Source organism: Triticum urartu, chromosome 2A (genome assembly GCF_056163025.1).
Source record: "Triticum urartu cultivar PI428250 chromosome 2A, HENAU_Tu73, whole genome shotgun sequence".
Classification (NCBI taxonomy): domain Eukaryota; kingdom Viridiplantae; phylum Streptophyta; class Magnoliopsida; order Poales; family Poaceae; genus Triticum; species Triticum urartu.
The window spans coordinates 446,000,048-446,072,136 of NC_141874.1; the positions used below are offsets into that span (position 1 = coordinate 446,000,048).

The following is a 72,089-nucleotide window of genomic DNA, read 5'->3' on the forward strand; positions in this document are numbered from 1 at the left end:
GTTGGCAAATCAGGTGGTATCCTATGTGGCATCAAAAAAGAAACCTTAGATGTTGTTTCCTGGACAAGGGGAAAATACCTCCTTCAAGCTAATATTTTTGATGTTAAAAACAAACGCACGTGGGACATCATAGTTGTATATGGGGCTCCACAAGAGAATAATAAAGAAGAATTCCTTGAAGAATTAAGTGGGTTTTGCTCACAAGTTAGATTGCCTTACATTGTGGGGGTGATTTCAACATTCTCAGAGAAAGTGGTGAGAAAAACAAGCACCTAATTCGCTCTCGCTATGTGGATAAGTTCAATGATGTTATCCATTCTTTAAATCTGCGAGAAATAGATATGGGGGGAGGTAAATATACCTGGACGAACAGTCAAAAGCATCCTACGTTAGAGAAGCTGGATAGAATCTTGATGAGCTATGATTGGGAGGATATTTTTCCCCTTGTTTCAGTTCACAAATTGGTTAGGGATGTGTCTGATCACAACTCGCTGCTTCTATCCACAAGTCCTATGAAGATCAGTCCCCTTCATAATCGTGAATTTCGCTTCGAGCTTAGTTGGTTGAAGAACGAGGATTTTTATATTAAAGCCAAAGACATTTGGGAGCAGCCGGTTAACGCTAGTGATCCAATCAATATCCTCAACATTAAACTGAAACGTCTTAAGAAATACTTTAAGGGTTGGGGTTCTCACTCTTTTGGTCACGCCCGAAAGAGAAAAAAAGAGATCAAAAAGAAATTAGAGGAGATGGAGAAGATAGAAGAAGTGGAACCTCTAACACCTGAGTTGTATGAAAAAAGAACCACCCTATGTGCTGAGATGAATGATATCCTTGTTGATGAAGAACTCTTTTGGCTTCAACATTCGAATGAACGTTGGTTGCTAAAAGGAGATCAGAACACGGCTTTTTACCATCGTGTTGCGAATGGTAAAAAAAGGAAAAACACCATACATTCCCTCACTGATGGAGAGGTGGTGATTGAGGGCACAAAAGATCTCCTAACCCATGCTACCTCCTATTATAAAGAGTTGTTTGGACCGGCCAGAGGAAATATATTCCATCTATCCCCTGATACCTGGGCTGAGGGGGAAAATCTTACTAGTGAAGATAACACCCTACTCACTAGTGAGTTTACGGAGGAGGAAGTTAAAAAGGCTCTGTTTAGTATGGAGAGCAACAGAGCCCCTGGACCGGATAACATCCCAGTTGATTTTTACAAACACTGTTGGGATTTTGTAAAGGGAGATCTAGTGCGGCTTTTCAAAGCTTTCCATGACAACACCTTAGACATTACGCACCTAAACTATGGTGTGATCACTCTGATCCCTAAAATGAATGGAGCTAAAAAAATTCAGCAATACCGCCCCATATGCTTACTTAGATGCCCCTATAAACTCATCACCAAGGTTCTGGATAACAGGGTCGCTGTTTATGTTGATAAGCTAATCAGTCGACATCAAAATGCATTCATTAAGCATAGAAACATAATGGATGGGATCCTTACGCTACATGAGGTGTTGCATCATGCACATGTCAAGAAAAAAGTTGGGGTGGTCTTGAAGTTGGACTTTGAAAAAGCCTACGACAAGATAAACTGGGACTTCCTCCTTGAGTGCCATCGAAACCATGGTTTTGGGCCAACCTGGTGCGGGTGGATTAAAAAAAATTACACGACGGCATTGTGAGTATTAAACTAAACAATGAGGTGGGACCCTACTTCCAAAGCTATAAAGGGGTCCGTCAAGGTGACCCCCACTCTCCGTTCCTGTTCAATCTAGCTGTTGAGACCCTTTCGAAGATGATACGTAATGCCCAAAAGGAAAAGCTCTTAAATGGACTTGCCCCTGACCTGATTGAAGGGGGAGTAGCTATCCTTCAGTATGCATATGACACGGTCATTTGTTTTGAACATGATAAGAATGCTGCTGTAAACCTGAAACTTCTTTTATACATGTTCGAACTTATGTCTGGGTTAAAGATCAACTTCCTTAAAAGTGAGGTGCTTTGTGTAGGGGGGATGAGGACACACTGGCGTTTTATGTGGATCTGTTCAACTGTAAAATTGGGCATTTTCCTATGAAATATCTGGGAGTGCCAGTTAGCTTCTCTACACTGCGTGTCCTTGAATGGGATTTCATGGACGAACGATTCCTAAAATGCTTTGAGGCCTGGATTGGGAATGTAGCTTCCTCGGGAGGGAGGCTTATTCTGCTTAACTCCTCGCTCACGAGCATTGTATACTACTATATGTCTATGTTTCTTCTTCCGAAGACGGTGGTAGTAAAACTAGACAAACACCGTAAACGATTTTTTGGCAAGAATATGAAGGGCGAAAACGGTACCATTTGGTAAGGTGGTCCAGAATATGCAGATCGAAAAATAAAGGGGGCCTAGGAGTGAAAGATTTGCATAAACAAAATGTTAGCCTCCTCACCAAGTGGTGGTGGAAATTAGAGAACCAACAGGGGCTGTGGCAGGAGGTTATATGGGCCAAGTATTTCAAAAAAGACACGGTTGCCTCAGTGAAAAGTAAATTTGGTGATTCCCCTATATGGAAAGCCATTATGAAAGTTAAATAGAATTACTTTGCGGGGAGAAAAGTAATCCTTTGCGTGATAAGTTTCCTGTGTTATACAATATATGCAACTATCAAGAAATCACAGCCTCGGATTTTAGAAAAGGAGTTGATGGGGACTTTTTTAGAAGGAGACTTCACACGCCTCTAGTGGAGCAATGGAGGGAACTGGGGACGGTGGTGGACTCCTGGCCTCAATCAAATATGCCAGATGAGGTTACATGGGCTTTGGGGAAGAAGAAGAAATTCACAACCAAATCTGTTTATGAATACCTAGAAAAAAATGTGAGGGGGTGTGACAACAAATTGGTATGGGCATCCAAGATTCCCTTAAAAATCCAAATCTTCCTCTGGCAACTTTTTCAAGATGTCGTTCTCACTAGAGATGTGATGAACAGAAGGAAATGGGCGGGCAACCCTACATGCTCGTTTTGCAACGAAAGAGAAACCTCTCAACATCTTTTCTTCACATGCCCTATGGCTAGGGTGATGTGGAGAACCGTTGGGTGTGTCCTGGGTACGGATCGATGCCCAAAAAATATATGGCAATATTTTGCTTGGTGCTACATGTTCCTTCCTGATGGGGAAAAATTCTATACTCTTGGCTTGGCAGCTATGTGCTGGGCCTTGTGGAACTGTCGTAACAAAGTAACATTTGAGGCCAAACAGATGAGGTCTCCTTTTGAGGTTCTGTACTCAGCTTGTGGGTATTTGGATTACTGGGCAGGACTAATGAATGGAGATGATCGCGAGACCATGGAGCACGGAGCCAAAATGCTGAAGACCAACGCGTCGACCCTGATGCGTATCTGTGCGGCGCCAGGAGATGCAAGACAAGGATGATTCAGACGTGAGGGAAGCAGAGAGACATGGTTATATGCAGTATTTGGTCGTTCCGTGTGCATCGCTAGTGTTATCTTTGTGTCTATTTGCTAAACTTCAGTGTCCTTTGTGGCTCCTGCGCGAGCTTGTGTCTGAGCCTCCTGTGGCTAGTGTGATCCTAGACTGTGGTTGCTTTTGGGTTGGTGATGTTGGTTCTGACGGTCTCACTGGGTTTTTGCCCCATGATAGGCTGCTCGATGACGAGTGTCTATTGTGGGTTTCCCAGTGTTTCCTTATAGTTCAACAAACTTTGTATTTCCGTTATGAAAGTAATGAAAAGGGGTTATATGCCCGGCTAAAAAAAGCAAAACTCCCAATGGCCGAACAGGCGGCGATGCCCGCCGGGATCGACCCGCGCAGCGGATTCTGCGGGGCCACACGGACCTTCCACAACGTCCGCTGCAGCTCAGCGGGCGCGCTGCCGCCAGAATCACTCCCGGTCACGGGCGCGGTGTTAGACTGTATATACATAGTCTTGTATAGGCCTTGTATTGTACCTCTTGGTACATCTATATAATGAGATAGCTACACCCTGTTTTAGGGTGTCGAGCCAGTTTCCCAAACCCTATGTTTTACATGGTATCAGATTAGGTTACGATGCCTTCCGCTGCACCACCTCTCGCCGCCGCCGCGCCGGCCCTCGCCCCGATGACGCCCTTCATGGCCTCCTACCCCCTCGCGACGACGTATGGTGCCGTGCCGCCGCCGCCCATTTCCCCGCAGGCTTCGGGGTCTCCGGACGCTCCAATCGTCCCGACCGAGCCCGCGGCGTTGCCGGCCCCTGGCGGCCCTCCTCCGCCGAGTCCGCACCCGTGGTGCGGTGGTCCCGCGCCATCCTATGGTGCGCCCCCGCCGCCGTCATCCTTCTGGCCGGGGTCGGCCTATGCTGCACCGCCACCGCAACCCTACACGGCGGTGCCGCATCCGCCGCCACCGCACCACTACTACCAGGCGCCGCCGCCGTCCTATGGGGGCGCGGCCTCCTCATCGTACGGTGCCCCTGCTGCGGGTGCTTCGGCTGCTGCGGGTGCTGGCCCCTACGCCGCGCCGGGCACCTACGGTCCTCCTACAGCGCCCGGGCGCGGCGCTTTGGCTGCCGCCTCTGCCGGGTCCTACTCCTCCCCTGGCGCCTATGCAATGGTCCCTCGTCTAGAGATGGCCCTGTCCATGGATCCCTATGCCCCACTGGCGCAGGCGTACACTGCTCAAACCGCGGCGCCACCGCCGTTTTATTTCTCGCACTTGTTGCCGGTGAAGCTCGCGCCGGACAACTACCTGTCATGGCGTGCTCAGGTCTTGCCTCTACTCCGCAGCCGCTACTTGGAGGGCTACGTCAACGGATCCATCCCATGCCCACCCTCTCACCATCCGGCATATCACACGTGGGTGGCGCAGGATCAGACTATTCTCTCCGCTATCCAGTCTTCGCTCACGCCGAGTGTTTCGTCGATGGTCATCTTCGCCGCTACGTCCAGGGAGGCGTGGGTGGCCCTCCACACTAGTTTCGCCTCTCAGTCTCAGGCGCGTGCGCACTCTATACGCACCGAGCTGGGTGAGACCAAGCTTGGCGATCTCAGCATCACGGAGTACTTCAACAAGATGACGAGCCTCGCCGACACCTTGGCCTCTGTTGGTCAGCCGCTTCAGGACGAGGACTTCACCACTTTTGTGCTTAACGGGCTTGATGATGATTATGACAATCTCATTGAGAGCGTCCATGGTCGAGAGGATACGCTCCCGCGTCGTGATCTCTATGCGCGCCTCCTTGGGCGTGAGCAGCGCATCAAGGCGCGCTGTGTTTCCCCCAGCTTCGCCTCCGCCAACGCCGCCACACGCGGCAAACCTCAGAAGCTGGCCACATCAGGTGGCAAACCACCGGCTTCCTCGTCGCAGGCCTCGCGGGGCAACGCGCCGACCATCACTGGAGGGAGTCGCCCAGTTGCTTGCTGTTCTAGTTGCGGTGCTCCTTAGGCTTGTCAGCTTTGTGGCATTGATCGTCACCTCACCTCTCGCTGCCACAGACGCTACAAGCAAGACTTCCTTATCCTTGGTAACAATGGAAAAGGGAATGATAAGCAGGCTGCAGCTGCTGTGACGGGGCACGAGCATGGGCGCACCCAGTCCTACTCTCTTGATCCGATGTGGTATATGGATACAGGAGCAACAAATCATCTCACCAGCGAGATGGGCAAGCTCTCCACTCAGGAACCATATCATGGACATGATCAGGTGCACACCGCCAACGGAGCAGGTATGCGCATCTCCCATGTTGGTCAGACATCACTTCTTGCACACAATTTTTGCAGACTGCATCTTTCCAATGTCCTTCGAGTTCCCTCTGCTACGCGTAGTTTGTTGTCTATTCCTCAACTTACTCGTGATAACAATGTCCTTGCTGAGTTTCACCCTTTTTGTTTCTTTATCAAGGATCGGGACACGAGGGTCGTTCTGCTTAGTGGTCGTCTTCACCATGGCTTATATGCACTTGACGCACCACCTGCATCTCCTAAGCCGTCTTCTCCTCAGGTGTTCAGTGGTGTTCGTGTGTCGCCTACGCACTGGCATGCGCGCCTTGGTCACCCTGCTGCTCCTATAGTTAGTCATGTGCTGCATCGCCATGAACTACCAGTTGTATCCAATAAAAGTGCTGAAACTATCTGTGATGCCTGTCAGCAGGGCAAGAGTCACCAACTACCTTTTTCAGAGTCTAGTCGTGTTGTGAAACATCCTCTTGAGCTTGTGTTTTCTGATGTATGGGGTCATGCCCAAACGTCTGTTAGTGATCACAACTATTATGTCAGTTTCATTGATACTTATAGTCGGTTTACTTGGCTATATCTTATCAAGCGTAAATCTGATGTGTTTGATGTTTTTATTCAGTTCCAAGCACATGTTGAGCGTCTCCTTAAGCACAAAATTATTCATGTTCAATCCGACTGGGGGGGTGAATATCACAACCTCAACTCGTTTTTCAACAAGCTTGGGATCTCGCATCGTGTATCTTGTCCTCATACACATCAGCAAAACGGCACCGCTGAACGTAAGCATCGTCATCTTGTAGAGACTGGACTTACTTTACTAGCTCATGCCTCCGTCCCGTTTCGGTTCTGGAGTGATGCTTTTTCCACCGCCTGTTTCTTGATAAATAGGCTTCCCTCACGACTACTGAAAATGAAAACCCCTCTTGAACTCTTGCTCAATGATATCCCAGACTACACGTTTCTCAAAGTGTTTGGGTGCGCGTGTTGGCCGCACTTGCGGCCGTACAACAAGCGTAAGTTAGACTTTCGGTCTAAGAAGTGTGTCTTTCTTGGGTACAGTTCTCTCCATAAAGGGTACAAGTGTCTTCATGTTTCCACCAATCGTGTCTACATTTCTCGTGACATTGTGTTTGATGAGAATGTGTTCCCGTTTCGTGCTCTTCCGAACCACTCTACCATTAGTTTACCACCTATGCACTCCGCTACACCTTCGCCTGATCAATTTGTGGATGTTGCAAATGCTCCTGTGTTGCTTCCTAACCATGCTGCAGGTATTGGACGTGGTGCCCGTCTTGAACTCCTGGATGATGAGGCTATGAACAACACTCACGATGGTCATGATGATCCGGTGCATGGCCCATGCATGGCGGGTCATGCCCGCCAGTCCGATGCATCCGCAGCCGACCCGCGGGCGTCGGCAGCGCCCGCCTCGCCCGCGCCGCCGCTAGGCTCGCCCGCCCCGTCGCCTGGCTTGCCCGCCACGCCGCATGCGTCGCCCTTGCCTGGCCCAACGGCAGGTGGCCCAACAACCGCTGGCCCAGCGGCCACGGCAGCTACACCGGCCAGCCCCGCCTCGGCCACCTCGGATCCTCGCGAGCCGGCCTTGTCGTCGGCTGGGCTCGGCAGCCCCGTCTCGGCCACGTCGTCCGGCGCTGAGTCTGATGACTCTGGCTCCTCCAGCCCCGGATCGGTCTCACCTTCGTCTCCTGTGGCAAGCCCCGTGTTGCCGGCGCCGCCTGCTGTGGTCTCTCATCGACCACACACACGCAGCCGGTCTGGTGTTTTTTGCCCCAAGGAACGCACAGATGGGACTGTGGCGTGGCTTGCCGCATGTGTTGCTCATGTTGCTGCGGATCCGACGGCTGAGCCGCGTCATTTTCAGGCCGCATTGGGTATCCCTCACTGGCGTGCTGCGATGGAGCAGGAATTTCAGGCTTTGCTGAAAAATGGCACTTGGCAACTTGTTCCTCCGGTTTCTGGTCTCAACATCATTGACTCCAAGTGGGTGTTTAAAGTAAAACGACATGCAGATGGTTCGATTGAGCGCTATAAGGCACGGCTGGTTGTCAAGGGTTTCAAGCAGAGGTATGGTCTTGATTATGAAGACACGTTCAGTCCAGTTATCAAGCCTACTACTATTCGTATCCTGCTGTCACTTGCTGTTACTCGTGGTTGGTATCTTCGTCAACTTGACGTACAAAATGCCTTCCTCCATGGAGTTCTTGATGAAGAGGTTTATATGCGTCAACCACCAGGCTTTGTTGATCCTACACGTCTGCATCATCTCTGTCGTCTGGTCAAGGCGTTGTATGGACTTAAACAGGCGCCTCGTGCGTGGCATGCACGTCTTGGTTCTGTTCTCCGGGCTCTTGGGTTTATTCCCTCCACTGCTGACACATCACTGTTCCTCCTTCAGCGTCCTGAGGTGACGATGTATCTATTGGTTTATGTTGATGATATCATCCTTGTCAGTTCTTCTAATGCTGCTGCTGATCGCCTTGTGTCCGCATTGAGTGAGGAGTTTGCTGTCAAGGACTTGGGTGCTCTTCATTACTTCCTTGGTTTGGAGGTATCATGGTCCTCTACTGGGTTGACTCTGACTCAGAAAAAGTATTCTATGGATTTGTTGCGCCGTGTTGGGATGCTCAAATGCAAACATGCTATCACTCCGATGTCTGTGACTGGTCGGTTGTCTGCCCTTGATGGAGATCTTCTTTCTGCTGATGACATCACTGAGTATCGCAGTCTTGTTGGTGGTCTGCAATATCTCACTATCACCAGGCCTGATGTCTCTTATGCAGTCAACCGTGTGTGCCAGTACCTTCATGCACCTCGTACCACTCATCTCTCGGCAGTTAAGCGCATCTTGCGATATGTCTCTTCCACTGCTTCGTATGGTCTGATTCTTCAGTCTGCACCGTCTTGTGAACTTTCGGCTTTCTCTGATGCGGATTGGGCTGGAAGTCCTGATGATCGACGATCCACGGGGGGATATGTAGTGTTCTTTGGTTCTAACTTGATCGCCTGGAATGCTCGCAAGCAAGCCACCGTGTCTCGTAGCAGTATTGAAGCTGAGTATAAAGCAGTTGCTGATGCTACCGCTGAGATCATATGGGTACAGTCCTTATTGCGAGAGTTGAGAATCTCTCCAGGTCATCCTCCAGTTCTGTGGTGTGATAACATTGGTGCTACATACCTTTCATCTAATCCGGTGTTTCATGCTAGGACGAAACACATTGAGGTTGACTATCATTTTGTTTGGGAACGTGTTGCACAAAGACTACTTTGTATCAAGTTTATCTCCTCAAAAGATCAACTTGCTGACATCTTCACGAAGCCTCTTCCACAACCACAATTTGTAGGCTGTAGGCGCAATCTTAACTTACTTTGTACTTCAGGCTATAGTTAAGATTGAGGGAGGGTGTTAGACTGTATATACGTAGTCTTGTATAGGCCTTGTATTGTACCTCTTGGTACATCTATATAATGAGATAGCCACACCCCGTTTTAGGGTGTCGAGCCAGTTTCCCAAACCCTATGTTTTACACGCGGCCTACACCTTCTCGCTCCTCGCCTCCCCGATCGCCCTGCGCTTGTCGACGCTGCCACAGGCATTGTCGTCTCCTACCCGTCCTTCATCGCCTCCGCCCCGGGGACGTCGCCTTGGTCATCGCGCCCTCGCGCCTCGAGGTCCACGTGCTCCACTTCGCGCTCATGTCCATCGGCACTGTCGTGTCCCCCGCCAACCCGGCCTCAACCCCCCGAGGAGTACGCGCACCAGGTCGCCCTCTCCAGGCCCGTCGTCATGTTCGCCGCCCCCGAGGTCGCCGCCAAGCTGCCCGGCCACGTCCGGTGCGTCGTCTTCGGGTCCGATGCACAGGAGAGTCTGTCCTCTACACGCGCGAAGGCGGCTCCTCCGCCGGCCATCACGCTGCTCCCACTCCCCCTGTTCAACGTCTTCGGGTTCATGATGGTCCTGCGCTCCGTATCCATGGGGGACACGGCCGTGCTCATGGAGCGGTTCGACAGTTCGACTTCGATGCCACGCTGCGCGTGATCCTGCGGTACCGTGTCACGCTGCTGCCCGCGGCGCCGCCTGTCCTGGTGGCCATGATCAAGTCCAAGGAGGCACGCCACCACGACCTCTCCTCGCTCCTCGTCATCGCCGTCGGTGGCGCGCCCCTTGGCCGGGACGTCGCTGAGCACTTCGCCGCTGTCTTCACCAACGTTCAGATTGTTCAGGTTAAGCATGCGACTCCATGCAGGTTACAGAATACTACTGAATCTTCCATGCAGGCCGGGCACGAGGAGGAGGGGTGAGGGGTGGGCGCTGCGGCCGGCGACGGCCAGCTAGGAGGATGGCCATTCAGGCGCAGCCGGTCCTCATGTCTAGGACGATGATTATGCATCTCTCTAGTCTAAATTTTCAGCCTGCTGTAGTTATTGATTTTCAGCCTATGCTTCTACTGTATTTGCTTGTTGAAATTTCAGCATTTTTGGATTGGTTTCTCTATCCCTCACCCCTCCACGGGAACAAACATGGATCAGAAACTACATACTCAGCACAAATCAGTTCATGGCGTCAAAGTCGAGGAAATCAACAAAAGTGCTCCAGGAAATGCCTATCTCATATGGCTGTTCACACAAAAACACTACAGCTACGAACTCCAAGAGTTAGTGTTCTAACAAGAACAGAGGATAAACATAATTATTTTTTACGGAACAGTGAGGAACAAACATGGATCAGAGACTACACACTCGGCACAAATCAGTTCATCACGTCAAACTTGAGAAGATCAACATATTTGAAAGACCAATCTCACCACTAAAGTAGTTAATCAAGCCAAACTTCAGATAATCAACAAAGTCCATGATCAATTTCATCACTAAATTAATGCAGCACGCAAAACTTAGAGCATCTCCAACAGCCGCGCTAAGCGCCGCGCGCAAAAAACCTGTTTGCCGCGCGCGCTTCGGCTGGTTTAGCGCGCCCGCCTGCGCTGGCTCCAGCAGCGCGCGCGCGCCGCTCCAGCAGAGCGCAAAAATACAGCGCGCGCCACACAAACCACATATACATGTATTATGAGCAAAAATAATCAAACAAACAAAATAAATTAATAATAAATAGTTCAATTTCGTTATCATTACAACTCAAACAAATAGTTTATCGTTCAGTACAACAAATGCAATAAACACAACAAATAGTTCATGAACAATACAATGTCGAATGCAGATATCATCATGCTCTTTGTCGTCCATGCCATGCCCACCACTCTTCAATCAAATCATTCTGAAGTTCGTTGTGCGTTGCCGGACGCCGAATGGCATGATAGGAGGCAATAAAACGGGCTACCCTTTCAGCCATCCGTCGCACTCGCACGGGATATTCCAAAAGCTCATACTGTGAGTAGTCTAAATCTTGGCCACGCTCATTCTCGATGATCATGTTGTGCATGATCACACAAGCGTGCATGATGTACCAAAGCATTTTTTATCCCAAAATCTAGCCGGTCCTTTCACAATAGCAAATTGGGCTTGCAAAATCCCAAATGCTCTCTCCACATCTTTTCTAGCCGCCGCATGAGCATTGTGGAAGTCAAGATTTTTCTTACCTTCCGGCTTTTTCAACGGCTTCATGAAGGTTTGCCACTTTGGATAGATGCCATCCGCTAGATAATAGCCATAGTTGTACGTACGGCCATTTGCTACAAACTGCACCGGTGGCAACTCACCGTTTGCAATCTTATTCATCAGTGATGACCGGTTGACAACATTGATGTCATTCAAAGATCCAGGCATTCCAAAGAATGCATGCCAAATCCAAGTCTCCTGATCGGCCACCGCTTCAAGGATTATAGTGGAACCCTTTTTTTGGCCGTGGAATTGCCCTCATGCCTTTGGACAATTCTTCCAACTCCAATGCATGCAATCTATTGAGTCAAGCATACCAGGAAAACCGCGAGCTTTGTTCATCGCCAATAGCCTTGCGACGTCTTCAGCATTGGGAGATCTCAAATACTCCTCGCCAAACACTTGCACAATTCCCACTGCAAAGCGCTTGACACACATGATGGCTTGGCTCTCACCCATAGCCAAGTGATCATCAACAAGATCAGCCGGTATACCGTATGCCAACATACGCAAAGCGGCTGTCACCTTCTGAAAGGTGCTATGCCCGAGCTCTCCGGCGGCATTCCTCCTTTGCTGAAAAAAACAGTCATGGCTCGCTAGTTTCTCTGCAATGCGCCTGAACAACTCGGTGCTCATCCTAAACCAGCGATGAAAATACGACTCGAGGTATATGGGATCTCCGCAAAATAATGCCTGATCAATCTGTTGTGGGCATCGATCCTATCCCTCCAAATTTTCTGCCGACCCATAACTGAACCACCGTGCTTTGGTTTTTTTATATGCATAGCTAGGATCATTGCAAGATCCTCCTCCTCTTCCATATCAAATTCTTCTTCGGAAGAATCATACGACGAACTCATCTACAATGTTCAATACTATACTATAAAAACTACAATTCAAAACATGCATCAAATTCATGAAGTTTGAGCAATACATACCTTGTAGGCGTTTTGTCAAACACCTTGCGGGCGCGGCACGGCAGCAAGCGCTCGGGCGCTGTTCCTCGGACGACGGAGGCGCGCGAGCGCCGGCGGGACTAGGAGGGGATGGGGCGGAAGCGCGGGCGCGCGGGGATAGGCCGGGGAAGCCTGAACGGTCGCCGGGGGGCGCGGGCGGCGGCGGCGCGACCGGACGGGGGGTGGAAGTGGGAGAGGAAGTGCGGGCGCGAGCGCTGGAGTGTGCCGCGCGCTGCAGCGGGCGTCCGAAATACACCGCGCGGCTAAGTGTTTTCGACCGCGCGCCCAACCCGTTATAGCGCGCGCGCCGTTTTTGCGCGCCCGCTGGAGCGACCCGCCGCGTTGCGCGCGCGCTAAAACGGTCTAGTTTGCGGCGCGGCGCTAGTTTAGCACGGCTGTTGGAGATGCTCTTAGGAGATAATCAGTTCACCATATGCCAAACTTGAGGAAATCAACATAGTTTCATGACCAATTTCACCACCAAAGTAAGTTTCATCATACGCCAAACTTGAGGAAATTAACAGAGTTCCCAACCAACTTGACCACCAGACCACGATCCAAGACGATCAACGAAGCAAAACGAAGAAAGAAAGACAACAAACATCACCAAATCAACAAGGCGTCTCTTATACTCTCGCACCGGCCATCTTCCATGAGCACTGCCACTAAGGACTACTTGACTCGCCTCTCTGCTCGACCTTCACGTGGAAGACGCTCTTGCGCTCCTCTTCCTTCATCTTGAGCAGGGTCACCTAGAGGACGCCATTCTTCATCTCGGCCTTGATCTTGTTTATCTTGTACGCGTGAGTAGGCATCTCCATGCGGCGGTTGTACCTCGGCACCGCAGAGTCGTCGTCGCCGTCCCAGGGCTGCTTCTCGCCCTCGCCCTTGATCATCAGGATGTTCCTTGGTAGCGAGGGAAGAGGAGCACTCGGAGCCCATGGTCACGCAGTGCGCCAGCCGCATCTCCTCCACCTCAGGCACCGTCACGTCCACGGTCTTGCAGTGCCATCCAGCAAAATGTTATTGTTTCAGAGAAATGGATCAAATCCCATTTTTCGTTGAGATCACAAGAACAGTGAACAAAATTCGAGCCTTACCTCCCACCCGTAGTGTGCGCACAGGATTTGCAGAGCCTTGTCGCAGCAGCCTCTGATGTCGTCGGAGCTGTCATTGAACCACTGCGTTCAAAATGCCAATTGTTATTACTATGCTGCATGTGTTCATCATCAAGCTTGAATCATTCTGTATCTGAAGATGGAGACGCTTGCTCACTTTTCCGTATCTTGCAAGCCCAGGCATGGGTGGATGTCAGCAACGGCAGATTTAGCTGGGGCTGCAAATAAATCTGTCAAAAAGACGCCAGTTTCAGTGAACAATTACAATCCAGGTGGTTTATGCGTGCAAATTTAGTTGAATACCTCCCATGCATCCAGCAAAAGTAGCAAAATTACCCGGGAGTGAGCTGGTCTGGACTGATCAACCATGACCGCGTAGTTGAAAGATCAATCAGTCACATGCATGGTAAGATGAGGAGAATGCAGATACAACAGGAACATCCATTTGGTTCATGTTCGAAAAGTAATAACGAAAGCACTAGTAGCTAGTTTATGCAAGAAGAAGCGTGAAGCCTAAGGATGGCAATTTTATCCATGAACATGGATATCCATGGATATCTGACCCGAATGGATAGGGTTTGGATATGCTTTTGTGTCCATGGGCGACGCCCAAATCCGATCCGATTGTTCGTGGATAGGGTATGGATATAATCTTGTACCCATGGATATACCCAAACCCGACCCGATAGTATGACTTAATGGGGGAAAATCTGCTATCCCTGCCTCACGGTCGTATGTCCCACAACAATTTTACGCTTTTTTAATCTAAAACATGCATAAGAAATTACACAATTCCCATCGTAATTTTTTTAGTTGACATTCAATCCCCTCTGTAACATACTCCAACACCCCTTCCCTTATTTTTACCTCCTTCTTAAATGACTCGTCATTCTCATTTATTAGAAAAATACTAAATGATTTTAGGTTGTTAGTGGATGTTGATTTACCATAGTGAATCCTAGCCTACCACGAGGTGAAGAATGGAAGAGTTTATGTTAATATTGTGTTATGTCTTATTTATATGTCTCGAGAGGACCCAATGGATATCAAATCGTTATCAGCTTTTGCCGTCCTTGATGTTGATTCTGCAGACGTGCTCGACCCGCACAGCGCGCCGACCAGTATGACCCGTCTGCTGTCTCTGATAGGCCTCTCCTCCATTGCTGGAGCGTCGCGACTCGGACGGTGGGTGGCGAAGGAGGACGACCACGCCGAGGCTGACGGTCGAGGATGCACTTGTCGCGTCAGTGGCTCCACTAAGGATGGCAATGGGTCGGGTTTGGATAGGGTTGAACAATCTCAAATCCATATCCATTTCCTGAAATGGATATGGATTTGAGATTGTTCAACCCTATCCAAACCCGACCCATTGCCATCCTTAGTGGAGCCACTGACGCAGGAAATGGATATGGATTTGAGATTGTTCAACCCTATCCAAACCCGACCCATTGCCATCCTTAGTGGAGCCACTGACGCGACAAGTGCATCCTCGACCGTCAGCCCCGGCGTGGTCGTCCTCCTTCGCCACCCACCGTCCGAGTCGCGACGCTCCAGCAATGGAGGAGAGGCCTATCAGAGACAGCAGACGGGTCATACTGGTCGGCGCGCTGTGCGGGTCGAGCACGTCTGCAGAATCAACATCAAGGGCGGCAAAAGCTGATAACGATTTGACTTCAGAACGAATGCAAAGAAACGGCGCACCACATGTGGGGAAGCAAAGCCCTGCGAGAAGAAGATGAAATGATGAGGTCGCAGTCGCAGTAGTCGTCGTCGCCGTAGTGGCCGACCTCCTTGACCTGGGTGTTGTACGGGCGGCGGGCGACGATGACGGCGGGGGAATGGAGCGCGCAGAAGGCCACAAAAGCACCAGACTTGAGGAGGCTAGCCGGCGCAGCACCCTTACAAGCGACTGCGGAAGCCATGGTCTCTCTCTCTCCACAGATGGCAGCAGGCGGCGACAGCGGAGGGCGGCGGCGGGGACGGACTAGGTTGGGGCGGTCCAACCAGGTGGGGAGGGCGGGGGGAGCTGTTTTATGTGCATAATTTGCAAAAGACCCCTGCTTTCCTGCATATTCAAGAGGCTGGAGACGAGGTGGCAGTCAGCATCCGCGTGGGACGAGTTGACCGCTGCCAAATCAGCGAATATGTAGACCAAACAGTATAATGGACCGTATGTGAACCCCTAGGACAAGTTTAGGGATGGTATTTTGGGTATTTTCAATTACGGGGACTAAAGTGATCGCCGGTGCAAGTTTAAGGATCACACACGGCGATGGAGCCCGCCGCCGACGACCTCCTCGCCGCACTCTCCTCCCCCTGCTCCGGCGCCGGTATTCACGCCCGCTTCGCCGCCTACCTCCAGCCCTTCTCCCCGTACCTGCTCGCCGCGAACCCTAACAACCCCAGGCCACCGCCCAAGAGGATGACGAAGCAGCCCACGCAGCAGCCGACCGACGCGGCCGCCGTCCGCCCCCTCGCGAAGCGGTTCCTCCCGTTCCTCTACCGCGCGCTTCAGCTCCTACGCTCGAACCCTAGCTCGGCCGCCGACGAGCTGCTCGAGATCTACGGCCTCGTCCTCGACTGCCTGGACGCCATCTCGGCGTGCCTCGCCGGGAAGCCCTACTCCGTGCTGCTCCAGCGCGGCCACTTCGTGCGCTGTCTCGAGTTGCGCGGCCACTACGCGCGCGCCGAGGCGGAGGCCGCCGCCACCCTCGACGCCCTCCGCTGCGCGCTCTCGCCGACGCCGATGACCGCCCTTGGGGCCGCGTCCCTCCTCCCCGAGCCTGCAGGCGTTGCAGGGGAGGACCCTGAAATCACCACACTCGCGGTTGAGCTCACCGTGTGCCTTGCTAATTGTGCCAGCAAGGGCAAGGTGAAGGAAGCCGCACCGTATCAACGGCTCCTTGTCCTTGTTGACCAACTTCGCCCATGGCTCCGGTGGCTCTGCTAACTCTGCATTTTTCTTCTTCACTAAACTAAACAAGGCATGCATATATGGTGTGTGACTATGAGATTTTGTCCGTTTGCAGGATTCTGACCGAGGAGTCCAGCAGGAAGCATCTCACTCTGCTTGTGAATGCACTGAGCCGTTGTGCTATTTTCCTTGCTGCCGAATCTCTGTTTTTCAATGAAAAGCTTGTGCACAAGTTCTGTGTTGCAACCTTACAGGAGTGTGAGAAGCCACAAATGATCGAACACTTGCCCGCTGTACGAGCACTAGCGAATTAATTGCGATTGGAACTCAACAGATATAACTTAATTATATTGATTTGTTAATGGTTTTACTGTTTATTCTGGTTGAAGGTTGCACGCGTGATCTGTTCTTCTGTAGATTTGAGTTGGGGAGGGAGCACACATCTTTTGCTTGGTGTGTTGAAGATTGCTGTTTCACATGTCAAGGTAAATCCCACTGGAACATGTTGCATTTCACTAAAATTCAGAAGAACATTAAACTGCATGAAGTTTAGCATTAAAAGTCGTTACTTGACTATGCCACATGAATGTGAAGCTAGAAAATGGTTCCTAAATTTTGTAAATTCAAATTATTAGTGGGACTTGCTTTAGAGATGTGTGTGATTAAAATTGGAATAAGGCTTATCAATAGTTGGACTTGGTAAACCTATCTTGCTAATCATTGTTTCTAGCTATGGTTTACACTTCTTTGGGCACCACATTTATTCTATAATTTATACTGGATTATAAAATCGTGCTCAAGAAACTGTTCATCTGCGTCAAGTATAGTAAATTCCGTGCAAAGTATTTAGTATTTACACTTTTGGTTGCTTAAACCATATAGAGCTCCACTTCCCTGTGACCGAGCAATTTCACGCAGATAAAACATGTTGTCTTTCACATAATTCAGAAGCACATGAATCTGCACTAAGGCTCAGTTTGCGGTTGCTTAACTGTTCTGTGCTGTGCATATTTAATGTCGTGGAAAATTAGACACACAAGTAGGCAAAAGAGGGTCAATCAAACACTAAAATGAACAAAAGCGGGTTGGGAAAACGGTATTATGATAATCCACTGAAGTACCAATCGCAACTCAAGTTTAGCAGTAAAAGTGGTGACTTGACAAAATCACATGAACGTGAAGCTGGAAGTATAGTTCATAATCTTATCAAAATTTATACTATTAGTGTGATTCCTTGTTTTGGAAGGGGAGCCTTGGAGCAGCAGTAAAGCTGTTGCCTTGTGACCATGAGGTCACGGGTTCGAGTCCTGGAAACAGCCTCTTGCAGAAATGTAGGGAAAGGCTGCGTAGAAAAGACCCAAAGTGGCCAGAACCTTCCCCGGACACTGCGCAAGCAACATCCTCTTGCAGAAATGTAGGGAAAGGCTGCGTAGAAAAGACCCAAAGTGGTCAGACCCTTCCCCGGACACTCCGCAAGCGGGAGCTACGTGCACTGGGCTGCCCTTTTTAGCGTGATTCCTAGTTTTGGAGATGCACAGGTGTGATTCAAAGTGATTAGGGCTTGTCAGTAGCTTAACTTTGTAAATCTATCTTAGTAAACATTGTTATTATTTTCCACCTATGGTTTACATTCCTCTATTGACAGACAGAGTGCCCTTGCTCATAATGTAAACCTGTTCCACATGAATACCTTACTGTGAGCTTGTGGTACTTTTGGGCTTTTGCTTATGGAGAAGCAAGCTTATGGATTTCGGTGGGGATAGATAAGCTCCGGTGGGGAGAAGCTCACAAAAACTGATATTCCCCTTCTTTTGGGCTTATGGAATTTGGACTTATGAGATGTGTAATGTCTACATTGCGCCTGAATCTATTATGTGAACTTATCTGCAAGTGAAATACATGTTGTTCTTCTACCACGATAGGTTGTAATCATCATCAGCTACCACTAACGGTATAAAATGAGATTTGTTTGAAGATGCACGCCATCTAGTTGTCAACAACAAAATTGCTAAGATGTCAAGCTGTAGTAGATTTCGCGATTTGCTCTCTGAACCTACTACAACAGTTAGACATCATGTGCTACTGCTAACTTCTTACCATTTATCAGACATCCAGAAATAATGCATTATCCTTTTTTGCCTCATGGGAGTGTAGAAGCTTAATTGGAGAAATCAATCTCAACCCAGGAATCGGTGCATTAGTACCGTAGGTACTAGATAGTGAATTGTAACTGAAAAAGATATGATTACTAGTTCACATGTTCATGCCGCCGGCTGAGCGGCTGCGGTCACACAGCAGAAGCAACAGCGCATGTTGTGCTCCAGGATGGGAAGCAAGTCAGCGGTACCCTATGCTGCGACGCGACCACACGGAGGAGGCAGCGCCGGTGGAGGGGTGCAGCAGATTGGCCGTCCGGTTGGTGAACCAGGCGTCCAGGGAGGCCGCGCGCTACCCGCCCACATGGAAAATTGAATGAATAGCATTTGGGGAGGCTACCGGCGATGTGGGGCAGCGGCGGCGTCAGGGGAACGGGAGGAACCCTAGAAGCGAGATGGGAGGGTAGAGACCAGTCAATGCGTTTGTGAAAGAAAGATGGAAAACGATTCGTTTAGTTTGGTGGTGGCAGTGTGGACGTAAATAGCTCAAACATTAGGGGTAATGAGATATACCTCTTCGTTTCTAACCCAAGAAGCTCGGGAAGCTGGCAATTTTTTGCTTCTCCGCCCAGCCAAATTGCACTGCGGACCAGGCTGGCGGTGGGGAGAAGCAACCCAGAAATTTTGACTTCTTTTGGGCTCCGGTGTGGAACCTATAAGCAAAGTGTAGAAGCCCAAAAGAAGGGGCCTTAATTTAGTGGCGATACTGAATGTGCTAGATGTCTTGGAGCGGCAGATGCTGTTTAAGAATCCTGATTCAGTTTGTTGTTCTATCTTTGAAGCATTCTACCTCATTGTGATTTCTGATGGCCTAAGTCGCAAAGCAGATTTCTGGTGCACTTCGGGTCTCATATATTGTTTGCACTGGGTGTATTAATTCCATACTGCTCATCTCCATCCTGTGAAAATTATAAGACAATGAGTTTTTTCACCAAAAATACATTGTTAACTGTTGTAATATCATGTAAACATTTTCAGGATGACTTACCGAAAGCTGTAAACGAGTTCCTGAAATTTGTAGCATATTTTTTCCGAAGCTTTCTTTCTTCAAATAGGAATGTACATGCTGGTGCTTCAGAACTACTTTTACAAGGTGATTATTTTCCCGAGGTACATTCTGCACTATTTAATAGCAATGCTTGATGTTAATGCATACCATGCAGTGCCATTGTTATTTTTTGACTAATTTATTTTCTTGCAAATTACAGATTTCCGCGCCCATCGCCTCAGTTCTCCATCTCTATGCTACTGTATTACGCTTCAGTACACAGCAAATAAAAAGCGAAGATCACCTGACCATGGCAGTGAATTTTCTCAAGAATGAAAAGAATGTACAAACTTTGAACACTGCACTTGACACACTAGCACGGATTTTCGTGTCAGCGATGGCAAATCCAATCAACGTGATAGTTTGGGGAAATATGCAAGTCGTCGAACAGACGCCGGACATCCCAATAAGAAACACACTTATAGTTATTCTCAGTCACATGAGCATATTTATTTTGTGGCGTATCTTGATTCTTTGGAGTTCCTTCGCAAGATACTATTATTGCAGCATGCAGATGTGGTTTGGGAGAACTTCTCTAAAGGAAAAACAGTCCCCAATTTGGGAAATATGACTTGTGTCTTAATGGCACTGGACCAATTCATTGATTCCAGCTTTGTTGCTTATAGGTAAAGTCCATAAAATCATAAGTATTAACAAGTGAGTGATTTCTGATTTTGCAAGCTGTTCTTTTTTTTTTTTGTGCTGTAACAGTTGTACGAAAAGGTCTGAAGAAGAGGAGGAGAGATTGCATAAACAACGTGTAACCTTAATGAATACCCTAGTTTCAGCGATCAAAATTTCCTTTGTGACCAACGAGGCTACCCAGGTACTTAAGTCGCTTGTCCTATACTTATATTGAATCTTATTAGTTCGAACAGAAGACCATTTAATCATTTACAGCTGGGTACTATTACATGCATTACAGAATCCCCTGATTCAGCCTGTTATTGTATCACTTCTGAGTATCATCATTTTGTTGCATGTATAAATTATTATGAATACATTTGCGTAGTCTCCAATACCAGTCCCATTTGTGGAGAATTGATGTTTAAATTACCGATTTACTATTTTCTAATACCATTCTTATTACTAACGCATTTTGCTTTCATTATCCAGAAGAGCTTGTCTTCTATCAGTTGTGCCATTTCAAGTACATGGATAAAGCTTGATGAGCTCAAATTTTTAATCCATTCCATCAGTAACATTGGTGCGACACTTTATAATATTGGACATCTTGAAGAGGTGCTGGTCTATTACTTAATTTTGCTTTTAACTATGGACTTCTATATGATTGACCATTGTAACTGCTTCAGGCACCAAAGGCATTAGAACTATGCTGTCAAACAACATGGGCATACGCCAGACTTTCTTACTGTAGACTATCAGCAAGAACGGAAGGTCACATCATTACTGAGGATCTACCAAAAGATACACTGAAGGATATCATTACAGCTGCATTTGCAAGGATAACAAAGATGGTTGGCATTCTCGATAGATGTGGCTCAAAAGCGATATGTGGTATTATTGTGAAGAGCCTGTCTGAATTTTTTGTTTATGGTGACACATCTGATTATCACGAAAGCTATTTGGCTCTGATAAAGTTATGGGTGAAGGTATTATCATTAAAAAACCCAGAGAAACTATCCCGCTTCAAACACTTTGTTGATGTGGTTTCATTTATTTTCTTATGCAAACTTTAGATAACACTTAAGGATTTTGAAGATTACCAACGAGTGGATAGTGCTCCTCTTCTCTATCACTCTCTTATGGGCTGCTCGCCTCCCTTGCCAATGAAGTTCATAGGCTTAATCGTAGAGCAGGTATCAAATTCTGTTTTGTTAAGATTAACAATGGTGTATCTGTATTTTGATCTCATTCTGATGCAAAGTGCTTTCGACGTGCTTTGGTTTTTGCAGGAATTATTAGCATATGGAGAATCTCGTGTGACCATGCTCTGTGCAAATATGCAACATAGAATAGTAGATATTCTATTGAATGAAATATATTATTCAAAAGAATATTATCTGGACAGATCAAAGGTTTTAGTTAGGAAGGCATGTATACTCCGTGGATCTGGGGTGCAAAACATAAGCAACTGTCTTGAGTCCTTATCTGAAGCCATATCTTTACTGGTAAGCCCCCCTCCCCTTCTTGTCCTGTTTTCTTATGTATACCAGAAGGGATATCTAAGATTCATTTTCTTACATCAAACCAGCAAGGCATCTTACTGGATTCATCTCAAGGCAATGCAATTGTGATCCATGAATTGGCTATTGCATATTGCCTGCATGCACATTGTGCCCAGGAAGCCAATCATGGCGGCAAGGTAACTGCTTCATATGAATTGCTTGTACAGTCACTTGTATATTAGCTATACCATGCCTCTGCTTTGTTTGCTTATGTTTTTTTGTTTTTTCGAATAGGTAATCTTTGATAATGCTAGGAGTGTTGTTGGCCTGTGGTCAAAGATGGGTACTTTTGATCATTGTTCTCCTGGTGGGATCTTTCAGCAGCAATCCAAAACTCTTGTACCACTTCTTTGTTCCCTGGTTGATTTGCTGGCAATGAAGGTAAGGCCATGCTAAAAACTATTAGGTTCGATAAGATGCAACTGCTGGCTTTTAGCAAGATAATTATGTGCTTTTACTTTATATCAGGGCTGCTTTGAGGTTCAGTTTGAACTGTGCAAGCTTATCATAATGATATGGAAGCAAGAAAACTTACCCCTAGAAAAGTTATTCTCCATGTTATTTATCAACGGGCGCCTTTAATCATGCGTGCTGTCATCTCCCGATGGACCAGAATTTTGTTTCTTATGTGGCACGGCATCTTGGTTTTGATTGCCACAATACAATATTTTGGAGAAACTGTTTCAAAGAAGATTATCCTTCTCTTACTATGTTTCTTCAGCGGTTGTGGCCTGTTGATTTCTTTTCTCAATCATGTGAACACTCCTTTGGAAATCAGTTTGGTTTCAATGCTAGTGTTGATGAGATTGATAAAGTTGCATCATCTCTGGTTTCTGAAGTAAGCTTTGTTTCTTGCATTGCAGTAATGTAGTATGCATCGTCTTTTCGTTTTTTGATGCATCTTGTATTGTTTGATTTTGCAGGGTCCTTCGGGTAATCAATCAACCTATCTGGCTGGCTGTATATACTATGATTTGTCAGAAAGACTTCTGTCAAGAGGACAAGTTCTCCAGGTAATCTGTTTCTTTCTCATCAATTTACCTTGGTGGAAAATCTCCAGTTATTATGAAATTTCCTTGATGTGGAACTGCTCTATAGTTTAGCCTCCCTGTAATTAGAACACCCTTTATTGTATTTTTGCAGGCCATTTCATATGGAAGAGAAGCTCTCCAATTGCGCAAGAAGCTCCTAAAAAAGAAGTTCAAATTTAATTTGGGCAAATTTGTAAGTGGGGAAAGCCAATATTCTGGTGGGCAAGGCTTTGTTTCACTTGAAGCATGGGGACCAACGATGGCTGGAATCTGGCCAGATTGCACCAGGCCAAGCAGCATGAGAGATTCTTTCCTTACCCCATGGAATGTACTTAGATGTTATCTTGAGAGCATATTACAGGTATGTCAATAGTGTGGTATGTGTTAATTTCAGTACCAGCAAAATGATTGAAGGAGTTGGTGGAATATGTGTACCACCGTAGCCATCTATCACATGGTAACATGAGTCAATTCTACCTATGAGCGATGTCTCGTGTTGACACTGCTCTGGCTGTTGGTAGTACCGCAATCATTTAGTGTAAAACCTGGCCTCAAGTAGGCTACAGACATTCTCATATTATTCATGTTTTTTCACGACGTACTCAGGTTGCTGTGATGCATGAATTGGTTGGCAATGGTGCCGAAGCAGAAGTTTTATTACGGATAGGAAAGGAGATATCATGTTTCCAAGGACTACCAATTTTTGCTGTTGTCTTTACATCAGTGTTAGGTACGTACATCTATTAATGATCTATCTATTACTTCATTGTTCTTTTGTTCATCTGTCCATTCTGTCTCATGTTTTAGGTCAAATATACCACAAGAGACTGCTATGGGATGCCGCTGAGGGTGAGCTTAAACATGCTAAGGACCTCCTTGCAGAAAATGATGAATTCATTTCATGCAAGACATGCAAGTTGACTCTGCAGATATCAGTTGATGTGCAAGCTGGAGATCTGTCTTGGAATCTCTTTGAGAAAGACTTGCAGAAACAATCAACAGGCAATTTGTCTAGTGCTTTAGGCATGTATCAATCTGCCGTGGAGAAATTGAATAACTCTGGTTTGGATTTTTCTGCTGGATCCTGTGATAAAGTTAATACTAGTTGTATGTTGTGCAGCAAAGATTCTATTGCAGAAACCAAGCGTGGAGCTTGTAATAATGGGAAAGAACCCTTAGCAGCCAAGGATGGAGTTTTACCTCCATGTACTCCTTGTTTGTTGTTCAGTCAGGTACCTATTGACCAGTACGATGAACTTGTGGGATTAAAATCTGAAAGGGAGAATTTGAAGAGTGCCGAAAGTGCTCCACCATTGGATGTTAAAGTTAAGAGGGCATCTGGAACTTCATTACGTTTAGCTAAAGAACAGAATGTGTCAGCTCATGCAAAGACTAGAACCACCCGATCTAGTAAGCGAACTGCACATGTGAAAAGTGAAAAAGACTTGGCTGAACTGAATAGCAAAAATGACATATCTTATAGCAAGGAATTGTCCACAGATGGTTTGGTCTGTGGGAAGCTAAACTGTTCTCTTGATGGTGTTGGCCGCAACAGAGATGACATATGCAATATGTTTGGATGTTGGAGCTGCCTTTTTGTTAATTCACTCAATTTTGAGTGCATTGAGAATATACTGCAGTTCAGAGAAGATTGCATTCGCCGACGCCATCTTGTGTCGCTTCTGTTAAAAACAGGTACTATTTTTTTGTTCATGTTCTGTTAATGCCTCAAATCAATATGTGTTATACTGCAGTTAAGAGACACACAGTTGAGGGTTTCACATGGCTATAGGAGGCTAAGGGACCTCATTGTTTGGTGACATGGTGCTTCTATGTCAAAACACAAGTGTAGCGAGCTCAGCTATTAGTACATGAACGTGGTCCGTGGAGCTAGAAAAGTGTGGCGAGCCACAACTGTGCCAGTGGAACAAATAGTAGCCTAAGTTTCTTACGCAAGTTGTGCGAGTAGGCACTGCCTGAAAGCTCTCACAACACACATATAACACTCCATATTTCTACACATGATACTTGGAAATTGTATGGATCATGTAGTTTAAGTAGCTTGATCTAATTTCTTCTGTGATTGAGCTACCTGTTGGTTATTATTTAGTTAAGTTCCTTAATTCTTTCATATTGTTCAGTCCTGATGTGTTGCCTATTGCAGCAAGAACCTTGGGAGCCCAGGGTGGAAAACATAGAGCTCATGAAGTTCATAGTATCTACTGGCAGTGCATATCATTGTTGTATTTCAGATCTCTTCCTCAAGGGTGTTATAGAACATATGGGCCTCGTTTAGTTGAACTGATCATGAATGAAAATACTGGTGATTTTCTTTCTTTAGAGCGTGCAGAAATACTATGTAGTATGAGTTCCTTTTTGCTGAAGGGTTTCCTTTCAGAACAGTCAAGGTTTGTCTCATCAACTCCCAGTTGTGCATTTCACGTGCAGAACATTCTGATTGTAGCATTTCACGACCCTTGCTATAACTGTCATCATTGCATCACTATCTGCAGGGATGGTTGCTGCAGCTTCTGTAGTGTACAAATGTCTGATGTTGTTTCATGGTTGCTGAAAGCTTTTGTGCTATCTGGAGAGAGTCCTTCACTTCTCCAGGAGGTCTGTGATATCCTTCAGTCATGTGCTCTTGTAATTTTAAATGCTTAGTGCGTAATATGTATTTTACCTTTTTGTGAGTTGCTCCTGAAGTAAGCCTATTTTTTCCCCCCTTTTGTGGCTCCTGTGTTGAAATGCAACTCCCCTGTTGCAGGTTTGCAGGCTACTTACATGCATATTCTTACTATCAACGATAGATTCCACGGTCCAATTACCTTTGTATTCCAAGGGATCTCTCTCTTTGAATCATTGGGCCGCATACTTCCACCAAACTTCTGTTGGAACTTATCTCAATTGCCATTACCTTGCGAGCTTACAAGCATTGCACAGAAAAACAGAATCGAAGGTTTGTACCATTCTAAGTTCACACCCAGATTAAAATAGTAGCACTCTTCATTTTTTCTAATAATTTCCCCTTTGCATTTTTAGGGTGTCACTGGAGATCTCACAGACAAGACAGATGAAGTTCCAAAGTTTCTAAGGTTTAAACTTTTAAATATTTATTTTGCTGATTTATTGTTTCATATGCTGTATGTACATTCATAATTAAACTACAATTTCTATATTAGGTTTTCATCGGCAGGCATGGAACATCTTGAAAAGCATGTAATTGAATTCTTCCATGAACTTCCTGATTTACCAATTGTGTGCATTAGTATGCTTGGAGGTGATATTGTGAATGTTCTTGGGGAAACACTTCTTCTCCCTTCCCCTTTTCCTGCTTGGATGTTGATCTCAAGGTTTGATTCAACAAACAAGCCTACCACGATGCTTCTACCAGTGGATCCTATTTCGAAAGGTGTGTAGATTTCCTCTTGTGATTGCATACTGTACTATGAGTTGATATTGGGTCTCTTGCACTTTTTATTCACATGTTTCTTGTTTGACAGAAGCAGAGAATGGAGACTCTTCTATCAAAGAACTGGATAATCCAACTAGAACATCAGATAAGGAATGGAAGTGCCCTTGGAGCTACACTATAATAGACTATGTGGCTCCAACTTTCAAAAAGCTACTTGAGGATAACTTTAGATCCCTCTCTGGTGCGACCCACATTCCAGAGGATGGAAAAGCAAACACCATAAGGTGGTGGTCAGATAGAATGAAGCTCAATGATGACCTTAGTGAGATGTTGGAGTAAGATTTCTTCTGTCTATTATACGGAAAGCTGTATATATTTTACAACGATACTCTAGATATCTTGCTCAATACATTATTGAAAATTTGTGTTGTCATGATAAGATTATATTTCAATAATCATTTTCCTTTGTTCTGATATCTTGTTCATGGTTTTGAACAGAAACATTGAAGAATTGTGGCTAGGACCCTGGAAATGCCTTCTCCTGGGCCACCAATTAGCTGACCAACATAGCAAGGCAGTGCTGGAAAATCTAATCACTGCTCTGGAGTCAGAATTTAAACTTGAAGTAGATCCAGCACTCATCAAGGTCATCCTTGGTGGGGTTGCATCAGTGGATGAATTGAAAGAATGTGTTTCTCAACTTATATCATACAAAAGTTACTTTGGCAGGGGAGGGTGTTGCGGAAGAGATAGACTTAGAGCCTTCTGTTGCCAGACTGATGGTGAAGCTCTGGTGACCCTCGAGCATTTGTGCAATGGTATAGTGGATGAGCTATCTGAGCCAATTGACAGAAATCCGGTCATTTTAGTCCTGGATACTGATGTGCAGGTGAGCAACATGATATCCTTATTGTTGTCTTCTTCTGTTATTAAAAAGGTCTTTTTAGCTCTGTGTTATAAGTTTTGATGGATGTTCTGCTTTACTGATTAGCTGCTGGAAGGGATAATTACCATGAATGCTGTGTCATCTGCATCTAACCTGACGTGCTCTAATGTAATTCATTTTTGTGATAAATAATTAAACAATGAATGAAATTAACAATGTAAGGTTAGACCTTCGATAGGTAAAGTTCAGTCATCTTAGCATGTATGTTGCTTGGGTACAACCCCATACTGTCTGCTTGAAGTTACTGCATCATCTTAGCATGTATTGTTTGTCTAGCAATATTGCCAGTAGCAGCTTTTTACGATACCCATCATATATCTTCTTTAACCTCTACATACAATGGCTGAATGCAGATGCTTCCTTGGGAGAACTTGCCTGCTTTAAGGAATCAAGAAATATACCGCATGCCATCAATGAGAAGCATCTTTCTAGCATTGACTAGAAGCACTAATCATCACAAAGATGCCAGTGCCATGGCCCCTCCTTTTCCTGTTATTGACCCTTTCGATGCATTCTATCTGTTGAATCCTAGTGGTGATTTGATCAGCACACAAGAAGAATTTTATCAGTTGTTTAGAAACTATGAGTGGAAGGTAACAATGATATCCTCACTCTTGTTCAAACATCCTTTTTCTCACTCTGTATATTGCAAAAGAAAAATTCTACTACATGTGTTGTATAAAACAAAACGTGGTTTGGCATGCAGAAGTGGTAAACTTACTGCTCTCTTTACACTCCAGAAATGATAAATATAAATGGCTAGGCCATGAATCCAAGAATGATGCAAGCTTTGTTAAAGGATAAATTTGGATTATTCTTAAAACAACCACCAGCATATAATTGTGATGCATCGATGGCATGCAGGGAAATGCTGGGGATGCTCCAACAGCTGAAGAGCTCGTCTTGGCCCTGAGGAATCATGATCTTTTTCTCTACTTTGGACATGGAAGTGGTAATGCACTATGGATATAAATATTGGTAGCTTTGTCATTTTGTTGACTTTTGCGTAGTGTCGGAAGTCATTTGAACTTGGACAGCTTCAGCCTTTGAAGCTATCTAAGTGTGGTGCACTAGTACCATAATATCCACCTTACAGGGTACAAATAGCGCTTGCTAAAAAACACTCTGATTGTTTATTACAATTTGCTATCGGCATAGCTACCCTTGTGAATTTAATCTTCTATATCTAAATAACTAGCCCTCACTAGCCTATTTCTCTAAACATGCAAGCATGCCACCTCATCATTCAACATGCATGAAGAAAGGTTCACCACAACATGCAATCATGCACAATAAAAAGCCACTTCAACATCCAAATATGCATGAGAATTTACATTCTACTATGATATTTATTTTCATCTTTAGTTCTCATATTATTACTCTAAAAATTCATGTTCGATACAACCAGTTCTAACTGAATATATTGCAAAATATTCCCGCAACAACGTGCGGGGTATCATCTAGTTTGTACAAAATGCTCACCCAGCTTTATTGAAAGCTTCATGGGAACATTAACTAGATGGCACCATAATTTTAGGCTATAAAACTTATCACTTATAGTAGTAGTGGCATATTTATCAATAGAAACTACTGCTTGTGATGCTAGTGCCAACTAATGTCTCAAGTTCATGCTATTACTGTCTAGGAATATGAACTCCAACCACTAAGTAAGAAGTGTCCACTATTCAGATACTCCCTCTGTAAACTAATATAAGATCGTTTAGATAACTACTTTAGTGATCTAAACGATCTTATATTAGTTTACAGAGGGAGTACTTGTTAAAAACTGGTAGCTCAGGTAGGTACCTGTTGTACTAACACGGCTAGTCTGGAACAATGTTGCAGGAAGTCAGTATGTCTCTGGAAAGGAAATTGAGAAGTTAGATAACTGCGCAGCTGCTCTTCTTATGGGTTGCAGTAGTGGGACACTTCATTGCAAAGGCGGTTATGCTCCTCAAGGGGCACCTTTGTCTTATTTATTTGCTGGTTCTCCTTCTGTCATTGCAAACCTCTGGGACGTCTCGGATAAAGATATCGATCGATTTAGTAAAGCATTGCTGAATTCATGGTTGCAAGAAAAATTTAAGGCCGCCAAGAATTGCCCTAAATGTTGCCGCCCACTAACACAAGAATTTGAGTCCACAACGATTGCTGCAAAGGATAATGGTAGGCCAAGACGAAAAGGTACACGACAAGGTCAGAAGCAGCAGCAGACAGGAGAGATAGATGGCAGTAGTAACTGCTGTAATTGCAGGCATAGGAGAATAGCTACGCATATAAGTGAAGCTAGGCGTGCTTGCAGGCTTCCGCTTATTATCGGCGCATCTCCTGTTTGTTACGGTGTGCCTACTATCATCAGGAAGAAGTAATGGTCTGCGCTTTAATGGGAGACTAGCTTATCCCCGCGTGGCGCCACGCCGCGCCGGTCGATACGGTGCGGTTATATGGATTATGTTTCTTCTTTGTAATACACGTTTTTATTTTAGGACGCCAGATGATCGCATGAGAAACTATGGATGTAGCAAAAAGAGATGGGAGGATGATGCATGTGAACAAACATGGGAATACACAATGACATATCTCTAGTAGGGACAATTTATTTTGCCGAACGTGGCGCGGGTCATGACAGATTAGATCACCTGGTGTAGCCTCCTATTGGATTAGCTTCTATGATTAAGTAGTAAAGAGACACAAACAGTCGGAATTATATATATACACCATATGTAGTTAATATTTTTTTCTTCTTCATACTTTTTTTCCATAAACAAAGTATTTTTATTTAACATGCGCCTAAAACAAAAAACAAAAACAAACTGGTGTGACTACGTACGTACATGGTGCCCATGAAAGGGAACGCCCGTTGCCAAGGTGGCCACGTGCATGGATCATGCATGGAGGGAATAGTATGCATGATCGACCATAGCTGTACGCTGCATGGTGCAAGACCATGGCGTGGCGGCGGATTGGGGCTGGCGCAGGGGCGGCGGTGCAGGCGCGGATCCGGCTCGGATCTGGCCCTGTCGGTGCAACCTCGGCTTCAGCGCGGGGAGAGGCTGGATCCTGGCCGGGCTTGGCCGGATCTAGCTTCTCCGCCCTCGATGGGGCTCGGTGGCTTCGTTCCGGCGGTCAGCGAGGGCTGGATCCCGGGGTGGCGGCCCCGGATGGCGGAGGATATGTCGGCGGCTGTGGACTCGCGACGGGCAACGCGGCAGCCGCGGTGGTGGATGGTCCGTGCACAAGACGCTTGATAGAGGCCATTGGAACAGATCTGGGTGAAGACCTGCTCGCGGCTGCTGCCGAGGCCGGCGATGGCGGCACTATTCGGTGTCGTTCCTTTGTTGAAGGCATCGCTGTTGAGAAGTTTCAGGCCACTATCTGCTACCTCCGGGGGAAACCCTGTATCAGTAGATCGGATGACAGCGGCATTATTTTGTCGTTTCCCTTTTGTGGCGTCATTCTTGGAGGTGTACACGGACTCGAGGGACCGGTGGACGGAATAATTGGTGGAGCGGTGATTCATCCTGCATATTAATGTCGGCGTTTCTCAGCGACGTGGCGCAGTGGAGACTCGGCGCCCGATGTGTGGCGAGGAACTCGCTCAGGAGGGTGACGTTATCAGGCGTCGTGGTTCTTCTTCCAGCTGCACCGACCCGCGTCACCGCTGCGTCGCCCCTTCGGGCCGTAGTACCGCGGCCCGCGGTCCATTGCCGCCTAAAGGCCGTCCGCTCCAGGACGTCCCCGTGGCAGCACCGACCCTCGCGCCGCCACTGCGTCGCCCCGTCGGGCCGTAGCGAGCGTGGCACGCGGTCCACGCCGCCGTTCAGAGGCCGTCCCCGCGGTTGCACCGACCTGCGCTCCTCCACCGCGCCGCCCCTTCGGGCTGTCGCGCCGCGGCCCGCGGTCCCTGCAGCCGCCCCGAGGTCTTCCCGCCGTCACCCCGACCTGCCTACCGCCGCTGCGTCGCCCCTTCAGGCCGTAGCGCGGCGGCCCACGGTCCACTTCATCGTCCACGCGCGTTGACTTCCTGTGGTATGCGTCGCGCCACCTCCCTTGGCGCGGGAACGCCACCGTCCGCGCCGGTCTTCGTCATGCTGTCGGGTTCTTCGCCTACTTCGAGTACCGCTGCCGCGCTCCTAACCTAGCCTCCGCCGCCGCTCTTCTTTGGCCGCCGCCGCTACCCACGTAGCCGCCGCCGCCCGTCCACCTCCTTCGTCTTCGTCCAACACCGGCTCGTCGCCAGCGTTGCCGTCATCTACCCCGACCACTTCGTCTACTCCGACAACCGCAGACGACATCGGCTCCGCGCTGATTGACGCCGCAACCGTCGTCGAGTCCTTCTCTTCTAGCCTCTCCGACTCCTTCGACATGGCGTACAACTTGTGCAGGTCCTCGTCTATGCATGCTCGGTGCTGGCAACACCAATGCGTGCCTTCGTCCATGACGTTTCCCCGGGCCTGGCAAGCCTGGTGTGGCGCTTCCTCAACTTCGTCTTCGTCCGTCTACGCATGCCCGGTGCTAGCAACACTGGTGCGTGCCTTCGTCTACAATGTGTCCCCGGGCTTGGCAAACCCGCCGCGATGCGTCGTCAACAACGTCTTCTTCCCGGCGCACCACTACTTCGACACCATTGCGCCCATGCTAACTCAGCGCCCTTTTGCGCCTGCGCCTCCATGGCGACATCCTCGATACCGGCTCCCCGACTCAACATCGACCACGACATTCTTCGCGCAGCTACCTCGACCACGGCTACACCACCCTCGGCTCTCGGCTACCTCGACAAACGACACAAAGGGCTACCGCCTGCTTGAGCAACCTCGTTGGTTTCCACTCCAGCCACGACTCCGCGATGCGTCGACCGTTACGACTGTGGGGGGGTGTCCGTCGGCTTGCCTTCGGATTCTTCTCCAGTCTCACCGTCTGCGTCGCTACCGTTGTGACTGCGAGGGGATGTTGAGTAACGTGATTGTATTAGGAAACATAGGTTAGACTAGAAAATATTCTGTCTTGCCTTGTACTCCAAATAGATCATGTACTCTTATATATACCCACGAGGCTCAAGCAATACAATAAACTATTCCACCAATCCCTCTCTCCCTTCTAACAGGTATTCCTCCTTTTCAAAAAAAGATCGACCATAGCTTACTCACGGGCACGCATCACTGGTTTGACCACGTGCATAGTCTATGCAGGAAGGACGTGCGTGGCCGAGGTGACCACGTACATGGTTCAAGCGATGAACGGCCCATGCACACAGCTACGCGGTATTAAAGTAACGGAAAAGGATCCTTCGCATCTAAAGTAACACATTATTAGGCAGGATAAAAATCACAACATGACTAAGATAGTTTATCATGCAGATTTTATTCTCATCTAAAGGGAACACCCTTTATCATATGGTCCTGCAAATTCAATGGTGCTCATCATGAACTGCAGAGTGAACAGGATGCTTGTTCAAAATATCTTTTGAAATCATTTAAAACACTATAGATTAAATCAATTAACCATGCATTGCTGAAATAACCATTCCCCAAAGTCTTTCATTCTAAGCTCGCGCCCGTTCAGCCTGCCGACGGTATTGGCGTCCTGCTGTCTCATGTCGTGCAATCGTACTCATGATGGACGCCGCGAGCCGCCTCCCTCCTCGACCTCCTGCCCACCCAGATTCCGTCCATCGTTGGAGAAACTATCCGGACAACGCTAGCAGCGGCTGCACCAAAAAGCCGCTCCATGGCACGGAGCGCACGCCTACGGTGCCGCTGTGGATTTCCTTACTGCTCGGCCGCGGCGGCATGATGACCTTGAAGTTCTAGTTGCACCCGTACATGCTTTGGATCACGCGACAATGTCTCCGTTGGCCAGCCCCATGTTCTGCTGTGTGCGCAACGTGCTTGTTGGGTGCATGGCATCCTCCACCGGAGTGGCCGAACCCACGAGTAGGAGATCGGCAATTGCTCCAAGCTCACCATGATCAGCCTCACGGAGACCTGTATCCTTGCCCCCCTCCGGGCGAGCACGGGCGACTCGAGAACCTCGATACGCTGACCACACGGAGCTGCTCTCTTCCCCGATCCGGCTAGAGTTCAACAAGTTCCTTGCGCTGCAGCAGGCGGCTGCCCTACATAATGGCCCAACCACCCGCTTCCAATTCCTCACGCTCTCGAAGACGCCAGCGCATGCTCTAACGGCCACCGCGCAAACGCACCAACAGTCGTCGCGCCGCGAGCTCCACCTGGACGCGCACCGCCGCAAGCACACACTACTAGGAAAATGCTTACCAGTAGTGCTGATTTTTGAGCTACCAGTAGCGCTGGTGCCCGCGCTACTGCTACGGCGCTACAACTATTTTGTAACAGTAGCACGTTTTTAGGCCAGTGCTACTGGTAAGTTCAAGTACTAGTAGCGCGTTTTCAGGCCCGCGCCACTGCTAACATTTATGTTTTTTTAGCATTTTGACGCTGTACATGTTTAAACAGACATATCTTTTATACAATAACAACTCATCATGAACTAGTCTGTTTAAATAGCATATTCATTACCACTTGTCATCACCATCAAACAATGTTCGTCAATGAGACATCATATAACAAGTTGGTCACTAGTCATAATCACAACTCCTCCTCATCATCATCAACTCTAACACATTGTAGCACATAATAACACATTCTAGCTACGACCTACTCCTCTCATAGGACCTACTCTACCCTCTCTTAGGTAAAATATCATAAAATAAGATAGGCATTGACGCTGCATTAAGGAAAATTGACTCTCCATAATAAAGAACGGAGATCATCTTGTCTCCAAGTCTTGGCCTACGCACAATGTTGATTCCAAATAGCTCTGTACGATGGTTCAAACATTTTTTGAAATCATCTATTATCATGGCTTCCTCGCTTTTAGAAATCCGGTATGGACATGAGTGATGTGGATATTGCGGCTGACCTGGCCGTGGTGGCCATAAGCTCATAACATTAACGCGACCTCTCGTCAACATCAGATGAGGCACACAATCCATCAGGATTTTCTGTTCGAAAACATAGTAATAACTTTGTAGTTAGCAATATAATTTAGTTTTAGAAGAATTTATGCAAAAGATGCACGGATGTCGTAATAGTAGAAAATCTTACCATAATATCTCCATTGATGTTACCGTAGTTCAACACGTTCACTAGTGGCAAGTATTGACCATAATGTGGAGGAGTTTGATAATAGCTATTGTAATTCTCAATATCAGTAAAAAATGCGATAAGACCATCTTGCTCCTTATAAGTTAATTGTGCTTCATCATTGTAGTAGTAGGTTCTGTCTACCATTTTCCGTACATTTTTTGAAGAATGAAAATAAGCTGTCAATGGAAATAAACTGTCAAATATTTTGAAATAAACAATATAAATTACTTAGTAAATATGTTTAAGAAACTCACACAGCGGTAGAACTGGAAGCGTGTCAACAAGGACCCAAATGGTCATATCATTTTCGTCAATGTCAGGATCACCAAGATCGAAGGTGAGAAGCATACCCTCATGAAAATCATACGCCTTGCAAAGGGCTTCCCAATTCAGGCAACCAAAATTGGATGAGTTCAAAGAATTGTATAGATTTACAGCAAAATCATAACCATGATGGGTCCTTAGTTGAATTATCTTTGTCTCCATTCTTTCATGATCTTCAAAACCCATCTTCTTCAAGATATAGCGTCTTGCATGGCATGGGATAAGCTAGTCGAATTGTAAAAGACGGAAATTACACGTTGAAGAAGCAGAGAAGTCGTGCAAAAAATAACAAAAAACACTTGTCGTCGTTGCGTATCGTTTCAACATCGAAGGTCTCTTGGAGCTTGATGCTGAAGCGCCGACCTTCTACCAAGTGAGGCCTGTCGCACAGACCGCGCTCATCTTCGTAGTAGTCGCACATAGCGAATTCCCTTTCGTCGTCAGACATTTCCTAATAGGTAATTAATAATCCATCATCGAATACATATATAGTAGTTTGTAGCAAAGATCATCATATAACAACTAAAGCACCAAAAATTTGTACTTTGTAGCAAAGATCATCATATAATCCATCATGAATACATATATAGTAGTTTGTAGCACAAACCACGCTCATCTTTTGCATTCAATAAGCAAATAACTAATAGGTAATTAATAATCCATCATCGAATACATATACAGTAGTTTGTAGCAAAGATCATCATATAATATCATTAATACATCTCGAATAATAGCTCCTCTAGGTTCAGTGGGCCGCGGTGGACACCCAAAGAGAAGGAACCATCACCGGATCATAGCTCCGGTGAGATCCTCAAAGAATCTGCCAGGTATTGGAGAACCGGTCGTTCGCCAACGCAACCAAGTAGCGCTGGACGTGCGCGTTCTCCTCCGTGACACGGTGCTGTACCACCTGCGCGGGGGACTCAAGCCTCTCCACCGATGCAGGCCCACGTGACCGCCACCAAAGAAGCTCCGGGACAACGACGGACTGGCTCCTCACTAAGCTGCGCTCACTAGAAGGTAGCACAACCCAGTACCAGCCCGACGGAGCCCAGTCCCGGACATGGCCCCTCGGCTCAACCAAGAGTCCTCCGCCGAGTCGACGACGAGGATGCGGGATAGACATCGTCAACGTCGAGAACAAAATGCTTAATTATGAAAATAAAATTAATAAACACTTAGCAAAATTTGGCATGACCTTTGCTAAAAACAGGACATATCGAGCGCCTGAAATTTGCCAGAACATAAACGAATTGACATTTCTGACAAAACATAGGCCACTCGGGAAAATATGACATGTCCAAAATGTGACATGTTCAAAATATGCATGACATGTCCACTGCAAATTTGCATATTAACAAGAAAAATTGCTTTAACTAAAAAAAATAACAACAATTGCTTTAACTAAAAAAATACCTAGAATTCTGTTAACTACACCTAAAACAACTAAAACACCTAAAATTATGTTAACTACACCTAAAACAACTAAAACACCTAAAACTCTTTTAAATACACTTAAAACACCTAAATTCTATTAACTACACCTAATTAAAAACCTAGCTAAATTTCTGTCCTAACTTTAAAACCTAGCTAAATTTTAAAACCTAGGGTTCATACGAATTAACTAGGGTTCATACCTAATCTGTCCAAGCAAGGGTTCGATCATGCATAACCTAAATTATTCTAATAACCTACATTTTTTCAACTACAGAATTCAAAATAACTACTCTAATAACTATAACTAGGGAGGGAGGGAGGAGGATGAAGGAGGGAGAAGTACCTCTCGGTGGAGGAGGGCCGGCGCGGGAGGAGAGCCGACGCGGGGGCCGGGGCGGCGGGCGGAGGAGGGAGGCCAACGCGGGGGAGCTGGGCGGCCGACGGGGAGGAGGGCTGGCGGGGGCGAGGGCGGCCGACGCAGGGAGGAGGGCCGGCGCGGGGGACGGCAGTGCGGGGGTCGACGGCGGCGCGCGGGGGATCGAGAGGGCCGGAGGAGTGTGGGAGTGTGAGTGAGAGTAAGATGAGGCCGGCCGGGCCGGGGGCGCGGGGGGGGGGGGGGGGGGTGGTAGTGGGCTTAAAGCAGCGCGGGAAATGGGCCAGCCCTACTGCTAGGCCCACTAGCTGTAGCGCAGGTTAGACGACAGGCGCTGCTGCTATTTTTTGACCGGGGGTGTGGTGTATTACACTTAGCAGTAGTGTGGGGCTGTCTAACAAGTGCTGCTGCTAACTGATACCAATAGCGCTTTTTATAGCCAGCGCTACTACTAACTAATAGTAGCGTGGGGTTATAAACAAACGCTACTGGTAAACTTCTATCTATAAACGTTTTCTTAGTAGTGACACCAAACTCCGCCAACACCCACCGCCCACGGTCGACCTGTGAGCCATCTACACTGCCGTGACGCGCTGCATGAGCCCCTCCATGGACTTGTGCTCGCCATCGCAGAGTCGCGTGTGCCCTACACTGGCCATCACCATGGCCGCTGAGCACGACCTACGCCGTGTGCCGTCGGCACCACTGCTTCCGGCCACACTGTCCGGAGGCCTCCCACAGCCTCTGTCGTCCCACCTTGCAACCGCTGTGCCTCCTGCCTCAGATCAACACCCAGGCGGAGGAGAAGACACACACAAGAGAAAGAAGGGGAGAGGGCCTTGCCGGAGAAATTAACCTCACCTGGACATCTGCCCGCCAGAACGCCTCGTCGGTGAGTCATAGAAGGCCGTCGAGATCCACATCGCCTGCTAGCAGCCGACCCGGATACCACGCACCTTGTTGTCCAACAGTGCGTACTCCATCGCCACGGCAGCAGACAATGGCCATGAACGGCGATGTCTAGCACGTCGGATTCGTCGCGTGTCCGACGCCGCTAGCCATGAAACGCTGCATACCGCTTGCCATCAAACGCAACTTAAAGAATACCGTATATAGCGAAAACTCCTTGGCGTGGACGGGCTCGCCTGATCCTGCTATGTGGATCAATGGCACAACGTCTCGTGGCAACACCATTTATGGCAGTAGGAATGCTAGTTTGTACTATACACATAGGGAACCGTGCGCGCACTCTAATGGGCATGATCGAGTTGACGGAGTGAACAATGCCGTGACGGCAGGTTGTGATAGTGTACGCTTTACCGCTCCTAGCCTGGATTCAAATGTTGAATAATGTATGCTGAAAGTCGGTACCGTAATCCCAATAAACAGGTTCCAACTGAAAAAATACATACATTTTATGATACATACATGAGCACTTTTTGTGACACGACCATCAATTTTTAATATATGTGACGAACCATTTTAATACACAATCAACATGTTTTGTTGAATTGACACACGGTGTTTAAGTGCATGATGGACCTTGTATACAAAGTGTTAACGCATTATGATGTTTTTCATTACACGATGAGTACTTTTTAAATACACTATGAATAATTTTTATGCTTGATTTTTTTTATTTGAACGATGAAATTTTGTGAAAACAAGATGCCCGTTTTTAATCAAAAAAGGGCCAGATTTTAATATATGAGAAACGTTTAAATAGACATGAAGATTTTTATATCCATGACCATTTTTTGACATGCATGAACATATTTAACACAAAAAGATTAAAGAAAAGCAAAAAATGTAAAAAAAATAGAAACACAAACGAAAAGTAGTAACGGAGCATGCTCGCACTTTTTTACATAGTGCGTTCCCAGCCTTTTCCTTTTTCAGAGGAAGTGTGTTGCTAGCTTCTTTTAATCACAAGTTTTTTTTTTCTGAGACGATCTTTTAAGATGCCGAGAATATCAGGTTCTCAAGCAAACAGCTATCTCAAGATGCCGAGAATATCAGGTTCTATCACACATTAGGTGCTCCCATGCTATCATTTTTCAAAAGAAAATATTATGTGTTTCAAAAAATTCTGAAAATAATTAGTATGAGTGTTCACAAGACATGTGTCTACAATCTGCAAAAATTTCAAATAATTTTTTTGAAATACACATTGTGAAACAAAAAAGACAAATTCATCCTGAAAGTATCACTAAAAGACAAAAGGTAAAATGACACTGTTCACATTCGGATTTGCCTTTTTGTTTCTACATGTGTATTTTGTTTTTTAACTTGAGATTCCTACACAGTGTAAGTACACACAATTGTTTTAATTTTTTAACCATGGATTTTAAAAAAATGCTAGCATGAGAGCAATTAATGTTTGGTAGCACAAGATATAAGATTGTTCGGGCGATGCTCGAACCTGAGCATGTACAGAGTATCGAAAGCCATCATAACTTATGAAAGTTGAGAGCCGATGAGATCTTTTGGCAAGATGACTATTTGTCATTGTGCTAGAGAGGCAATTTGTTTATACATGTAGTTCAAATGTATTTATATCAGAATGGTCATAGGAGTGCATGAGCTCGCCCGCTCACGGAATTTCTAGGCACATGTTCTCCTTAGAATATGTCACGCGGCAGTTATTTTTCACACACATATAAACATATTTTTTCAAATATGCATGAACTTTTTTATATCCACTCTTTAATGTACGTCCACTATTTATATTTTTTAGCTCATTCAATTTACCAAAAAGAATAGAAAAATAAAAATAAAATGTAAATAAAACCACAAAAGATAAATAATAATAGAGTGTTCCCCGCACTAGCTTTCTTCCGAAGTGTGTTGCTAACTTTTTTTAGTTTTCCCTTTAAAAAAATACGGTTTTAGAGGAAGTGTGTTCGCTCCAAACTAACTTGTTTTACACACGAAGTGTTGCATCCCAACTCAAAAAAAGTGTGCTTCATCTTGTAACGACTGAACATCGTTAGCTCTCGGTTACTACACCCACCCACGTCGTTGTTTCATCATACAGACCCACGTCCACATGCCTGCCTTTTCCCTGCGTAAACTCATCCATATTTCCGCAACCATTGAATGCTAGCTCCAACATCACGATGTTCTATTGGTCCACCTAGCAGGAGCAAGCGAGCTCGTGTGCTCTATCGCCACTCTCGTATTTATAGTCCCATGGAAACTCCAGAAAATATGATACATCGGGCTATCTAGAAGGCACCAGCAATGCCCAACCCATCACGTGTCAAAACTTGCGATAGACATCCCATGACAAAAAATAAACTCACAACCGCCCAACCCAAATACATGCATGAAGCCAAGTTGAAAACCAGCTCCTAGCGCTGCATGCATGCACATCCAAACCGCCACCGCCCCACAATATCTCCAGACAGAACACAAGGTTGACTAGGAACTGCTGCGGCAGAAAAATCGCTAGATTCGAATCAAAATTGTTGAAGACACCCCAAGTGCATCCGAGAAAATGAAATTCAGTTAACAAAATTTTCACCGAAGGCCTAAAGTCACCACTTAAATGTACACTGCAGCATCCCAATTTAAATCACGTGTCAACACTCGGTAGGCTCTCACGTTGCTATCAAACAAGTGGTGAAACCTCATAGCGTAAACTTCCCCAGATATAGTGGTCTGGGTATGATTGGTGATTGGCTGCTGTAGTTGTGGGCCTTGAGCCATCGATTCCGATTCCAGCTGCACGGCACCGACGGAAAGTGCCATGATAGGCATGGCATTGCAGTCTCAAATGTGCTCATGACATGTTTATGCTGTTGTTTGTACTTACCGCAGCAAATGCAGAAGTAAGAAGATGATGCCCTGGATCCGTTGTTGTACTTAGAGTTGTGGACTGGCCGTCCATTCTGATGTGATTCAGTGCACCAAAGGTTACATAATACGAGTAAAAATTGTTGGCCGCTGCTATGCATAAGTCGGATGATGGACAAGACTTTTAAACCGCCTTGGCCACCGTTGGATTGAAGTTAGCGCGTTCGGCCGATGTGACAGCTGGAGCATGTGCACACTTCCTTCAGCAACGCAACGCCCACATCATCTTTCTCCTCTTTGTCTTGCATCCTCCACGCCCAATGCTTCTCTCTGCAGCCAACCGCGATGATGCATAATGAACTGTGGCACCTACTCCGGCGAACTCGCAGCACCGGCGTTGCCGCCGAGCGCTCCAATACAACACCGGGTGCTGCATCGCAGCTCCGAGAGTCGGTGGTGACCGCTGCATGGCAGCACCAAGAGCCGCCGCCGCCGCTGCTCCATGGCAGCATTGAGCGCGACAGTCGGCGGAGCTCCAAATCAACACCGACAAAATTTGACGAAGCTCCATGGAAGCACCGCGCGGCACGACACTAGTAGAAAACAGGGCTTTGGTCCAGGCCGGGTCAGCCTATTAGTCCCGGTTCAGTCCAGAACCGGGACCAATGGGGGCATTGGTCCCGGTTCGTGAGCCCAGGGGGTCGGCCGGGCCACGTGGGCCATTGGTCCCGGTTCATCTGGACCTTTTGGTCCCGGTTGGTGGGATGAACCGGGACCAATGGGCCTCGCTCCTGGCCCATCACCATTGGTCCCGGTTGGTGGCTTGAACCGGGACCAAAGGCTCCCCTTTAGTCCCGGTTCATGTCACCAACCGGGACCAATGAGGTGCCTATATATACCCCTCGCTCGCGAGCAGAGCACCCCAGTGCTCTGTTTTTCTCTGGCCGAGGGGGAGAGGGCTTGGTGGTGCTCTAGCTCACCTCCTATGCACACAAGGTGTTCGATGGAATGCCCGAGCCACACTACTTAAGCTTTCTCCTCTCCAAGCTCGACCTCCAAACTCCATTTTCCATAATATTTGTCTAGGTTTAGCGGTCCGTCACGCCCCGTCCCCGTCTTCACCGCCGTCGATCACCCGCGCCGAGCTCATCACCGGCACCACCGTGGTGAGCCTCTTGTTCTTATCTTCTTTCTGAAAGGAAAAATATTCTTACTTGTATGTTTACATAGATACTTGTATTATTTTCTTACCTTTATTATTGCATCTTATATAGTGCGATGGTTTTGGTATCCGCCCCCGTCGGCCCTCGTCCTGTCTATGATTCGGATGTGGTATATATATTATCTTTATAACTATTGGTTCATTTATTGTTTATAAAAATTATGCCGACCAACGTGACATAGATTTATGTAGGATGTATGTGAATCGGAAATGCCAACCGACCCTATTGTCGAGAGGTTAAATTTAGTTGAAGAAGAAAACAATTTGTTGAAGGAAAAAATAAAAAAAATTGAGGAGGAGAAGATGATATTGGAGTTGCATGTTGCGGATGTCGTCGATGATCACAAGATCAAGATGGATGCAATGCGCTTGAAGATTAGAAAGATCAGAAAATATGCCATTCATACCGAGGCTTGGTATCATTATGCCGTTGGATCAATTGTTACCTTGGTTGCTATTATGATCGCATTTGTTTTTGCATTGAAATGTTTTACATAGTTTCAATGTATGGTTTAATTAATTAGATGCTCTGGAGAGCTATATGTTGTTAGATGAGAACTATGTATGCACTTTGGTTTTAATGTGATGATGAACTTCTATTAATTTGGACACTTAATTATATATAATGCACGCAGATGAACCGCAATGGATGTACGGTGACAGACACACCTGCGAGTACATTAAGGGCGTGCATGAGTTTCTCGATGCGGCTGAGGCAAACAAGCAGAATGGTTTTATGTGTTGTCCATGCACTGAATGTGGGAATACGAGGTCTTACTCTAACCGGAAAATCCTTCACTCCCACCTGCTTTACAAGGGTTTCATGCCACACTATAATGTTTGGACGAGGCACGGAGAAATAGGGGTTATGATGGAAGACGGCGAAGAAGAAGAGTACGATGACAACTATGTGCCCCCTGAATACGGTGATGCTGCAATGGGGGGAGCTGGTGAAGATCAAGAGGAACCAGACGATGTGCCCAATGATGCTGCAACGGGTGAAGCTGCTGAAGATCAAGAGGAACCAGACGATGTGCCCGATGATGATGATCTCCGCCGGGTCATTGTCAATGCAAGGACGCAATGCGAAAGTCAAAAGGAGAAGCTGAAGTTCGATCGCATGTTAGAGGATCACAAAAAAGGGTTATACCCCAATTGCGAAGATGGCAACACAAAGCTCGGTACCGTACTGGAATTGCTGCAGTGGAAGGCAGAGAATGCTGTGGCTGACAAAGGATTTGAGAAGCTACTGAAAATATTGAAGAAGAAGCTTCCAAAGGATAACGAATTGCCCGACAGTACATACGCAACAAAGAAGGTCGTATGCCCTCTAGGATTGGAGCTGGAGAAGATACATGCATGCCCTAATGACTGCATCCTCTACCGTGGTGCATACAAGGATCTAAACGCATGCCCGGTATGCGGTGCATTGCGGTATAAGATCAGACGAGATGACCCTGGTGATATTGACGGCGAGCCCCCCAGGAAGAGGGTTCCTGCGAAGGTGATGTGGTATGCTCCTATAATACCACGGTTGAAACGTCTGTTCAGAAACGAAGAGCATGCCAAGTTGATGCGATGACACAGTGAGAACCGAAAGAAAGATGGGAAGTTGAGAGCACCCGCTGACGGGTTGCGGTGGAGAAAAATCAAGAGAAAGTACTGGGATGAGTTTGCAAAGGACCCAAGGAATGTATGGTTTGCTTTAAGCGCGGATGGCATTAATCCTTTCGGGGAGCAGAGCAGCAATCACAGCACCTGGCCCGTGACTCTATGTATGTATAACCTTCCTCCTTGGATGTGCATGAAGCGGAAGTTCATTATGATGCCAGTTCTCATCCAAGGCCCTAAGCAACCCGGCAACGACATTGGTGTGTACCTAAGGCCATTAGTTGAAGAACTTTTACAGCTGTGGAATGGAAACGGTGTACGTACGTGGGATGAGCACAGACAGGAGGAATTTAACCTTAAGGCGTTGCTGTTCGTGACCATCAACGATTGGCCCGCTCTCAGTAACCTTTCAGGACAGACAAACAAAGAATACCACGCATGCACGCACTGTTTAGATGACACTGAAAGTATATACCTGGACAAATACAGGAAGAATGTGTACCTGGGCCATCGTCGATTTCTTCCGACCAACCATCAATGTCGAAAGAAAGGCAAGCATTTCAAAGGCGGGGCAGATCACCGGAAGAAGCCCGCCATGCGTACCGGTGATCACGTACTTGCTATGGTCAATGATTTACACTATGTAATCTTTGGAAAGGGTCCCGGTGGACTAGCTGTTCCGAATGACGCTGAGGGACACGCACCCATGTGGAAGAAGAAATCTATATTTTGGGACCTACCCTACTGGAAAGACCTAGAGGTCCGCTCTTCAATCGACGTGATGCACACGACGAAGAACCTTTGCGTGAACCTGCTAGGCTTCTTGGGCGTGTATGGGAAGACAAAAGATACACCTGAGGCACGGGAGGACCTGCAACGTTTGCACGAAAAAGACGGCATGCCTCCGAAGCAGTATAAAGGTCCTGCCAGCTACGCTCTTACGAAAGAAGAGAAAGAAATCTTCTTTGAATGCCTGTTCAGTATGAAGGTCACGACTGGCTTCTCGTCGAATATAAAGGGAATAATAAATATGCCAGAGAAAAAGTTTCAGAACCTAAAGTCTCATGACTGCCACGTGATTATGACGCAACTGCTTTCGATTGCATTGAGGGGGCTTCTACCGGAAAACGTCCGATTAGCCATTGTGAAGCTATGTGCATTCCTCAATGCAATCTCTTAGAAGGTGATCGATCCAAAAATTGTACCAAGGCTAAGGAGTGATGTGGCGCAATGTCTTGTCAGTTTCGAGCTGGTGTTCCCACCATCCTTCTTCAATATCATGACGCACGTCCTAGTTTATCTAGTCAACGAGATTGTCATCCTAGGGCCCGTATTTCTACACAATATGTTCCCCTTTGAGAGGCTCATGGGAGTCCTAAAGAAATATGTCCGTAACCGCGCTAGGCCAGAAGGAAGCATCTCCATGGGCCATCAAACAGAGGATGTTATCGGGTTTTGTGTTGACTTCATTCCTGTCCTTAAGAAGATAGGTCTCCCTAAATCGCGGTATGAGGGGAGACTGACTGGAAAAGGCACTCTTGAAAGAGACTCAATAATATGCAGGGACGGATATTCTTGGTCTCAAGCACACTACACAGTTCTACAGAACTCTACCTTGGTGACCCCGTATGTCGATGAACACAAGAACAGTCTGCGCTCCAAACACCCGGAGCAGTCGACGACTGGATTACATGTGAACACATCAGGACTTTCAGCAGTTGGTTGGAAACACGTCTCAGAGGTGACAACACTGTTTGTGATGAGTTGTACTTGTTGTCTAGGGGACCATTTTTGACCGTATTGACTTACAAAGGATATGAGATAAATGGGAATACATTTTACACGATCGCCCAAGATCAAAAGAGCACCAACCAAAACAGCGGTGTCCGCTTTGATGCAGCAACCGAGAGCGGAAATGACACATATTATGGTTACATAGTGGACATATGGGAACTTGACTACGGACCTGATTTTAAGGTCCTTTTGTTTAAGTGCAAATGGGTCAATCTATCAGACGGCGGGGTACAGGTAGACCCACAGTACAGAATGACAACAGTGGATCTGAAAAATCTTGGGTACACTGACGAACCGTTCGTCCTAGCCAATGATGTGGCACAAGTTATCTATGTGAAGGACATGTCTACCGAGCCGAGAAAAAGAAAAGATAAGGAAGCGAATACATCACACGATGAGCCAAAGCGCCACATAGTTCTTTCAGGAAAAAGGGACATTCTGGGAGTGGACGGCAAGACAGACATGTCTAAAGATTATGAAAAGTTTCAGGAAATTCCTCCCTTCAATGTCAAGGCTGACCCAAGCATCCTGATAAACAATGAAGATTATCCATGGTTACGGCGCAATAAGCAAATGATACAAGCGAAGAAAAAGTGAAGACTTTCTCCCACAACTATTATGATGATACCATGCCAACTTTGTAACACACGAACATGCTACCATTGTCCGTTTTGTACATGCACATGCTATGTGGGTGAAATTATGATACCATGCCAACTTTCAACTTTTTCAGAGTTTATTTGAAATGCTTTCATGTCTTATGGTTCGGCCCTCGTAATACCATTATTCAAATTTTAACTATTCAAATTTGAAAACTAATGGCACTAACAGAAAGTTTATATTTTTTTTCTAAAACTGATGGCACTAACAGAAAGTTTATAATTTTTCTGACCTAAAAGCAAAAAAAATTAAAAAATGCAAAAAACAAAAGAAAATAAATAATGCAAAAAACAAAAAAAACTGGAAAAAGCAAAGTTAATCACAAACTTGTGATTCAAACAAATATCAAAGAATTCAAATTTTAACTATTCAAATTTGAAAACTAATGGCACTAACAGAAAGTTTATAATTTTTCTAAAACTAATGGCACTAATAGAAAGTTTATAATTTTGCTCCTCGCCCCTGGCCCATGACCATTAGTCCCGGTTTGTGAACCGGGACTAAAGGGTTGGTCCTCGTTGCGGGCAGAGTTTAGTCCCACCTCGCCAACCGAAGGGGGCACACACCAGTTTATAAGCCCTTCCCTCTCTGCCTTGTTGAGCTCCTCTCAAAGTGAAAATAGATGCCCTAATAGAGAAAAGTTTAACCTAAATTCATAGTGAATTTCTCTGAAATTCATAGAAATTTAGTATGAATTTAGGTTGAATTTTCTCTATAAGCGCATCTATTCTCATTTTTTAGTAAGTTAATCACAAACTTGTGATTCACACAAATTTCAAAAATTTCAAATTTTAACTATTCAAATTTGTAAACTAATGGCACTAACAGAAAGTTTATATTTTTTCTAAAACTAATGGCACTAACAGAAAGTTTATAATTTTGCTAACCTAAAAGCAAACAGAATTAAAAATTAAAGCAAAAAACAAAAGAAAATAAATAATGCAAAAAACAAAACAAAAAAAACTAGAAAAATAGCAACAATAAGTATTTATTGTAATTAGAAACAAAATAAAATAAATAAAGCAACAAAGAAAACAAAAAAACAAAAAAAGTGTTTTCAAATTTGAAAACTAATGGCACTAACAAAAAGTTTATAATTTTTCTAAAACTAAAACCAAAAAGAATAAAAAATAAAGCAAAAAACAAAAGAAAATAAATAATGCAGAAAACAAAACAAAAAACTGAAAAAATAGCAACAATAAGTATTTTGTTGTAAGTAGAAATAAAATAAATAAAGCAACAAAGAAAATAAAAAAACAAAAAAGTGTTTTTAAATTTGAAAACTAATGGCATTAACAAAAGGTTTATAATTTTTCTAAAACTAAAAGCATAAAGAATTAAAAAATAAAGCAAAAAACAAAACAAAATAAAATAAAGCAACAAAAAAACAAAAAAATGCCACCTACTGGGCCCCCACGGCCTAAATACGACTAGAAACCCATCCAAGGGCCAGGATTCAGGCCCGCAGGAGGCCCAGTAGGCCACAGGCATAGCAGTGACAATTAGGCCCGTAAGCCTGCAATGGAGAGAAGCTCGAGAGGGGTGCGGCAGTGGGGCTTATAAACCACTGCGCACCCCTCTCAACTAGCGAGGTGGGACTAAACTTTCGACGCCGCAGCAGCACAAGGCCTTTGGTCCCGGTTGGTGGCACCAACCGGGACCAAAGGCCGCCGCTTCCCGCCCTTTGGGCTGCTGAAAATTGGCATTTGGTCCCGGTTGGTGGCACCAACCGGGACTAAAAGGGGCATTGGTCACGGTTCGTGGCACCAACTATGACCAATACTGTGTGTATATAAGCAGGACTTAGGAAAATTTGACGAACTCATCGCCAGTTGCCCCTCGGCCCGCCCGACGACGCCGAGCTCATCGACGCCGCAAGGCTGCCCAGAATGACGCCGTCCGCCGTCCCTCGAGCCCGCGCGCCCCTGCCCTCGCCCCCGAGCGCACCTTCACCGTCCGCCGTCCCCGAGCCTTCCTCGTCGCCGACGCCACCTCGCTGTGAGCGCCGCCCGTTCCCCTGCTCCTCCCCTTGTACTGGCCGCCGTCGCCGCCGCCCCCGCCCTTCGCGCGCTGCCGCCCTGCGCCGCCCTTGCCCCGCGCGGCCGCCGCGCGCCGCCCGTGCCCTTCGCTGCCGCCGCACGCCTCCCCTGCCCTTCGCGCGCTGCTGCCTTGCGCCGCCCCTGCCCTGCGCGGCCGCCGCGCGCCGCCCCTGCCCTTCGCTGCCGCCGCACGCCGCCCCGCCGCGCGCCTCCCCTGCCGTGCCGTGCCGCCGCCCCTGCGCGCCCTTCATTTTTATTAGTTTTTGTTCATATATATATAATGTATATGTGTATGTATGTGGCTATGTGTATGGCTATGTGTATGTATATGTGTATTTTTTTGTTCATATGTGTATTAATCTTTTTCCATATATGTAATTTTTCTGGTTCATAGAAAGAAGAGGAAGAAAGAAGAATATTTTGTTCATAGAAAGTTTTTTGTTCATATATAGAAAGTTAGAAGAAAATTTAGAATATGCTAAAATTTAGAAGAAAAAGAAGGATATGAAAGAAGAAAATAAGAAGAGGAAGAAAGAAAGAAGAGGAGAGGAAGAAGAGAAGAAATAAATAAGAAGAGGAAAAAAAGAAAAAGAAGAGGAGAAGAAGAAAGGAATAGAGGAGAAGAAAAGAAAAATAGAATATATATTCTATTTTCTCTTTTCTCCTCTATTCCTTTCTTCTTCTCCTTTTTTTTCTTCTTTTTTTCTTCGACACATGGGGGGGGGGTCGAGAACGTCGGACATTCATGAGAGAGGCGAGGAAGAAGGGGAAGAAGAGTGAGAAGAAGAGGAGAGGAAGAAGAGGAAGTCTTCTCCTCTATTTTTTCTTCTCCTCTTTTTTTTTCTTCTTCCTCCTCTTTTTTTATCGGGAACGAGGGTCGTCGAGGGTCGCCGAGCGGTAGAGCAAACCCTAAATAGAAAGTATCGTCGGTGTGAGATACATGTGGCCGTCGGTGTCGGACACTACATCCACGTCCCACAAGTGGCGCGGGCTTCGACGCCCACGTCACTTGTGGGGCGTGGATGTAGTGTCCGACACCGACGGCCACATGTATCTCACACCCACGATACTTGATATTTAGGGTTTCCTCTACCGCTCGGTGACCCTCGACGACCCTCGTTCCCGATAAAAAAAAGAGGAAGAAGAAGAAAAAAAGAGGAGAAGAAAGAATAGAGGAGTTAAAAAAGAGGAGAAGAAAGAATAGAGGAGTTCTTACTCCTCTATTCTTTCTTCTCCTCTTTTTTTCTTCTTCCTCTTCTTTTTTTATCCTTGAAGCGTTGTCGAGGCCACCCCAAACCCTAGAGAAGCAGCGTCGAGGCCACTAATTAATATTAGTTCTACGTTTGCCACTAATTTATCCATCTGTCATGTTTGAATAATAATTGCCATGTTGTCAATATTTGTAGAAACTATGGACACCGCCCGAGACGAAGTACAAGAAGAGTTGTTGGGGGACATAATCGCACGAGGAAGTGATGCCGTCGTCTCGTTGTTTCTCAACGACACCGATGGTCTGGAAGCAGCTGGCTATGATTATGATGGCTCCGGTGACCTAATGCCGGTGCAAGAAGGAGACCGTGAGGACGGCTCCGGTGACCCAATGCCGGTGCAAGAAGGAGACCGTGATGACGTCTCCGGTGACCGAACCGAGTCCGTCCAGGTATATATATTAGTTAAGCTTTTGCTGACTAGCTAATTGATGCATTCATTATTTTGGTATGTACACATATTAATTAAGTCTTTGTTCTTTTTTCTAGCCCTCCGGATCGAGCACAACTTCGGTAAAGAGACGAGGCCCGAAGAAAAAGTTGAGCTCAGATGAAAAGTTTGAGATCATAGCAATCGCGCCCGATGGCCAACCGATTGAACCCCTCCGGACAAAGAGCGCATTTGTTGCTCAGTGCGGGGTTTTGGTTAAGGATAAGATCCCGATCAGCATCCAGCAATGGTTAAAGCCGGCTACAGAAGACCCTGAGGTGTCTTATGTCAATGATATGCAGAAAAATGATCTTTGGACTGAGCTGAAGTCAAATTTCACCCTACCGCCAGAGGATGATCCAGAGAAGCCAGTTAAAGAGCAATTAATCAAGTCTTTTGCTCTTAAGAGGATGGCAGAACTATTCAGGAGGTGGAAGAAAGAGATGAATACGTTTGTTGAAAATAAAGAGACACCAGAATTCAAGGGCAGATATGAGAAGATCAGAGATCACTGGCCCGCATTTGTGGCCCACAAGACATCGGAAAAGAGTAAGAAGATGTCGGCGACAAACAAGCAAAATGCTGCGAAGAAGAAGCATCACCATTGCACGGGGTCAGGTGGCTACCTCGTAGCCCGGCCTAAGTGGGCCAAGACTGAGAATGATCTGGTTGATAAAGGGATCGAACCAGAGACAATTAACTGGCCAGACCGTTGCCGGACTTGGTTCTTCGATGCTGGCGGAACCTTGGACCCTGTAACAGGGAAGTGCATTTGGACGAACGATCAAATGGACATACCAGTCAGGAAGCTTCAGCAGATATCGAAGCAGTGCGGCAAGGGACGTTCTTTCCAGATAGAGAGAACGACGAGCTCACAATGGCCCTCGGGAATCCTGAGCACCCTGGACGGACACGAGGCACACCAGGCTCCATTCCGTGGAAGGTTGGGTTTCCAGACGCAGGCGGTTACAAATCCCAGGAGAGGAGGAAAAAATTGCAGCAGGCCCAAATGTAGGCGCTGCAAGCAAGGGTACAAGCGATAGAGGAACGAGAAGCAAATCGCAGCAAACGTACTACCGAAGCTTCCCCCGAAGCTACCCCGCCATCTCAGCGGAGAAGCAGCGTGGCTTCCACCGAGCTGCTTCAGCCGGAGCATGCCTTGACGGCTCCTGCCAGCTATCCCGTGGATGCTATCACGGAGTCTCAAAATTGCCACCTTATGACGCAATGGATGAATTTGAAGGTCAAGGCGTCTGTTGGCTCTGTTTATCCTACTGAACCCGGCGCAACTTTTCATTACCGGCCGATTCCAGAAGGATATGCTAGGGTGATGGTGGATGAAATAACGGAGGGATTGGAGGACCTCCAGCTTGACCACCCTACCGGTGAAGGGGAGACTAGGCTGGGGTCTGCTCTGAAGACTCCATGCCTATGGCGGAAGGAGCTCATCAACCTTCCGAACTGGACACCTCCGCCTCCTCCTCCTCCTCCTCCTCTGGCAAGTCAGGGCACTCCGGCTCCTCCACCGCCTCCTCCTCCGGCGAGTCAGGGCACCCTGCCTCCTCCACCGCCTCCTCCTCCAGCGAGTGACGATCAGGGCACTCGACTGGCTCCTTCTCCGGCGCGTGGCGGCACTCCGCCTCCTTCTCCGCCTGCGCCGACGCGCCCGAGCAGCCAGCCTCCTCCTTCTCTGCCTCGTCAGCAAGGGCGGAAGAGACCTACCGCCGCTCCGGATGCTCCGGCGCGTCGTAGTCCTTCTCCTCCGCCTCGTAAGCAAGTAAAGAAGACAACCGCTCCGTCTGCTCTGCCGGCGTCTAGCAGTACAGCCAGAGGTGGGAGGAAATACAAATTCGTTCCTTCTCTGAAGACTCCAGAGAAGTTACCATACGAGAGGACCCCGGAGGAGAACGCCGAGATTGCACGAGAAGAAGTGAGGAACTACTTTGAAGGGGTGAAAGCAAAGAAACATCCACCTCCGGAGGAGAAGGTAGATCCGGTGAAAGCGAAGCGCACTCTGGCTGCCCTGACAAAACCATCCAAGTCTCCGCCGAAAGGAAACTATGAAAGCATTATTGGAAAGGAATTTGTCGAAGCGGAGCGGTCAGGAAGTACTGTCAGTGATCAAAGGCTGAAAGAACAACGAGCTGGGAAACAAATTGCCCAGCTCGGCGAACAAGCGAAGCAATCATGCCCCCCGCTCAAGGTGCCTAGCGACAACATCGCTAATGATCCGAGGATGGTGCCCGGTTATAGCAATCTTGGCGATTACCTGCTCGACGATGTACATTATGATTTCATGGAGGTGCAGATACAAAGATACGAGTACGGGAAGCCTCTCGTCAAAGATGAAAGATCTCTATCAACGATGATGCGAAGATTGCATGATTGGTACTTGAAAATCTGCAGAGACTCTGGGGGGAGGAGTACTTTGTATGTGAAAGTTAAAAAGGAGCATGACCTCGTTGGAATTGAATTGTTGCCTGTTTCATTTGAGGAGTTCTTTCAGTTTTTCAATCAATTGGCCCTCGATAAAACAACGGTCACTTGCTACTGTCTGTAAGTAGTACTACTTCTGTCATTAAGTCTCTCTATATAGCTCAGCTCTTTCATTGCATGTATTTATAATCATCCTCACTATATTATGCAGATTGAAGATCGCCAAATTGAAGAAAAGACAAGTCGGTGATATTGGGTTCATTAACACATATCTCATAGATGCAACTCAGGTTAAATTTCATGCCGCAGCTACCGAGGCCAACTTGCTACGATCGTTGGTAATAAATGAAAACAAAGATATAATACTCTTTTCTTACAACTTCAAGTGAGTGTTACTGTCTTGTGCGTATTCGGTTTCCCTTATATATTAGTCAAGGTTATAGTAATGTAATTGATGAGTTATGCATGCGTGTGCAGTTACCACTATATTATCCTAGAGATTAAGCTTGAGCAGGGACTAGTAACCGTCTTAGACTCAAGACGAAAAGATCCCCAGGACTATGCGGACATGACTCAAATGCTCGAGAAGTAAGTTAAATCGATCATTATCCACCATATCAGCAACTTTGTTCATTTCCTGATATATCAAGTAATTGTTTTCTTTGTCTGGCAGGGTTTGGAAAAAATTCTCCAAAAAAGCTCCAGGACTCCCGAAGAAGCTGCAATTTAGACACCCGAAAGTAAGTACTATAGTAGCATATTCCGCGCATCTCCTATTGATTTGGCATTCTTGCTTATCAGTTTGATTGACCTCTATTTCTTGTAAAGTAGTTGTGGCAGGAACAAGGGAATGATTTCTGTGAATACTACGTTTGCGAGTCCATCCGCCACACGACCTGTGAGCGGGGCTACACTGACGAACAATATGAAGTACGTAAATAACAACATTCACAATTTTATTTTATTACCATCATTTGTGTTGAGTTTCATTCATTCATATATATATGTATTGACCCCCTTCTTCAAATTAGATGTTTCGGAAGCGGGATGAACTCATAGCACTAGCTCGCATGCGAGCAATTCAAGAGGAATTGGCGGCATTCTTTCTTGACCACGTGATCGCTGAAGACGGAGAATACTATGTGGACCATGAGTCCGTATGATTATATTTGTAAGAGATAATTATTGTATATATGTAGCCGGTAGTGTCGGATAGATATACGAGAACTTGTTGTTCGACCAATCTCTCGGAGAAGGAGAGGTGGTCGATATCACTTCTCTCTGTATGCATATATGTTCATGACGATCTTCTATTTCCTTCGTTTGCTTACTAGCTAGCTAGCGTGTCTAGTCCTCTCTATACGTATGTATAGTACGTAGCGTCGACCAAGCACGGACATAAGAGAGGACACTTCTCTCTATTAATTATAGCTAGCTAACACAATATATGAAACACCTAAATTAACCCCCCAAAACCCCCAACCCCCCCCCCTTTCAAAAAAAACCTCCAGCCACAGAAATGCTGACGCGTGGATGCCTATTGGTCCCGGTTGGTGCCACCAACCAGGACCAAAGGGTCTCCTGCCTGGGCTCCGCGCACAGGCCACGTGGAGGCCCATCAGTCCCGGTTCTGGATTGAACCGGGACTAAAGGGACAGGGCATTAGTACCGACCCTTTAGTCCCGGTTCAGGAACCGGGACAAAAGGCCCTTACGAACCGGGACAACAGACCCTTTTTCTACCAGTGCGGCAAAGCTACAATGCAACTCTAACTGGTACCCGGCGTCCTGGGAAGCTCCATTGAAGCTCCATGGCAGCACCGCATCGACGAGGGCTTCATTGCAGCACCGGGGCCGGCGACGAGGGCTTCATTGCACCACCGGCGGCCGGCGATGTGGGCTTCATCGCAGAAGCGGCGGCCCGACGGCGTCACACCCCATCCGGCATGCAGCACTGACGAGTGGGTTCCAGTCTTGTAGCGCGGCGGAAGTTGCAACACAGCACGCCAGACGCTCACCCTCCGCACCACCGGCGACGCTCTGCAGCAGCGGCCAGCGGCGCCCCCGCTGCATCAAAGCGGCTGGTCCTTCGTGGCACCACAACGGCTCCGGCATGAAGCACCATTGGCTCGCTTCTTTAATTTGCAGCATGTCGAGCTGATGGTCGACTCTCCACAAAACACCATCCGGCCTGCCGGTTGCCGCCGATGCCCTGACTTGCAAAATCGCAGCAGCTCTCGTAAAACTCACCGGTGGGTGAACCTCCTTTACACAACTCGTGGATTCCTGTAGTGAAGCGCCAGCAACGAGCGATGGTTGGACGGGCCAAGGGAGCACCAACTCATGGAAGGAGAGACGCTTGGGGATAGAAGAGAGAGAGAGAAAAGGGGAGCTCGTGGATGGGATCCATGGGAGGCCGAGAAGATAAGGAAGGGCAAGGTAAGCGGTGTGTTGGTCCCGCTGGAACACGTGGCGCAAGACGAAGACGACTTAAAACAGCAAGAAATTAGTCGGATGAAAAGGAGAGTTTTCCAAAATTGTTAGGTCATACATGTGCTTCAAAATGTAATTCCGAGCGCATATGTTGCGGGAAATCAGTAGCATGTAGAGCAAATTGGTAATTGTTTGTATTGTTTTGTACACAATAGATTACTTGTGATTCTTTTCGTTATACTAGTACAGTACAACCTTTAACCTGAACTGCCTGCCAGAATGCTAACCCTTTTCTATTTATGATGATCCGAGCAATTAACGGACAATCTTTAACTTGAACTGCCTGCCATCAATAAACAAGTTAATGTTAGGCTTGGTAACTTTGGCATGAGCAGCGTGATAACTATGACATGGCCATCCTGGTAACTTCCACCATTAGCACCCTGCTAACAAATATGATGAGGCTTCAGTAATTCCAGTAACTTCAACATTAGCCCAGTAATTCCAGGAAAAGTGATGGAAAAAGATCCCATGTAGCTTCCTTGTTGATCACGGCAAACCACTGCCGATGCACCTCTATCATTATTCTTCCCAAATGATAAGTATCATCTATTTTTTCTTTCTTTTAGATTTAAAGCTACAATTGTATTTCAACTACTTTTCACGGCAAATTTTATTAATTGATCATGGCAATTTTTAGTAATTAACCACAAGAAATTTAATTCGTGGATCATGGAAATTTTTAGTAATTCATCATGGCAATTTTAGTTTATAAATCATGACAATTTTAGTATTTTGACCATGACAATTCTAATACTTTGACCATGGAAATTATTATTTTTGTATGAACCATGGTAAATTTTAGTGCATGTATCATGGCAAAATTTAAGTAATTTACCATGGAAATTTTAGTTTCTCGTTCATGGCAAATTTGAGTCAATTTTTAAAGTAATTGACGATGGATTCTTTTTAATTATGAACCATGTCAAAATTATTTCATGGATCATGATAAATTTTATTAATTCATTACGGCAAGTTTAGTTTCTTAATTTCCTTTTTTATAACATGTCAAAATTTACTTTAAATGTAGAAGAAAAAATAGTTGAAACATCAACTTCAGTGTAAACACCATGACAATTTATGTGCAATAGACATGACAACTTTTGACCGCCAAAAAATATCGTCGAAACATCTCGATATGAGATCTACTCCCTCTGTTCCATAATATAAGAGCGTTTTTGACACTTCACTAATGTCAAAAACGCTCTTATATTATGGGACAGAGGGAGTAGTTTTGAAGTCCTTGTCATGACGGATTTAATGGTGAAAAAGGATTTTCAATCAGAATTTTCATTTAAGAGATAAAATATTTTAAAGTTTGAAAACCTAATAGATTTTCGCTAACACCATCTGTTTTCGTCCCGGCGTGTGTGCAAAAAGCCCGACGTGTCACAATTGATGGCTAGAAGGACGTGTGGCCCGACCTTCTTTAGCCCACACATATGGCACTTGTCAGAGTCCTTATTCATTGTCACAACACCATCGACATTGAATATCAGAATACCTCGAGGGGGTCTGATCCAAGGTTGACGAACAGAAACTTGGGCTGGGGCCGGTTGCACTGTTATTTTCTTTGGAGAGATGATCTCAAGCTTCACACAAGAAATTCTTGACGAACAAGTGGGTTGATAATGGCGACTGAAATTCATGCTCGTAAGTTGCTTTCCGTCTCGCGAACCACATCGTGACTATCATCTCAACGTAGTGCACATTTGATAATGATTCCTGCATAGCAGAGAGCCAAAGTTTTGCATCTGGGATCCTTGTTTCGGTCAAGTTGATCAAAGGAGATATTTTGATTAAGGGCGTACCCCATGGACGACTCGGGGGCGATCAGATCTTCCGCTGCGCCGCCTCCCCTCATCCCCCTTCCCTCCCTCACCGTCATCGGAGACGGCCGCTGGCAAAGCCCGCGCGGGCGCCGGGGAAGGTGACGGCAGGGATCTCGGCGCCCGGATCGATCCCGTCGGCCTACGGGCCGAAGTATCGCATCGGTGGCCCGTGGATCCTTGGGCGGCGTCCCTGTCAACGAGGCGGCGTCGTCCGGCGGCTGCCGATGTCTGCAGGCGACGCTGACTAGTGTGCTCAGCCGCGTGGGCGACGGGTCACTAGTGGAGTCCGGCCGTGGCGCGGTGCTCCGTTGCATCAGATCTGAAGGTTCCCCTTTCTCCTGCTGCCTCTCTCGTCGTCCCGGTGGTTTCCGGTTGCAGGCTCTGGTGATGATGAGCCCTGGTGGTGTACTTTGGGTCCGGGGGAAACCTTGGCCGGTCTGGCCGGCCCGGCGGCGGCGATGCCCATGGGCGCCGCTTTCCTTCATGAAGGCACATCTGAGGGTCCAATCTACCCACCCCGATCCCCGGCCGGGTGAAAACCTTCAATCCTCTTCGGATCTGGCGGCAGCGGCGTTGTTCGCGTCGTGACCTTCCTGGAGGTGTCTCCAGGGGCACTGGAGCTCGGCTGGGAGTGCAGAGGAACTGCAGGTGGAGGGAATGAGACCAGTGGCAGCAAGTGGTGTTCGTGAAGGAGGAGTGGCGTTGCATCTGACACGTCGACAACAGCGGGTCTCAACAGCATGGAGCAGCGGGGTCTCGCTGCTGGGCATGTGTTGATGGACGAGCACAGGATGGTCGCGTTGTCTGGCGTCATGATGGCGTCGACGGCAGCTAGACCGGGCAAGGTTGATACGTCAGTACAACTCTGAAGATGAAGTGGTGGCAGTTGGCGGCGACGGCCTCTGAGAGCGCGCTGGACCGAAGTGTGCCCCATACCCGGCAAGTGGCTCGGTTGGGGCCTCAGATCTTAGATGTTAGGTTTGGCTGCGAGATCTGTTTGGTATTATACCCGAACTTAGCGATAGATATTGCCTAGACGGTGGCTTCAGACTTACTGCTGTATTTCTTTATAAGGTTTTTTTTAATAATTAATAAAGTGGTTGCATGCATCATCCAGATGCAGAAATCAAGGTCTTCCTCTTTTTCTAAAAAAAAGCAAGGCCGCACACACATCTGGCCAAGGAGCATTCCACCAGGACACCAAGAATCATCGAAGCCACAAAGTGGGCAGCGGTGTGTATCAGCCATGTTCCTGTGCTCCAAAACATCAAAGGTTGGGATTGAGTGTTGGGCCTAACGCCACAAGAAAACCTTTAGTTTTGACGGTACAGGAGTACCCCCATAGATTCGTCCATTGTTGGTACGTTCTGCTAGTAACCTCTACACACTACACTATTGACTTGTTGGAAATAATTTTGTGGTCTATCTCCTATTCCTCTATGCTTATCCGTGGTGTCGCTTACAATTCGTATATCTGAGGTTAGGAGTTAGGGACCATCTTATATCGTCATTCCAAAGAGTCTATCTCTTATGCAGATAGGATTCCTAATCTTTTTAACTAGTTTTTCAAAATAGACTCCAAATCAAATTACAAATTACCAACCACGATCAAATTTGTCTGTTAACGGATTCTACGCCTTGTGTCCCCGTAGCACACGCTTGTGAGCAAAGCGCTATGATAGAGTGTAAATTCCTCTAATTATGTAGATAAATATTAGGGCTGTAATCTAACTATATGATCTAGCTCCTTCCAATTATCAGTGTATCCGTGTAGTCTTTCCAATATAAATTGTATATTGTATTTCACTGATAATCGACCAGCTTCCTTAAGCATACAACTTAAGTACGTTCCAACAAGTAATAATTTCATGATAATCATGTAAAGTAATTTCATGCATAAATACATGTATAATTCCTGAGGTATTCCGAATATTTGTAATTCATAGTAATTTGAATATAGTTGCAGGACACATAATTCCAACATCTCCCACTTGTCCCAAACAATCATTCAAATATTCGTAAACCCATAGCCTTAACATGCTTGCCAAATACCTCCTGACTAAGAGGCTTAGTCAAGGGATCAACAATCATATTAACACTACGTTGAAAACCTACAATATATATATGGTGATACTTCCTTTCAATATGTTTCCTTGTTGTGACACTTAAAACCACTAGAGACCTTTAGTTTCCGCCTAATTATTCCAGTATAGCTATCCTCGGCGTCTCGAGTATTATTTCCTCGAGTGTAATTCCAATTTATAGGCACCCTGAGTATTTTGCTTCCTCAAATGAAATTCCGCATCAATTATTTTCCATCACATATATCAATAATATGATTAATTCCACATCGAGTCAAATAGATGATAACCATGTTGAATAAAGTTTTCAAAACCACATAAATATCAAATCCATTCAGTAAATGAAGTTCCATAAGTAACTATGTTTTGAAATAAATTCCTGACTTGTGTCAGTGAACCTGCACCTTATTAGTACTATTTTTTTTTGAATATGCGTACCTGGACTTGTTTCTCATCTTGTAGATACAATAATAGCTACCTCAATGTGTTTACCTTTAATATAAATTCCAGAACAAGTGACAAGTTGTGATGCACTTTCCACAATGTTATATGATGTGGGAGATTCCCTTAGCTGCTTGTCTTTTCTTCCACTGCTTGAATGTAGCATAAATTCCAAAAGCTAAGGTATGATTGTATAACAAAGATACAGTATATTTCAACACCATTATTATCCCTTTGTCCTCGGGAGTTCAAACATAATTCCTCACTGAGTTTGGTTTCAGGTACTTTAATAATTTGCAATTTTCATAGGAAACGTTTCAAAACATACCCTATGTAGTTGCACTCCTAAAACATAGGAAGTTTCGAACGTTCCTTTCATATGGAAGTTAAAACATGACCAAACTTTCAATTCCATCAATGTGACTTTATCATTGCAAACAACAAAACAATGTTAACGTACACAATAATAATGCAAAATATTTTACACTTACATTTGTAGATGACCGCCTTGCTTCATTTAGAAAACCATATGACCCGCTATTCCATTGATGTGAAGCTTGTTATAAGACCATACATTAATGTATTAAATTAGCAAACCATGTCTTCAGTTCCTCTTTCCCTAAATTCCAGGAGAGAGAGAGTTTCCACAAAGTATGTTTCCCTTTGTGAAAGAATTGAATAGAAAGAGGGACATTATAATATTCCAATTAGCCAAATTTCCTTAAATAAATAAAAACACTTACAGACAATGGGCTTGCAGTTGTTTGGTATGATAATAAGTTCCCAAACTATATATTTGCTCATTGAATTTGTTCCTTCCCGCATCTCTTCCACCCATAGTTGACACTGAAGAAAAATTTAAGCCTTCTTAAGAGACTTCCTCTAAAATTTAGAGTGACTTCCCCCCTAAAGAACACATAACAATTGTCCAGAGATGACATTCCAAGTTAATCTCTCCCAATTATCCTAAGCATGTTAGTGTCGGGAGTTACTCTTGTAGTTTCCTCTGGGGTCAAGATTGTAGTCCAGTATGATTGTCAATAAGTCCACCCTTGATCATAATAATTTTTGTGTTCCTACTTTTCCACCAGTTTGATCCACTAGAATAACCATTACAAAATTCCCGATGTGTGCTTTGCCGTAACTGAGAATTTCATGCCAAAATAGAAGATTTCCTTCTAGTCAAGACATATAATGACTATGCTAGATGAAGAATGATATCAACAAATGACAATATGCAATGCTTCATTAACAAAAATAACAAGGGAGTATAAAAGACATTCAATTCTTCCATTCAATAGTGGAGTGTACGGTATATTACAATGGTGAATAATTTCATGCTCTTTACATGCCAATTGATATATTCCTAAAGTGTATTTCCCCCACCAATCAGTTGTTAAAACTTTAGAATCTTTTATTCAACTGATTTTCCACTTCAGTACATAATATGACAAGCAAATTAAAACATTCCGACTTGTATTTTGAAATAGTATAAGCATAACCATATCTAGTGCAATCATCAATGAATGAGATAAAAATGATCTGTAGTGGGAGTGTCCAAAGAAATACCGTAAGAATATCAAAATAAATAATGATGTAAAGCTTTTTTATCTCCTTCCACCTTCAGAAAAGGTGTATAAATAAAAAATAACCATTATAAATGATTTACAAGTACCATAGTCCTCCCACTTGATCCTGTTCCAAGATATGTCACTAAGTCATGGATGATATAAATAATATGATTCCAGGCATGTGTTCCCATTATTAATATTCCTCTCTATGGATTTATCTTCACCAAATAAAATTTGGGTTGCCAACTTCCAATGGACCATCAAGAAATAAGAGACCATTGTGTAAAGTTCAATAATGCACTAATTTATTACTGAGCAATGTTTGCACTCTTCCTTTTCCAAATAGTATAACATAGTCAATAGATTCCAAGATAGAACAATAAATCAAATCCCTTCTCACTGAAGTTGCACATAGTGTCCTATAACAATAATAGTTTTCCTCCACAAGGGAGTTTCATGGCATAGTTTCCAATCCAAAGTACATCAATTTTCCTTTGAAATTGTTGCATGACAATAAATTTGCTATGGTATTCCAACAATAAATTATGTATAGAAACTAACACCATAATCCAACTATTTGAAAAAAGGTACTGGTAGTTAAACATATAATACAAACATTGTCAATGCATACCGTTAAGTGTGAGCAAATTTCCTTTTCCATGGAGTGGTTCCCATCTTCCTCCATAAATAAGTGATGCTCTGACGGGGTCCTCTACAAGGGGTAGCTAATACCAAGGAGCCCGACCTCGTCAACCACAAGGGGGCCCAATAGGCCCACGATGTGATGCTAACCCTAAGGAACCCGAAGACCTTCTTGACGCCCAAGACTAGAGGACATCAGCGTCCCCAGATCTCATCTAGCATGTAAACCCTAGATCTCTCCTGTCTATATAAAGGGAGGCCTAGGTTCCCCCTTGATCGATCAATCCTTAGATAGGAGAAACTCTCGTAGCAACATCATACACCATTGTATCCCTCGCACGAGGTATCCCTCCATTATGAATATCCAAAACCAGCAGGATGTAGGGTATTACTCTTCGGAGGCCCGAACCTAGATAAACCCCTCGTGTGACCTTCGATCCATAACTTCCAGCTGCGCTTGGAGCCCTACCGAGGGATTTGATAGAAAGCTGCTCTGTTAGTTGGCGTGCCAGGCACGGGCGACACCGGCTGGAGACCGATCACGGGTCGGATCATTTTCTACTTCCAGCGGCCTCTCGCTGGGGGAAAGCCTAACCTTTGGCTCGAACAACATGGGCCGGGTCGACATCAACCTACCGGCCTGTCCCACACACATGATCTACATCGGCAACATCGTTTTCATCACCGACACGCGTGGCGACCTCCAGATATGCCTGCCACCTATCCAACATGGCGGCGTTCCGGCCACGACAACCTTAGCCACCGACCCCGCTGATCATTTTCCATATGAACTAAGGGACGCGGGGGCTACATACCAGAATGAGCTCCACCAACATTCTCGAAAGAACGTGCAACTCATCGCCATGGTGTGCGACAACTTCCACATTGATCACCCCGTCGAAGATTGTTTCCTTGATGAAATGATCTCAGATTGCAGTGTCGACACTGTAGATCTATTATCGTTATCTGACCATGAGGACGCAGATGGCGAACTGACCTCACCAAAGAAGATTGAGGCCGAAAATATCAGAACCTCACCAACCAAAATCAGGTCTCCAGGGATGGAGAATAGAGGCCGAGGAAAAGATCAAGAGACCTCAAAACTCTGCCACCAGCAGGAAGCAGAGGGCAAAGTCGAGCCGTACGTCCCACAACCAATTTCTCTTTACAAGGTGATGCTTGCGGAAACGGAGGCTGAAGCAAGCGACAACATGCCATGCTCGACCACCACAAAGGTGGAAAATCCACGAAGTTCCCAGACCCAACTGCCCATAAGGGCAGCCCACCCCAGTCCCAAGAGGACGAGCACATCGAGATCTTTACGCTGGGGGCTGTAAGCCATGCACTATTTAAAGCAAACGAGGCAAGGGAACACTCAACAACATATAGCACCAAGCAGCCACAACGCGAAGGCCGCCAGCGAGACACAGAGGCCAAAGGTGACAAGAACGTCAAGGAAACCGATGAGCACGGGCCAAGAGAGCTCCTTACAGCATCTCAGAGCATCCAGGAGGCGGTATCACTGGTAAATAAGCTCCAAGACACACCCACAGACCCCGAAATCCTAGCCGACCTCATCAAAGCCATCCACAGGACGGGCGAGCTCCAAGAAAGACAAGAACCTCATACAACGGGCGGTCATGGACCGCCTAACAATGATCCGCTACAAGGATATCGGGAGGAAGACGACGTCGAGAGATATGACAAGACGCTGCGCGTCGATGACCTCCGACACACAATACAGGCCGCGAGGGCCAGGCGGTCGGAAGGATCCGTTCACGGTCGCCTAGGCCACCGACCGGATCTCCGCGACCATCTGTGAGCCAGGCCATGGAGAGCCGTAGACTGGACTATGAAGCTCCAATCCCCCGTCTAACGACCGTCATCATCCCCATGTGCTTTGGCTATGAGGTCATCACGCACCAGTTCCCGCGACCATTCATCATGCGCGGGGTCAAAAAATACTCAGGAGACACCAAACCCGACGTTTGGCTCAGCGACTACCTGACGTCTGTCGAGCTGACACATGGTGATATTGGGAACGCCCTCCGCCACATCCCGCTATGCCTATCAGGATCGGCACGGTCATGGTTGAATGGGCTCCCACCAAACTCCATCCATAGATGGGAAGATTTCGAGCACGAGTTTCGCAATAACTTCGAGGGGACATACCACCAGCCAGGAAGCCTGGTAGATGACGGAGCGAGTCCACGGACTGACGAGGACTTCGTTGCTAGGCTGTGCGTCGACGGCATCACTGGTGCTCTCCACCTTTCATTTCTTCTCCGCCTTGTGAGTCACCCGCACGCTCTCGGCACCGGCCTCAGAACCTTGTTGACCCATATCTTGTCACCTAGGAGAGGAAGTGAAGGGCCCGAAGATGATGAACGTCGCTATGATGGCGGAGTAGGGGCATGAGGAGGAAGAAAAACAGGGAAGCAGAGGTGTGGGGCAGCAGGCGAAGGTTAAATGACGCCTTACCGCCCCACTACTCTTATGACCAATCACAAATGGACCGGGAATCAAGGCGTCTCTATGCACCATGCGTCTCATGACTCCCAAGCTGTTCCCATTCGTGTCTTGCAGGTGCAGGAATCAGGGCCAAGTTATGTGGCACCCCGGCTCAGAGCAACTAGTTTACCTTGCATTGCCAGCCCAGAGATCAAGTCTTCTGCCAATACACAACAACTTGGTACAGAAACAACCGCTTTATTGATCTCTTGCGGATACATAGGTTTGATGGTTACATAATGAAACGAGGCCAAGCGGCACACACGGTGCGGCTGCACTTATGTACATTATTTAGTAGACAAGACAGGGACCTCAATGATAAGGAAGCATCTACGTGGCAGCGGAACAATCACATAGCGGAACTCCAACTCACATGGACACTGCTGGGACATGGCCTAGATCACGACAAATCGAACGACTCCAACTCCTGATACAGTTTCTCCTGAAAGTGGCATGACATGCCAGGTGAGTAGTTTGAATGTACTCGCAAGCTCACAGCAAACAAAGCAAATATGACAAACAACAACAAGGCATTTAACAAGTTGAATGCATGAGCATGAGCATGATACTGTATCCATGAAGTGCACATGGTGCAATGATCACGGTCCCTCAGACCAACTTACCATATCGGATTACCTCGTAACCACCACAAGAACTTACCATCATGATCCTCACTAGATCACATCCGAAACAACCATAGTGATCCTCACAAGATCACCAACTTTTGAATGTGCCATCTCGGTGTTATTAGGTGTGCCAGTTAATTATATCTATTGACCCACGGTGTGACCTACTATGAACTGTGTCCATAACCGAGGATGCGGCTATCGTAGATTATAAACTCTGCAGAGGTTAGTACACTATACCCACACCATAGAATTCATGGCCACGTGCTCCCATTCGGGTGGATCAATGACATTCCGACAAAACCAATCTATTGCATGACAATCTCCCGACCACTCCGACAAACTCCCCTTTGGGCTACGTCCCGGGTGGCCCCGATGTCACCGTGTGACATCTGCCACCTTTGTGGCCGACCATCGTCGTGGCCAAAACTAAAACAAACATCCCAAACAAGGCAATGGTATCATACAACTTCGGGCACACAAGGTTATGGCTACCTAGCAGGCCAGGGCAGAGCGAGCACATAGCCTTCCCTAGTTGGAGGCACCGGCGAGAGGCATGATTATAAACCCAATTAGGGCTTCACCATCCAGGCAAGTGTGGTTGCACTGGTGAGCTCGATTTGGTGGCACCATGACTCAATCAACAACTTGTTCAAGTTGAATTAACATCATGTTTAACTTGAAATTTAAATTATTTGAGTCATAGTATGGAATGAAATGCACGAGTCATACGGAGAGTAAATGCATCATCAATAGTATGAACAAATAACATGATCTCTACTGCACATATTACCAAGATGACATATACTCTACTGCAAAGATATACCATGGATGAAATAATATGCACAAGGTTCATATTGCAAATTATTTCAACTAAATGGTATTAAAATGAATTTTAATTCAAGTAAAATCATTGCTATTGCAATGCCATCCTTTCTAATGATTGTTGTGGCTTGCCTTAGTTCAGAGGAATGTCACAATACTCATGGTCTTATCCAAGGCAACTAGAAGCTTGTCAAAAATAATTAAAATGCAAAAATAAAATGTCACATAAAGCCTTTTATTGCACTAGAAATTATCTAGAGCAAAAAAAATCTCAAACTTGGCAAACAGAAACTTTAGCTCATTATGAAACTAGTGCAAAAAGAATCAACTCATTTGGAATTATGGGTTAGGAGATATTGCTGGTCAAAGTTGTGCTCAAAATATATGAATTAAACTGGAATTCAGAAAATCCAGGAGAGGCCACATCGAAGGCGTATTTTCAGAATACACCTCCACTCATACCGCTTCGGGAGAGCGAGAGAGAGGCTAATGGGTGCAGCCCCCTGTCAGGTTTGAGGGAGAGAGAGAGGGAAATAGAGGAGGTGGCTCTATCGCCGGTGGTTCTTCGGCGAGGAGGCCACGGCGACCGCCAAAGAAGAGGGGGATGGGTCCAGTGCCTTGAGGTGAGCATGAATGTACCTGAAGTGATGGCGGAGGTGGACGGACGACGTCAGGGTGTTCTTCTCTAGAGATGGCAGGCAGCGGAGCTCGTCGGAGTTGATGATTCCGGTGCGAATCCGACGAACCAATGACACCGTCGTGCTTAGGAGATCAACATGAACACACCTGAGGGAGTGGGCGAAGGCGGGGAGCACCGAAGCAGGAGGTCGGCCATGGGGAATCCGCAACCAACTCCAATGAGGATCAGCTGCAGGAGGCCCTCCCGGCCTTGGCGCACTAGCTAGGAAGAAGATTTGTGGCCAAAGTAGTAGTTTGGGATGATTGAAATGACTTGGGAAGCGCTCTATATATAGACGGTGGGGAGACCGAGCTCCGCCCAAGATGAGCTGCAGAACAAATGAGAGGGGAAGGGCTTGGGCTCGATGCATAGGGGTAGTAGACGATGCCAAGAATAGTCGGTGCACACGACCAAAGCTACAGCGCGCGAGGTGGGACAAGACGTTCACGCGGGCAGATTGTACCGATCGGACTCACCGTGTCCGCGTCCGCCATGCAATCTACCGGCACCGGGGAGGGCCATAGGAGTTCTAGGTTGAGAGATCTGAGCGTGCTGAGTGGCGCAGACATGATGCAGTGGCGCGAGGAGGGCAAACAGGCGATGGTAGGAGGGTCCCGGCGTCCAGAGCGCGCCGAATGCCTGTCGAACACCCTGCACACGCACGATCACCGCGTGCATTGGCACACGCGGTGTGTCTGAGGCTGCCAGATTGTGTCTAGGGTGTAGTCCCTTCAACGCGGTGCTGCAGAGTTCCCTCAGATCGACACCTAGCCCAATGGACAACATAGGAGAGGGAAGAAAAGTTTCTGGAGAGAAGCTTGTGATGAGACCTGAGAGAAAATTACTTGGATTTAAAGATTAAAACCTGGAGGTTAAGCTTCTACTGGGAAGGTAGTTATGTGGTAAAAATTTCAGCCCAAATGGATCAAGTGAAAATGTACTTGCTTCACAAAGTGACATTTCTGTCCAGAAGTAAAAATATTTTCTTGAGCTAAAATTCTCCAAATGACCATGGCATATTTTTGCATGGGAAGGTGAGGCATGACCCAAATAATATTTGGGAATTTATTGGGAATTTTTAGAGTAAGAAAAAAGAGGATTGCTTCATAGCATATTGAGGAAACATTCATTTTTCAGAATGAAAATGAATATTATGCCATTAAATAAAATTATTCCATGGCATTATTTTGAGAGTGATGAGGTCAAGAGAGGGTTTAGTGATGATAGAACCCACTTGGAAGAAACTCAAAATGATTTCCATGTGATAAGTCCAAAAGAAGTTGACTGCAAATCCAAATGCAAATCAAATATTCAATAAATCCCAGAAAAAAGAAAAATGGGCAAAATCCAGGGTGTCACAAACCTCCCCCCTTAGGATGAATCTCGTCCTTGAAATTCGGTTGCTCAGGAAACAAATCAGGGTATGCAATCCTTAAGAAATCCTCCCTTTCCCAGGTGGCTTCATCCTCAGTATGATGTTCCCACTGTACTTTGTAAAACTTGATTGACTTGCTACGAGTGACTCGTTCCATCTCATCCAATATCCGAAAAGGTTTCTCTTCGTATGTCAAATCCTTACCAAGCTCTAGTTCAGTCAGATCTGTGCATTTTTCAGGCGGTGAGATGCACTTCCGTAGTTGAGACACGTGGAAGGCATCATGAACTTCGGACAACACAGGTGGTAGCTCTAACTGGTAAGCCACTGTACCAACTCTTGTCATGATTGGGAACGGGCCTATGTATCTGGGGCGAGCTTTCTTCTAGTTTGGAACCTCTTAATTCCTTTCACAGGAGTGACTCGGAGAGAGGCATACTCCCCTGGTTCAAAGCTGATTTGTTGATGTTTTGAATCATAGTAGCTCTTTTGACGAGACTTTGCTACCTGAAGTCTGTCCCGGATTTTCTTTACTTGTCGTTCTGCTTCCATCATCAAATCAGTCCAAAAGATGCGACTGTCTCCGGTCTGAGACCAATTCAGAGGGGTGCGGCATTTACGTCCATATAGAGCCTCATAAGGCGACATCTTGAGGCTGGTTTGGTAGCCATTGTTGTAGGAAAATTCTGCATAGGGCAAACTGTCCTCCCATTTTGGTCCTTGAGCAGGAGCACATGCCCGAAGCATGTCTTCCAGAATCTGATTTACTCGCTCTGTCTATCCGTCTGTCTGAGGATGGTAAGCGGTGCTATACTTCAAAGCAGTTCCCAAAGCTTGGTGAAGACGTGCCCAGAATGCCGAGGTAAACAGGGATCCTCGGTCTGAAGTGCTGGTCCGTGGTACTCCATGCAGACTGACAATCCTGGACACATATAGTTGAGCAAGATGATCTCCATGATATGTGGTCCTTATGGGAATAAAATGGGCCACTTTTGTGAGCATGACAACCATGACCCATATAGTGTTATTTCCTCGGGGTGTCTTGGGCAAACCCACGATTAAATCCATGCAAATATCATCCCATTTCCATTGTGGAACGGGTAAAGGTTGCAATAGGACGGCGGGTTTCTGGTGTTCCGCCTTTACTTTATTACAAATGTCACAGCAGGCGACAAAATATGCAATGTCTTTCTTCATACCATCCCACCAGAATATCTGTCTCAGATATTCATACATCTTTGTACCTCTAGGATGAATTGAATATGCAGACTCATGTGCTTCCTTTAATATCTGGTGCCTTAGATCTCCCTGGCTAGGTACGCAAATTCGATCTCAAAATTGAAGAGTACCTTGATCATCCATGTGGAAGTCTTGAGTCTTTCCTTCTTGCATTCGGGCAATCATCTTTAACAAAAACGGATCCTTAGCTTGAGCCTTACGAATCTTTTCTTCCAGCATAGGAGTAACCTCTAAGGTAGCTATGCACATGGCATCACAAATGACCATACTGAGCTATGCTATGTCTTCTTGCAGTTCAGGAGGTAAGGAGTCCATTAACTTGCTTATTGTGGCCGGTTTGCGACTGAGTGCGTCGGTGACCACATTAGCCTTTCTCAGACGATAGTTGATACCAATGTCATAACTTTGACCAATTCAAGCCATCTCCTTTGCCGGAGATTTAGGTCAGGTTGAGTGAATATGTACTTGAGACTCCTATGATCGGTGACTACTTGGCATCTCTTCCCAATGAGGTAGTGCCACCAGATTTTCAAAGCGTGCACCACAGCTGCCATTTCCAAGTCATGCGTGGGATAGTTCTCTTCATGCGGCCATAGTTGTTTGGATGCATATGCCACAACCTTGCCATCTTGCATTAGTGATACATCTCCATCGTATCTACTTTTCCAAACTCTTTTGCTCATGTTTTGGACTCTAATTTGCATGATTTGAATGGAACTAACCCGGACTAACGCAGAATTGCCATGGTGTTGTTTTTGTGCAGAAATCAAAGTTCTCGCATTGACCTGAAAATTTATGGAGAGTAATTTTGGAAAATATAAAAAATACTGGTGGAAAAAGATACCAGAGGGGGGTCACCCAGGAGCCACAAGCTTTGGGGGCGCACCTACCCCCCAGGGCGTGCCACCCAGGCTTGTGGGCCCCCTGGACCTCCGACAACCCTAACTTCGACTCCATATATTCCTATTTGCCAAGAAAAAAACCAGAGAGAAGGATTCATCATGTTTTATGATATGGAGCCGCCGCCACCTCCTGTTCTTCATCGGGAGGGCCGATCTGGAGTCCGTTCGGGGCTCCTGAGGGTGTAAATCGATGCCGTCGTCATCATCATCCTTCCTCCACCACCAATTTCATGATGCTCACTGCCAGGAGTGAGTAATTCCATCATAGGCTTGCTAGATGGTGATGTGTTGGATGAGATTTATCATGTAATCGAGTTAGTTTTGTTAGGGCTCGATCCCTAGTATCCACTATGTTCTGAGATTGATGTTGCTATGACTTTGCTATGCTTAATGCTTGTCACTAGGGCCCGAGTGCCATGATTTCAGATCTGAACCTATTATGTTTTCATGAATATATATATCTTTTCTTGATCCTATCTTGCAAGTTATAGACACCTATTACGAGTTATGACCCGCATACCCCAAGGTGACAATAATTGGGATTCTTTCCGGTGATTACCATAGTTTGAGGAGTTCATGTATTTACTAAGTGCTAATGCTTTGTTCCGGTTCTCTATTAAAAGGAGGCCTTAATATCCCTTAGTTTACTTATGGACCCAATGCCACGGGAGGGTAGGACAAAAGATGTCATGCAAGTTCTTTTCCATAAGCACGTATGACTATATACGGAATAGATGCCTACATTACATTGATGAATTGGAGCTAGTTCTGTGTCACCCTAGCTTATGACTGTTGCATGATGAATGCCATCCAACATAATTATACATTACTGATCCAATGCCTACGAGCTTTTCACATATTGATTCTGCTAAGTTACTTTTGCTGTTGCTACAGTTACAATCACTACAAAATTGCTATTGTTACTTTTGCTACCATTACTGTTACTATCATACTACTTTGCTACTAAATATCTTGCTGCAGATATTAAGTCTTTCAGGTGTGATTGAATTGACAACTAAACTGCTAATGCTTGAGAATATTCTTTGGCTCCCCTTGCGTCGAATCAATAAATTCGGGTTGAATACTCTACCCTCAAAAACTATTGCGATCCCTTATACTTGTGGGTTATCAAGACCTTTTTCTGGCGCCGTTGTTGAGGAGCATAGCTATATTTGCTGAGTCACTTGGGATTTATATCTCTTGATCATTATGAAGAATCTGAAAGATACCAGAACCAAGATCATTCCCTCTAAGACGAGGGGAGGTAAGGAACAACCATCTAGCTCTGCACTTGATTCACCTTCTGTTTTGAGTAAGCTTGCAACACCACCACCTGCCATTAATCCTGATATGTTGCAAGTAATTTATGATTCTACTTCTGCTATGAATGATGATACTAGTACTTTGCTTGATAAGACTGTGCCACTGGGTTTATTTCTTGATGAAAAACTTGCTAGAGTTAATCAAATTGAGAATGCTGAAACTGATGAGACTTCTGAAACTGATGAAATTACTGAAACTAAAAATTATGAACCACCTATTAGACCTAGCACTCCTAGATATTAATTGCCTGATATACCCGAGGGTTATGTTATGGATGGAGAGGTAGCTAGGGATTTTCTTGCTTGTAAGGACAGAGATGATCTTAAGAAATTACTAGTCAAGTTGAAAGAAAAATCTTTGAATGCTAGAATGAAATATGATCCTAAGTTTGCTACTTCACCTATCTTTGTTACTGACAAGGATTATGAATTCTCTGTTGATCCTGAGTTAATTACTTTGGTTGAATCTAATCCTTTCCATGGTTATGAATCTGAAACTGTTGTGGCACATCTTACTAAACTGAATGATATAGCCACCCTATTTGCTCATGAGGAAATTTTTTGCTATTACTATATTCTTAAGTTGTTTCCTTTCTCACTAAAGGGTGATGCTAAGATATGGTTTAATTCTCTTGCTCCTGGTTGTGTGCGTAGTCCCCAGGATATGACTTATTACTTCTATGAAAAATATTTCCCTGCCCATAAGAAACAAGCTGCTCTACATGAAATATTTAACTTTGTGCAAATTGAAGAAGAGAGTCTCCCACAAGCTTGGGGGAGGCTTCTACAATTACTTAATGCTTTGCCTGATCATCCTCTCAAGAAAAATGAAATACTTGATATCTTTTATAATGGACTAACCGATGCTTCTAGGGACCACCTAGATAGTTGTGCTGGTTGTGTTTTTAGGGAATGAACTGTTGAACAAGCTGAAGAAATATTGAATAATATATTGAGGAATTATAATGATTGGACCCTTCCTGAGCCACCTTCTAAGCCAACTCCAAAGAAAAGAGGCATTCTATTTCCCAGTCCTGAAGATATGCAAGAGACAAAGAAATCTATGAAGGAAAAAGGTATTAAAGCTGAAGATGTCAACAATTTACCACCTATTGAAGAAATACATGGTCTCAATACCCCGACACAGGTAGTAGAGGTAAATTCACTCTATAGATTTGATGAAGGTGACATTCCTTACACTAAGTCTGCTAATCAATGCTTGGATGAATTTGATAACTTTATTGTTAAACAAGAAAACTTCAATGCATATGTTAGTAGACAATTGAAACGAAATGCTTATATGATTGAATGCTTGAGTGACTATATGTTTAGAACTATTAATGAGGTAAAGGGTGTGAGTAAACATGCTTCCATGATAAAAACTCAAGTAGAACAAGCTCTCAAGGCACAAAATGATTTGCTTAATGAGATGAACAATAAGATGAATAATCATGCTGTTAAAGTTGTGACTAGGGGTGGTAAAATGACTCAGGAACCTTTGTATCCTGAAGGCCATCCTAAAAGGATTGATCAAGATTCTCAAAGAATTAATACTGATGTACCTAGTCCACCTCAAAAGAAAAAGAAAGATGATAGGACTTTGCATGCTTCTAGTGAACCTACTATAGACACACCTGAAAATCCAAATGATATTTCTATCTCTGATGCTGATACACAATATGGTGATGAACATGAACCTAGTAATAATGATAATGATGATGTTCATGTCGATGCTCAACCTAGCAATGATAATGATGTGGAAGTAGTACCTGCTGTTGATCTTGATAACCCACAACCTAAGAATAAAAGATATTATAAGAGAGACTTCATTGCTAGGAAACATGGTAAAGAAAGAGAACCATGGGTTC

At 45.8% G+C, this 72,089-nt stretch overlaps 2 pseudogenes across 1 annotated transcript; both read left to right on the forward strand.

Moving 5' to 3' along the window:
* Positions 1 to 3,776: 3,776 nt before the first annotated feature.
* Positions 3,777 to 10,041, forward strand: LOC125541624 (4-coumarate--CoA ligase-like 5; annotated as a pseudogene).
* Positions 10,042 to 15,605: 5,564 nt separating this feature from the next.
* On the forward strand, positions 15,606 to 29,858 carry LOC125537643 (separase-like; annotated as a pseudogene). The gene is made up of 27 exons (XR_015616691.1): positions 15,606 to 16,363; positions 16,456 to 16,633; positions 16,730 to 16,825; positions 19,475 to 19,606; positions 19,705 to 20,170; positions 20,256 to 20,370; positions 20,661 to 20,786; positions 20,858 to 21,157; positions 21,257 to 21,364; positions 21,461 to 21,676; positions 21,760 to 21,870; positions 21,968 to 22,114; positions 22,202 to 22,571; positions 22,657 to 22,746; positions 22,877 to 23,125; positions 23,371 to 23,494; positions 23,572 to 24,459; positions 24,929 to 25,172; positions 25,278 to 25,380; positions 25,532 to 25,723; positions 25,807 to 25,859; positions 25,947 to 26,176; positions 26,268 to 26,514; positions 26,678 to 27,068; positions 27,479 to 27,718; positions 27,990 to 28,077; positions 28,971 to 29,858. The product of XR_015616691.1 is annotated as a separase-like (transcript).
* Positions 29,859 to 72,089: the final 42,231 nt, after the last annotated feature.